The sequence below is a fragment of the Miscanthus floridulus genome, chromosome 11, assembly GCF_019320115.1.
Source record: "Miscanthus floridulus cultivar M001 chromosome 11, ASM1932011v1, whole genome shotgun sequence".
Taxonomy (NCBI): domain Eukaryota; kingdom Viridiplantae; phylum Streptophyta; class Magnoliopsida; order Poales; family Poaceae; genus Miscanthus; species Miscanthus floridulus.
Window position 1 is genome coordinate 63896213 of NC_089590.1, and position 71734 is coordinate 63967946.

General features: G+C 45.6%; 3 protein-coding genes, 1 long non-coding RNA gene and 1 pseudogene across 4 annotated transcripts; 3 read left to right on the forward strand and 2 right to left on the reverse strand.

Annotated features, from left to right (window-relative positions):
• Positions 1 to 14146: 14146 nt before the first annotated feature.
• LOC136490990 (E3 ubiquitin-protein ligase RMA1-like) lies at positions 14147 to 18897 on the reverse strand. Its single transcript, XM_066487202.1, has 2 exons — positions 17367 to 18897; positions 14147 to 15257 (listed from the first exon to the last, which is right to left on the reverse strand). Exons 1-2 carry the CDS (start codon positions 17774 to 17776, stop codon positions 14423 to 14425), a joined length of 1245 nt encoding a protein of 414 aa, XP_066343299.1. The 5' UTR covers positions 17777 to 18897; the 3' UTR covers positions 14147 to 14422.
• Positions 18898 to 33338: 14441 nt separating this feature from the next.
• LOC136492076 (uncharacterized) lies at positions 33339 to 34044 on the forward strand (annotated as a pseudogene).
• A 1127-nt stretch (positions 34045 to 35171) lies between these two features.
• Positions 35172 to 38772, reverse strand: LOC136493254 (probable beta-D-xylosidase 6). Its single transcript, XM_066489317.1, has 6 exons — positions 37988 to 38772; positions 37522 to 37688; positions 37283 to 37380; positions 36552 to 36902; positions 36053 to 36469; positions 35172 to 35962 (listed from the first exon to the last, which is right to left on the reverse strand). Exons 1-6 carry the CDS (start codon positions 38675 to 38677, stop codon positions 35364 to 35366), a joined length of 2322 nt encoding a protein of 773 aa, XP_066345414.1. The 5' UTR covers positions 38678 to 38772; the 3' UTR covers positions 35172 to 35363.
• A 12425-nt stretch (positions 38773 to 51197) lies between these two features.
• LOC136493255 (probable galacturonosyltransferase-like 3) lies at positions 51198 to 52797 on the forward strand. Its single transcript, XM_066489318.1, has one exon. It carries the CDS (start codon positions 51341 to 51343, stop codon positions 52367 to 52369), a length of 1029 nt encoding a protein of 342 aa, XP_066345415.1. The 5' UTR covers positions 51198 to 51340; the 3' UTR covers positions 52370 to 52797.
• A 12212-nt stretch (positions 52798 to 65009) lies between these two features.
• LOC136493921 (uncharacterized) lies at positions 65010 to 68138 on the forward strand. Its single transcript, XR_010768453.1, has 6 exons — positions 65010 to 65200; positions 65397 to 65462; positions 65878 to 66004; positions 66116 to 66896; positions 67376 to 67490; positions 67902 to 68138. It is a non-coding gene; the product is annotated as an uncharacterized lncRNA (long non-coding RNA).
• Positions 68139 to 71734: the final 3596 nt, after the last annotated feature.

Here is a 71734-nt window from a genome sequence, read left to right on the forward strand (position 1 = left end):
TTAACTGACCTCTTTTTCTTTTTCTCAGGAACAAGACTCCCCAAACAGCCTATTTTCCTTTGCCATTGATGTTTCTGACGATGATGGAGAGGAAACAAGTTCTTCCCTTGCACTGGGAACAATATCGGCAGAAATTAAGTCCAAGTTGGAAGCTCTCCTGGACTTGTTACAGCAGGATACCGCCCAACTGGTAGATGACTCGGACCCCGCAAAGGCAATTTTCAAAACAATCCATGGCTAGGTCCCTGCCGATGTTGAAGAAGCACTCTTCCCAGCAGCCCATTTAGAAAGCCGCCAACTGCAATATCAACGGGCTGCTCAACGCATTGCCGATAGAGCAGCTCAGGCTCAACTCAAAGAAGAGATGCTACAACTGAAACAGATTGCCGATGAGAAGCACAAGGGCATCGGCAACTTGCAGACTTCGGGCGCTGAACTTAAGCAAAAAATCTTAGATTTATCGGCAAAGAGGATGGCTCTATTGGCTGAATTGAAAGAAGTCAAGGCAGCCTTAACTCATGCCCAACAAGAAGAAAGCCAGCTACCCGATGCCATCAAGGCCCTTCAGCAAGAAAGAGACATCCAGGCTCGCAAAGCCTTGGCCATGAAGAAAAAACTCAAGCCTGTGGAGGGTGCTGCCGATGAAGACATCAAAGAAATGAAGGAAGCCGACCAGATTCGCCTGCGTGCGATATTGGCTATCCAATCCTTGTTAAACTTGTAAATCTTGTCTATTGCATCGGCACTTTATGAGACATTGACATCCTTGTATAATTTTAGCCGATAGGACTGTTATCGGCACTTATACTTTTATGCATCCATCCAGATACTAGGGTAATATTTCTTTAAATATTTTCCATTTAATGCTCTGGGAAACACAACCCCTTCGAGGGTTTCTAGAATATATGCGTTACCAGGAACAGACTGATTTATCCGATATGGACCTTCCCAATTAGGAGACCACTTTCCAAACTTTGAACTTTTAGTCCCAATCGGTAAAATCAATTTCCAGACCAGATCTCCATCGGCAAACTCCTTTACCTTCACCTTCTTGTCATACCATCTGGCTACTCTTTTCTTATTTTCTTCGATGCTAACTAAAGCCCTTAACCAATGACCCACCACATCTTCCAACTCATCCTTCATAAGAGTATCATAATCATCGGCTGTCAGCTGATTTTGAGAACGTATTCGCCTAGAGCCAGTTTTAATTTCCCAAGGCAATACTGCGTCGTGTCCATATACTAACTGATAAGGCGTTACTTTGGTTGTACCATGACATGACATCCGATATGACCACAAGGCTTCATTTAATATTGTATGCCACCTCTTAGGATTTTCTTTAATTTTGCGCTTAATGAGTTTGATGATCCCTTTGTTAGAAGCCTCAGCCTAACCATTAGCTTGAGCATAATATGGAGAAGAATTTAAAACTTTAATTCCCATACCTACAGCAAACTCATCAAATTCTCCCGATGTAAACATAGTACCCTGATCGGTAGTGATAGTTTGAGGAATACCAAATCGGTAAACAATATGCTCTTTCACAAAATCGATCATATTAGCCGATGTCACCTTTTTTAAAGGAATTGCCTCAACCCATTTTGTGAAATAATCGGTAGCAACCAGAATAAATTTATGTCCTTTGCTCGATGGCGGATAAATCTGACCGATGAGATCGATAGCCCATCCCCGGAACGGCCAAGGTTTAATTATAGGGTTCATAGCCGATGCAGGCGCTCTTTGAATATTACCAAACTTTTGACACCCCTGACATCCTTTAAAATATTTAAAACAATCTTCAAGAATAGTTGTCAAAATGATCAGAGTGGGCTAATCGACAAGAGGAAAGTTACTGTATACGCTGACAGCCGATGAAAATCAGCTTGTAAAGATGGTTGCCGATGAATGGTGGTGATCGATGGAAAGGTTGATTTAGACTCGGGCGTTGCCGATAAGGTTGGAGATGTTATTATCGATGCCGATGAAGGAAGGCTTGAAAACTACTGCCGATGAAACAGGAAGTATGCCGATGGAAAGGAGGTCGGTGAGAATTCCATCGTAATTGAGGCGGACAGGGAAATAGATAGGAGTTGATTTCCTTTTCTATATTTGTTAGAGTATGATTCATGTAAGAGTCACGTGTTTCCTTAGATATGGACTTGGTGTCCTAGTCGTATTTGGTTATGTCTCTTTAGATCAGGGTATAAATATAGATTGAGGGGCAATGTAATATATATCAATCAATATCAAAACTAATTTTTACTCTTATTTGCATCTACTTACTTTTCGGCGACTTCGTCAATTTGCATATTTTTCCTTTTTACGAGTTCTCATTGATTCGGCGAGTTGCATCGCTTCAGTGCGACCTTCGGCGATTCTCGAGTTCTGCGTGAGTACCTCTTGGCCGTGACTTCTGGGCGTATCGCTGTTGTCAGGACCAAAGTGCTCGTATCTTCATCCTTGTCGATTAACAGGTCAAATCGACTGGCACGCTTTGGATATCGATTCGGGTATTAGCCCTTTGTGTTTGCAGATCCACTTTTGCATCAACACATCTTTTGGCACGCTCGGTGGGACAAATCAATCCGATCAATATGTTCAATCCCGAGGTCGATTCAGGGAACATTATCGCGGTATCAGAAGAAGATCTTAAGGAAGAGCAGAGGCAGGCCATGGAAAAGGCTATAGAAGAATACAGGCAGCTTTGTCTGAGATTGTTTAGCTTGAACAAGAGTGGACAAGTCATCCAGAAGCAAGATTTGCCGTTGCCTCGGCAGGTTACCTTTGACTCCAATCCTGGTAAACTTCAAGAGATGGTTAATTCTGCAGTAAATCATGCTTTGATTAATTATTCCAATGTGCTGTCCAATACTGTTCATAATGCTGTGGTTCGAACTCTCAAAGAAGGACAAGCGTCACCGCATTACGTTGGGCCTGCCTATCACCAACCAGAGCCAGCATCTGTCAATACTCCATCGGCTCCCTCGGCTGCTGTGGGTACATAAGTTACTTCTCCTCCAGTATCGGCAGGCTTACCTAATATTCAATCTACACCGATACAATCAGATCCGGTACTATTAGGAGGACGAGTTCAGCTTAATACAGATCTATCGGCATCAGCTATGTCAGGCCCTGTGTCTCAGAATAGCTAGATTCCTGCTAATTGGTGGGGATATAGTATGCCTCCAGAGTCATTTGCTTTCAATCCTGGGTTACCTCAAGTGTTTAATGCAGTAGGAAAAGCTCCTATACCATCGGCTATTTCGCCGATGGCTCAAGTGCCTCAATATGCCACAGCAACTACTGTGTAACCAACTCCAGGAGGTTTCCAGATGCCTTTGGTTCAAACACCCAATTCAAGTCCATCGGCAAGCTTACTGCCGATGCAGCAGAAAGCCCCTGCTATGAGTCAAACTGGGGTTCAGTTTATGCCTCAAGCTGGTTATAATTATCCAATAATGTCAGCAAATTACCAGCCATCGGTAAGTTTTGTACCGATGAGTTCTAATAATGGTTGGTCAGGACAGTTACCTGTTCAACATACAGTTCAGCAAAATCAGCAGGTTGCATGGATTCAACAAGGTCATATGCAAGCTGGTTTCCAGAATCAAGCATCGGCAGCTCAGCCGATGAATCCTTTCCAGTAGGTTAATGGACCATAAGTAACGGCAAATATGTCGATTGCTGAAGATCGTGGGCCACAAAGATATGTGGAGAGATATCAGCAGGTACCTCCTGTAGAAATTCAGCCAGTTCGTCAGTAGGAGGCTGATGCTTTTTGGGCCAATAAGATAGCAGAAATTATGAAGGATCAGTTTGGAATAAAGCTCAAGGTCAATACTTATTCTTATCGGACTCCATACCCTCCTGCATATGATTTAATTCCTCTCCCAAATCGGTACAAGGTACCAGATTTCACTAAATTCTCTGGGCAAGACGATACATCAACAATGGAACACGTCAATCGCTTCATTATTCAATGTGGAGAGGTAGCTAGCAGAGATGAATTAAGAGTTCGATTATTTTCATCATCTTTGTCTGGATCGGCATTTACATGGTTCATTTCATTACCACCAAATTCTATTATTACTTGGGCTGATCTAGAAAAATAATTTCATAAGTATTTCTTTGCTGGAATCCATGAAAAGAAGCTTACCGATTTAGTAAAATTGAGACAGCGTAATGATAAATCGGTAGAAAGCTTTGTGCAAAGGCTACGAGATGTAAAAAATAAGTGCTACAGCCTGGTGCTGGATGATCGGCAGCTTGCCGATCTGGCTTTCCAAGGGTTATTGCCACATCTTAAAGACAGATATGCTTCTCAGGAGTTTAAAAGCCTCAGTCATCTTGTGCAAAGGATCTCTGATCAAGATACTAGGGTTTTTGAACCTAAAAAGAATTGGAGTAAAAAAGTATCATTTGTTGAAGACGTAGGAGATTCTGATTCTGATGAAGAACCAGTTATCGGCTTAGCTGAGTGGGTTAAGAATAAAAAGCCGATATCTTGTCCCTTTGGTCAGAAAGAGCCAGAAAAGTTTACCTTTGATATCACCAAGGCCGACAAGATATTTGATCTTCTGCTTCAAGAGGGCCAAATTAAGCTGTCACCTAATCATGTGATCCCATCGGTAGAAGAGTTGAAGAAGATCTTGTACTGTAAATGGCACAATGCAACTTCACACAGTACAAATGAGTGCAAGGTGTTCAGGCAACAGTTACAATCGGCTATTGAATCTGGGAGAATTAAGTTTGGTACTTCCAAGGCCCAGAAGCCGATGAAAATTGATCAACACCCTTTTCCAGCAAATATGTTGGAGGCCAAAGGGAAGACCAAGGTATTGACGTCAGAGGCTGCTGAGAAAAACGCATCAGTGGATCCCCAACATCGGATAACTACCGATGATGCAAAAAGTAAGGGTTTGCTGGGAGAAAGCAGTAGTTCCAAAAACCCTCCTCGACCTGGCATTGTGATTACCCATCGAAGGCAGCAGGAGGGTTGGCATCAGCGTAAGGACTGATATCGACAACAGCAAGAAGAGAGACGTCGGGAAGAATGGTATCGGCATAAAGATCATTGGAGGTGCCCGTTTTTCATCCATTGCTGGGAAGAAGGTATTAAATGGCCAACTGTTGAAAATTGCCCTGAGTGCAATGGTTATTATGGGGTCAATCGGTCAGAAAGGAGGTTTCAACCTGGCAATCAGGGTTTATTTATCAATGAGCCGATCAGAGGCAGAGCATCAGTGCATGATCAGCTGGGGGCAGACTTAGTGTACATGAGAGGCTTGGTAAACGCGCTGGATATTTTCCAAGGAATGAAGAGGAGCTTGAGGAGATGGCAAACGCAAGAGTTCCCGATGAAGAAATATTCTACAGGGACCCTAATATACGTCGTGTAGAATCAACTGGGACCTGTTATCAACCGGTTTGGAAAACCAAGTTTCCTCGATGGTGCCCGGAGGGTCTGACAAAGACACAGAAAAGGAGGATGCAACGTGAGCATCAGGAGGATTTATACCGAGAGGAAAATTCCTCCAATGAGAGGTCTGGTCATCAGCAGTGGCAGGTAAAACACAAAAATAAGGGTCCATCGGCAGATGTTAATATGGTATTCATGTTGCCGATGGAGTTTTTGGCACTATCTGATAATGAGGAAGAAGTTGTTCTCTCTGATCAAGTAGCTCAGTTGACACTAGATCCAATGATGGCTGTTTTTGAGAAACCTACCGATGACGAGAGACAGCATCTTAAGGCTTTGTTTGTGAAAGGCAGAGTTGATGGGCAGCCTGTATCTAAGATACTTATTGACGGAGGGGCTGCGATTAATATTATGCCTTATGTGATGTATCGGAAACTTGGTAAGGGAGATCAAGACTTGACCAAAACCAATATGATGCTGAAGGATTTTGAAGGCAATGTGTCAGCGGCTAAAGGGGCAGTATGCGTTGAATTGACCATCGGTAGCAAAACCTTGCCGACGACGTTCTTTGTTATTAATGGCAAGGGTGCATATAATCTGCTTCTAGGGAGGGATTGGATTCATGCTAATTGTTGTGTTCCTTCTACAATGCAGCAATGCCTCGTACAGTGGATTGGGGATAAGATTGAGTTTGTCCCTGGTGATTCTTCTTATATCATCGCATCGGCAGAATCAGATACTTATGAGCGAACTAAATGCATATTAGGAGAAGTTTGGGAAAAAGAGTTCCTTAGAGTTGCTGATTATGAAATTCCACCGATCCAAGCAGTCAGTTCTGAAGAAGAGTTTTAATGGATAGGTTTGCCGATGATGGAAAATTAGGTCAAGGGTTCACATCGGCAGATGATTTAGTAGAAGTAGATATTGGTGATGGCGATAGGCCAAGACCTACTACTTTTATTAGTGCTAAGTTAGATTCCAAGTGTAGGCAGCAAATAACTGATTTGTTAAAAGAGTATAAAGATTGTTTTGCTTGGAATTATACTAAGATGCCTGGATTAGACCGATCGATAGTTGAACATCGGTTACCTATCAAATCTGGATTTCGGCCACATCAGCAGCCAGCGCGCCGATGCAACCCTAATATACTTCCTGACATTAAGGCTGAAATAACTAAATTAATTGAGGCAAAGTTTATTCGGCAGTGTCGATATACGGAGTGGATCTCTAATGTGGTTCCTGTTTATAAGAAAAATGGAAAACTTCATGTTTGTATTGATTTTAGGAATCTCAACAAAGCCACACCGATGGATGGTTATCCAATGCCGATTGCTGATTTGTTGATTGATGCTGCAGCCGGACATCAAATTATCCGCTTCATGGATGGTAATGCAGGTTACAATTAAATATTCATGGCTGAAGAAGATATTTCCAAGACTGCTTTCAGATGTCCAGGTCATGTAGGGTTGTTTGAGTGGATAGTCATGACGTTTGGTTTGAAAAATGCCGGCGCTACTTATCAAAGAGCTATGAACTTTATTTTTCATGAATACATCAGCATATTAGTGGAGATCTACATTAATGATGTAGTGATTAAGTCTGGAGATATCACAAAACATCTAGCCGATCTACGAAAGATACTGGAGTGCACAAGGAAGCATGGATTGAAGATGAATCCTAATAAATGTGCATTTGGTGTATCGGCAGGTCAATTCTTGGGTTTTATGGTGCATCAGCGGGGCATCGAAATCAGTAGGAAGTCTATTGATGCAATTAACAAGGTGGTTGCTCCTACCAATAAAACTAAATTGCAATCTTTGATCGGTAAGATTAATTTCATTAGAAGATTCATATCTAATCTGTCGGGTAAGATCAAGGCTTTCAGTCCATTACTTAAATTGAAAGCCGATCAAGAATTTGTATGGGGAGCTGAGCAGCAGTTAGCCCTAGATGAAATTAAGAAATATTTAACAAATCCTCTAGTGCTAGTTCCACCTCAACATGGGAAACCTTTCAGGTTGTATTTGTCAACTGATGATACCGTTATCGGTTCAGCTCTTATTCAAGAATTTGAAGGGAAAGAACGTGTTATTTATTATTTGAGCAGAAGATTAGTGGATGCTGAGACAAGGTATTCGGCCATCGAAAAATTATGTCTGTGTTTATACTTTTCTTGTGTCAAATTAAGACATTATTTGTTATCTGCCGAATGTACGGTCATATGCAAAGACGACGTAGTCAAGTATATGCTGTCGATGCCGATATTAAGTGGTAGAATCGGCAAGTGGATTTTAGCATTATCAGAATTTGAACTACGTTACGAATCGACTAAGGTAGTTAAGGGGCAAGTTATGGCTGATTTTGTCACTCAGCATTGTAATACAGTGGACTCTCTGGAGGTTGCTCCTTGAACACTTTTCTTCGATGGGTCCACATGTGGTGAAGGAGCAGGTATCGGCATTGTGTTGATTTCACCTTAAGGAAGGAAGTATGAGTTTTCATTGCCGATTGTTGCTACATCGACAAACAATCAGGCTGAATACCAAGCCTTGATGAAAGGGTTAGAATTGCTAAAGGAGATACGTGCCGATGCTGTTGAAATCTTTGGTGATTCTATGCTAGTTATAAATCAATTGGCTGGGATTTATGAATACCGAAGTGAAGTTTTAATTTCGTATTATGAAAGATGTTTGCAATTGTTGAAAGGGTTTAGAGATTTTTGTCTTGAACATATTTCTCGACTGCATAATGAGGAGGCTAATCGACTAGCTCAGCATGCTTCAGGGTATCAGCCTATTCAGGAAGTGCTAACATCGGCAGTCGATACCGATGACTGGAGAAAGGAGATTGTCGATTATTTAAAGGATCCATATAAAAAGGTTGAAAGACGTATAAGGTTCCAAGCTACCAAGTATGTGCTCCTCGATGATGAATTATATTATCGAACTATAGATGGAGTTTTACTCAGATGTGTTAGCAGTGATGAATCGAAAAGTTTGATGGGTGAAATTCATGAAGGAGTGTGTGGAGCGCATCAATCGGCTTTCAAGATGAAGTGGATGATCAGAAGGAATGGATACTATTGGCCGACTATTCTTGAAGATTGTTTTAAATATTTTAAAGGATGTTAGGGGTGTCAAAAGTTTGGTAATATTCAAAGAGCGCCTGCATCGGCTATGAACCCTATAATTAAACCTTGGCCGTTCTAGGGATGGGCTATCGATCTCATCGGTCAGATTTATCCGCCATCGAGCAAAGGACATAAATTTATTCTGGTTGCTACCGATTATTTCACAAAATGGGTTGAGGCAATTCCTTTAAAAAAGGTGACATCGGCTAATATGATTGATTTTGTGAAAGAGCATATTGTTTACCGATTTGGTATTTCTCAAACTATCACTACCGATCAGGGTACTATATTTACATCGGGAGAATTTGATGAGTTTGCTGTAGGTATGGGAATTAAAGTTTTAAATTCTTCTCCATATTATGCTCAAGCTAATGGCCAGGCTGAGGCTTCTAACAAAGGGATCATCAAACTCATTAAGAACAAAATTAAAGAAAATCCTAAGAGGTGGCATACAGTATTAAATGAAGCCTTGTGGTCATATCGGATGTCATGTCATGGTACAACCAAAGTAACGCCTTATCAGTTAGTATATGAACACGACGTAGTATTGCCTTGGGAAATTAAAACTGGCTCTAGGCGAATACGTTCTCAAAATCAGCTGACAGCCGATGATTATGATACTCTTATGAAGGATGAGTTGGAAGATGTGGCGGGTCATCGGTTAAGGCCTTTAGTTAGCATCGAAGAAAATAAGAAAAGAGTAGCCAGATGGTATGACAAGAAGGTGAAGGTAAAGGAGTTTGCCGATAGAGATCTGGTCTGGAAATTGATTTTACCGATTGGGACTAAAAGTTCAAAGTTTGGAAAGTGGTCTCCTAATTGGGAAGGTCCATATCGGATAAATCAGTCTGTTCCTGGTAACGCATATATTCTAGAAACCCTCGAAGGGGTTGTGTTTTCTAGAGCATTAAATGGAAAATATTTAAAGAAATATTACCTTAGTATCTAGATGGATGCATAAAAGTATAAGTGCCGATAACAGTCCTATCGGCTAAAATTATACAAGGATGTCAATGTCTCATAAAGTGCCGATGCAATAGACAAGATTTACAAGTTTAACAAGGATTGGATAGCCAATATCGCACGCAGGCGAATCTGGTCGGCTTCCTTCATTTCTTTGATGTCTTCATCGGCAGCACCCTCCACAGGCTTGAGTTTTTTCTTCATGGCCAAGGCTTTACGAGCCTGGATGTCTCTTTCTTGCTGAAGGGCCTTGATGGCATCGGGTAGCTGGCTTTCTTCTTGTTGGGCATGAGTTAAGGCTGCCTCGACTTCTTTCAATTCAGCCAATAGAGCCATCCTCTTTGCCGATAAATCTAAGATTTTCTGCTTAAGTTCAGCGCCCGAAGTCTGCAAGTTGCCGATGCCCTTGTGCTTCTCATCGGCAATCTGTTTCAGTTGTAGCATCTCTTCTTTGAGTTGAGCCTGAGCTGCTCTATCGGCAATGCGTTGAGCAGCCCGTTGATATTGCAGTTGGCGGCTTTCTAAATGGGCTGCTGGGAAGAGTGCTTCTTCAACATCGGCAGGGACCTGGCCACGGATTGTTTTGAAAATTGCCTTTGCGGGGTCCGAGTCATCTACCAGTTGGGCGGTATCCTGCTGTAACAAGTCCAGGAGAGCTTCTAACTTGGACTTAATTTCTGCCGATATTGTTCCCAGTGCAAGGGAAGAACTTGTTTCCTCTCCATCATCGTCAGAAACGTCAATGGCAAAGGAAAATAGGTTGTTTGGGGAGTCTTGTTCCTGAGAAAAAGAAAAAGAGGTCAGTTAAGGATAAGTATGAATATTATAAATCGACTAGGTCAATCGGCTTACCTGTTTCAAGGCAATTTCCTGTACTTGGCTGGAGGAAGCAGCCTGGAGTATGCCGTGTGGAGGATCGGCTGAGCTTGCCGATGGGATATCCTCTGTGGCCTCATCGGTGGTTGGCCCTTGGGGTATGATGACCGATGGTATGTCCTATACAGGAGGATTAACTGCTTGCTCAGTTGCATCGACTGATTCTGGCCGGCTTGCAGACGTTGGGGCAGATGTGGGGATCGGCATGGACTTCTGTCATTTTGGCTGTGCCTCGGCATCTGTTAAGGCTTTGCGCTTTGCTTGGGCCTCAGCAACGGTTGGCTGGGGGGCATCGGCACTTGTTGGTTGTGGAGCTTGAACATTTGGTACGCTTGCCGATGTACCCATTTGTTGCTGCAAAACAAGTGTAAGGTATGATATTTAATAGATAAAATGTAAAATCAAAGGAATACCTCTGAAGGTTTGTCAGAGGTAGTGGTGCTTGATGTCGAAGGAATTGCCGATGACGATCCAGCAGTGGCTCTTACACCCTAATGATTAATGTTAATACAGTTTGTGATTGGCATGAGTAGAAATAAACAGGGTTGTTACCTTGAATGCCTTGATCAGGGTTGTAGCAGCAGCCAATGGAGTGGCCCTAGCTATAGCCAATTTGGACTTAGAGGTGATGGTCTTGGCACGGGTCTTCTGGTGAGTCAAAGCAGCTAAGGTGGGGGCGTTGTAGCCGATCGGTGATATCGGGGAAACAGGCCGAAGATTGAAGGGTTTCCCACTTTTGCTCATAGATGGTGCTGGGTTGTTAACCTGTCACGAGAAAGTTAGTTACCGATATATGAAAGGAAAAAGCAGAAGGGAGTTAAAAGAAACTTACTGCGTCATCGGGAATGGCATATTCAGGATCGATCATGTGTCGATATGTGTGAGCAGATGTTGCAAACAGTTGTTCCCTCCACTCTCGTCACCATTGCTTATATGATTCGGTGATGAAAGATGCTGGCGTCCAGATGGATATATCGACATCTGTAGTATCGGCATCGGGGGAGAGTCGCACTACCCTACTCCAATCTGTTCCGCAGGTGATTGTTTCTCTAGGTTTGATCACATCGGCAAAACAAAGTTTGATTAGCAGTTGCCCAAAAGCCAATTGACGGGATACTGCCGATGGATTGTAAAATTCATACGTGATATTGGTGTTTTTCCCGCTGACGAATGTGTTTACTGAGATTGCCCTGGGAGTAATGATGGCCATCATGAGTTCATTATCCTGATTCAGAGTGTCATCGGCAAAGTTGAAAAGAAGGGGGAATCTATTTTCTTCGTCAATATAAGGTACCCAGGCCCTATGATCACGAGAAAGACCATTGTAGAAGCTTTGGAAGAATCTGCCGATCTGGTCTTCATTGGCCTCTGTTCCAGGGAGGATAATTATGGCTTCACCAAAATTGAGGGGTGAGCGTGTTGCCGATTCCTCATCCCCAAGCACGTGGTCTTCAGCAATTTCTCATGGGAATTGTTGGGCAAAGAAGTCCCATTGCAAACGTTTGTGCATATGAGCATTCAGCCACATGTTGATAAACCACCACGGGCCTCCTAAGTTGCTGATGGGTTCGGCAAGCAAAAGTTTCTGAGACACTTGATGAAGAAGATAAGTGGAGCTCAGAAGGTATCGGCCAAGAGGGAACCTTACACCATTGGCCAAGAGTTTAGCCGCGGGGAGGAAGGCGTTGGTTGGTCCTACTGATCGACCACAGAAGATAAATTTTTCTAACCACATATTCAAGAATGTGGCATGTTCCGTCTGGTTAACTGTCCCGATCCTCTGGCATTCTTGAATATATCCCGTCCAACCGCCGATGTTGCGGGTATTCACCCTATATTCAGATTTTCTGCCATAGATGGAGCCTTCATCGGCAGTTGAAATGTCCAAGCCAGTGAGTATGTAGACATCGGCAAGTGTGGGAGTAGCTGGGTCATGTCCAAACATAAAAGTGTTTGTTGTGTCTGACCAGAAGTAAGCAGCTGCAATCATCATTGACTCGTTCTTTTGCATATCGGCAATAGATAGCCTAATGCATTGGTCTAGCTTTCGTTCTGCCCAGTGTACTTGCATCGACCTGTTGACCCTCAAGTACCAATCTTTCCACCCTTTGGTGGTTTTGGGCCAAGATCAGAATGTATCTTTCCATAAATTCAGAGAGAAATTTTGGGCTCTAAAAGGGATTATGTTAACCTCTGCATTAATCAGATCAGTTGGATCTGGGTTGCCCATTGGTCCTAGGCATTGGAAATGCGGCTGATCGGTTGGAATAACTAATTTGTTGCAAAGTTCCTAAGTTTAGAGGATCCGAAGAACAAAGAAAAAGAGAAAAATTACCAACTGTATGAACTCGCAAAGACCAGAGGAATCGAGGTAAAAAGTAACGGAAGTGGAACGAACCGCAGGGACGTCGAAGTTGATTGCCATTATCTTGAGGTAGATGGGGGCACGAGCTGGAGACTCGAGGTTGATGCTGGAAAAAAGTTCTTGTTGGTTGAGGTCGCGCAGTTGTTCGTCGGAGTCGCCGCCGAAAAGAGAGAATGCCAAAGATTGGAGTCTGAGGGTAGAAGACGAGCGTTCCGGAGAAATCTATTTATAAGCCGCTTGGAGTAGGGGTATTCTGGACTTATCTCTATGCCGCGCGCATGTGGGTCGAGGTAGTTCAGATGGATATGGTAACTGTTCGCACGATAATCAAGGGATTGTACAGATGATTTGATGGCAAGTAATCATGACTTGGAAGAGATCTCGGTACAGGATATTTTAATTCTGAAAATGACGGCATTATTATGTTAGGATCTTGCCAATGAATTATTGTTTCGGTATCTTAACCATAATCAGGGCAAGAGTGGTTGGAAATTGTGCGATATTTACTGAGGTGCGTGAATCAGGACTAGATTTGATTAGATTTGATAACAGATCAAGTTTTGGCTTGGAGGATGAGTTACGGTAATTGGGCGAAGGCGAACATTATCTGGAGTAAATTTTGGAGCATTAATGGTTTTATACTCCGAAATTAGGGGGCATGTGTTGACACCGTTTTTTGCACGTGTCAAAATGATCAGAGTGGGCTAATCGGTATGAGGAAAGTTACTGTATACGCTGACAGCCGATGAAAATCAGCTTGTAAAGATGGTTGCCGATGAATGGTGGTGATCGATGGAAAGGTTGATTTAGACTCGGGCGTTGCCGATAAGGTTGGAGATGTTATTGTCGATACCGATGAAGGAAGGCTTGAAAACTACTGCCGATGAAACAGGAAGTATGCCGATGGAAAGGAGGTCGGTGAGAATTCCATCGTAATTGAGGTGGACAGGGAAATAGATAGGAGTTGATTTCCTTTTCTATATTTGTTAGAGTATGATTCATGTAAGAGTCACGTGTTTCCTTAGATATGGACTTGGTGTCCTAGTCGTTTTTGGTTATGTCTCTTTAGATCAGGGTATAAATATAGATTGAGGGGCAATGTAATATATATCAATCAATATCAAAACCAATTTTTACTCCTATTTGCATCTACTTACTTTTCGGCGACTTCGTCAATTTGCATATTTTTCCTTTTTACGAGTTCTCATTGATTCGGCGAGTTGCATCACTTCAGTGCGACCTTCGGCGATTCTCGAGTTCTGCGTGAGTACCTCTTGGCCATGACTTCCGGACGTATCGCTGTTGTCAGGACCAAAGTGCTCGTATCTTCATCTTTGTCGATTAACAGGTCAAATCGACTGACACGCTTTGGATATCGATTCGGGTATTAGCCCTTTGTGTTTGCAGATACACTTTTGCATCGACAATATGTCAGGTAGGCAACCTAGCAGGCCGGCAGTGATAATCAGGGAATTGCTGACGTTATGAGGAGAAGAATGAAATATGCATTTCACCTCCATGTCTCATCATATTACAACTCTATATCAGCATGCTTAAGCACATGCTTGTCGACACAGACCATTACCCTGTTTACTATACGCATCATCCATTAGTATCCCCCTCCCACTTTCAATATCTACAAAGAGGTATATAGAACAGTCTTGTCTCAGAACAAGAGCAGGCACAGCACCACAAACACAAAGAGGAAGAACCAGATCTGGTGGAGGGACCTCTCGATTTCCATCTGATGCCGCCTCAGCCTGGGGTTCACGTTCTCTGTCGCAACATGGTATGGGCTCGTGTAGTACAAGCTCGCTGGCAGCTGGCCACGGAGCGCCCAAGGAAGCACAACCTCTGCCATCCCTCCAAGCACCCCACCAGCAGTTGAGTGGATCAAGCCACGCCCTACTGGTGCTGGAGGGTAGATGAAGTCAAACCCATTGGGAATGGGATGGTGGTGTGCCTGCAGCAATGGCTGGTGCTGAGGATTGTCTTCCATGCTCTGGTGGTAGCGCTGGTCATTGACGTTGCTTTGTGCATTCTGTTGCTCAACAGTCTCACGGTGTACCATGGGGCGGCGCGGGATGGCCATGCCATTCAGTGACTTCTTTGAGTTCCCTCCCCGGCCATATAGTGGCACAAGGGTGTCCATTGAGAGTGTTGCCTTGCATACTGGACATTGGCGCCTTGCCGAACTGCTGTTGTCGCTGGCAGTTGACTCCACCCCAGGCCGCAGCCACTCATAGATACAAGGCCAGCAGTAGAGATGGCCACAGAGAGTAACCACTGGTTCTGCTGCAAAATCAAGGCAGATGTTGCAGTCAAAGCATCCGCTTCCTGTTGTCGCAGGCATGTCCCCATTGGCTTTCTTCACTGGCTCAATATCAGCCATGAAAGGCTGGCTATTGATAGCAGCCATGCAAGGCTGATCCATTCTCCCAGCTTCCATGGCAATCGTGATGCTTGCTCTCAGAAACTGTTTTAGTTCGGTTATGACAGTACTGCAATAGACGGAGAAACCAAAAGAGGTCAGTAGGAATACATACAATTGATAAAGCAACACGCTAGAGGTCATTGCACAAAATGATAAGGGAGTCTAAGCATTGAAAATGTTCATGATATTCGAACACCTGCCTAACCGTGTGGGAGGACTAAAGAAGTACAAGAAAGAAGACTGAAAGCAACGAAGCAAACCGCAAACCACATTTCTAGTTTTAATATATGCTGAATTCTGAGGAAGAGGCGGAGCCAAGTGTACAGACAATAACAATTGAACTAAATAGAGGGATCCATGTAAAAAGCAGCTTTTAGGCCCACACCACATCATGCTGTCCTGGGGAGTCTATCCGAATAAATTGAACAAGTGTGACAACTGAAGTAGATGTTAGGTAAACCTCCAAAACGTGTTAAGAGGCAAATGTCCTTGAGTCTATGCTGGTTGCGCTTTTACCCAAGAATCCATCGTCTTTCCTAGTGGGCCGAGTCAGCAGTGATAGATTCTCCAATATTTTAGTACCCAGTAGTGTGAGTCAGCAGTCATGGATTCTCCAATAATTTAGTACTGGGGACTACAACTGTTGCGCTTTGTTTCTATCCCTTTAGTTAGATAGTTATCCGCGTCCTACTTTTTGTGCCATTGATAAGTTATCCAAGAATCTATCTATCAGAGATTAGGAAACTTATGTCAGCAAGGAAATGAAACCACTCGCTTATCTGCAATGTGCATAGCAGCATAATATTGCCTCCAAGACTTGGCCCCTTGTTGAAGGTAAGAACAATCATTGCCAGCTCGAAATTGCCTCGGGAAGAAAATAGAGAACTATTCGAGTTTTAAAAAGCTTGCAAACGTGGACTTTGACAAGGCTGGTAGGTCTGAACAGATTACCACAGATCCTAACAAATTTTATATTCAGACAAACGGCTGGGGAAGACCAAAAGAGCTGATAAACAAAGGAAAGTATGAGATAGACTAAAGGTGTCCGTCCTAATCTCCAATAAACAAGGCGAGGTGACATGTTGATATTTTTGTAGGCGAGTGTAAGGCTCGCCACCGACACCCTTCCTCGTATCCCGCACAGAGCGGGAGCTCTCTGCACTGGGTACGCCAAGCTTCTTCCAAAGGAGCATAATTGAAAAACAACAACAGGTGGAGGTACTGATGTGGACTGCAACAATGGTAGAGTAGCTACAAGGCTTGGCATATTTAATGGAACCAAACACACTGAAAAGATCATTTAAACATTAGTAATCAACAAAAACTAGAATAACCCAGTGATAATTGCACCTACTGTACTCTGATCAGGAAACAATGAATAGTTTGTCCACCAGCTTCGTGGAAATTTCTAATTCGCTTCTGGTCCCAAATGTGCCACGACCATCATTTTTATATTCAAGCAAAGCTTCGGCAAGTCTTTCCTAAGTTAAAACACATCTTAATCACATCAAGTACCTACAAATGAAGCTCAAAGAGAGCATTTTCCTCCAGTTCTAGTTTTGTTTTGTGGTTCATGACTGGCCTAATAGATATGTACAGAAAGAATTGGTACTGAAGGTGAAGGTTGTGCTTGACAAGCAGAAGCTGTGAAACTCCAGAAATAAACAAGCCGCTATGTTGGACGTGTATGAGCTACCATACTATGGATTTTAAGCACGTTTCCACAATAATTTGATCTAAATTTAGGCATGCCAGTGAATTTGGTTGCCTTTATTATATTCCATATGTATCGTGAATTCGTGATACTAGTAGGTTTCAGAAAATAACCACATGGGTATTAAGCATACGCACCTATACCAGAGAAATTTCTTCAGGGAAAAGGTATTAAATACTAGCTTCAAATAGATATATGCAAATTGATGCAATTTGTAACCCCAGGGAGATGGGTCGGATGAAACATTTTGGAACACAAACTAAACTGGTAGCTGCACACGAATCCAACACAACAAAAAGAATGAACGGGTCTGAGAATCCGTCTCAGAAAGGGAGGTTCAGATTTGGCTTATCAAGTACAACGAACGCGGAGACCAAACAAAACAGACTCTTGGAGCAATCCGTCCGATTACCGAACGAGGAAGGAACAAGCCGTGCAAGCAAAGGTAATAGGGTTCCTTACCAGCAAAGGAAGAAGAAATCAATCCGAGCTCGGATGGATGCGCGCTCCACGCAGGTGCAGCACCACCAGCGAGGATGATGACGTCGGCGGCGGCGGCTAGGTCGCAGAAATTTGACACAACGCGCTTCCGGAGATGGGCTCGGCGGCGCGGCAAGAGGAAGATGGTTTCTGGGCGGTGGCGCGAGGCCGCGGCGATGCTTCGGGCGACGAACGCGGGAGCGGCGGAGCAGGACGCGGCGGCACGGCAGCCGGCGATAATGAGGTAGGAGGGGACAGGGCGATGATGAGAAGAGGAGGCGGATTTCGGTGGGAGGCTCCGTCAAGGTGTATACAATGAGTTGGGGATTCGGGATTTTTTTTTTTCCATCCTCACGGATGGCACACCTCCGTTTACCGGTTTTACATGCCATCGCAAACAGGGTCACCTTGGCTGATGTGTCACGTCAGATGGATATGCCAGTGAGCCGAAGAACCTCTACCGAGCATGCAAAAATTACCTGTTTACCCTTACTATTTCTCTCTCCCAACACTCGCTCATGTGTGGACCCTCTTCCTCTCGTTGACGCGAGGGCCCTGCATGTTAGCTTCTCTAAACCCATCTCTTTGCCTCACCGCGCCTCACCTCCATGGCCGTCATCGTTGCCGAAGCAGAGGACACCGGAGGGGCCTCGTTTGTCGCTCCTCTGCCCCCTCCGACTGCGCCGCCGCCTCCATCGCACCGCGCCTCGCCTTTCGCGCCTTTCCTCCGGCCGGCTCGGCTCCTTCACCGCAGCTCGCCACCGCAGGCGAAGCCGCCATGACCACCGCAAGTGCACGCGACCAGGCCACTGCGTGCCGTTCTAGATTGCGCAGAGAGCACCCACGGGCTCGGCGGGTGGTGGTGGTGTTTGCGCACCGTAGCTCGCCGTCGGCCCCCACCTCCGTCAGCCAGGATCGGTCAGAGTCCAATTCGTGTGTGAGTTCACCCGACTCGGCCTCCACCGATCCGTCGGCGACATCCTTGCCCTTGCGCGCAGGCGTAGAGGCGTCTCGTCCGGGGAGGAAGGGGCCGGGAAGCTCTGGCTCTGGCGGCCCATCCCCGCTCATGCTCTCGCGGGGAGAGCGCCACCGAGGCATGGTCGCACCGCGGGAGCGGAACGCACGGCGCACTCGTAGCCATGGAGGATCTGCTGTTCCCATCCTCGCTGTTGCCCACGCCGACGGAGAAGCCGAGGCCCGGGCTCGAGCTCGGCGGCAGCGGGACGATGCGGGACTCGACGGAGGCGGTGGAGGTCTCGGCCTCGGTGACGGCGGACGTGTCATGCTTCCCCTGGGCGCGCCAGCGGTGGCGAAGGGCAGCCAACGCTAGTGGAGCTGCGCTCGTCCGGGGTGGAAGGGGTCGGAAAGCTCTAGCACTGGCGACCACCATCACCGGCACTGACTTCTGCGCAGAAGAGATGGGGGTTGAAGGAGAAGCTGACGCCATTGCCGGTGGTGCACGTCCACGGGGAAAGTCATAGATTTCAGAACTGATAATAGTGGCAACATATCAGGTGCAAACCAACCAACCTGTGTAAACTTGTAAACTACCAATCAAGACCACTAGATGTTGATCCAATGGATAGGGTGAGGAGGCTTAAGCGTAAAAAAAGGGCCGGCGGGTGGGGGGCTTAAGCGCAAAAAAAATCACACCTCTCACCACATCCATTAGATCAGCATCTAGTGATCCTGATTGGTAGTTTTCAAATTTGCACAAATTAATTGGTTTGCACCTGATACGCTGCCCTGATAATAAGGCCGCTCCGTCCGTAAAGATAACAGATACTCCCTCCATCTAGGGAAAAAAAACCACACGGAGTAAGGCCTATCCGCTCCGGCGTTCCCGATTTTGCCATCTCTCGAGTCACCAGTCAACACCATTGCCGCTTTTTGAGCGCTGAGCGACATGAAACAAAGACGCCCTGGCCTTCCGGTAGTGTGCACTTGTGCTAAAATGTTCCCCAGTGGGCCACTGCTGCCTCTGCTCACCTTTTGCAACGTGTGTCCCGTCCACTATCTCGAACCAAGATCGCATTACATACAGGAAGCAACAACATATACTTTAGTTTCAAAAGAAATAATATACACTCGCTCACTTCGTTCCAAAAAAAAAAGGATGTCAACTATAGCAACTATTAGTCTTTCTTTCGAAAGATCAACTATAGGTTTAGTCAGTCAAACTATTTCTAGTTTGTTCAAGTTTATAAACAGTATCAATAATTCTAACAAAATGTACTTCGTGACTAATCGTATGACACATATTTAACATCGTAAATATTTGTATTTGTTTTTGGACAGAAATAGTATTTGTAGAATTTGTTTGCCACTAATGGAGCATTGGAGCCATGTAATCATTCCCGGTACATGCAATCATCACTCCTTTTGTTATCTTCTTGTTTTTTTTTTCTTTTTTGCCTTATGATTTCAGTGACTGAGGGTATGGCCGCGACTGCCACGGTACTGTACATCCCCAATTGCCATACGGGCACAAGCAGACGAGCAATCTGTTCGCCGCATCATCAGATCAGACCAGATAGTAACAAAAATGTGGGGCTCGCACGACCGGTGTGTGTGGTGTCAGGGTAAACACGAGCAAACAAGACACTCCCCCGCATTGTCAGGCCTTTTTTTTTAAGCCCTCGTTTAGTTCACGAAATTTGGAATTTGGGGTTACTGTAGCATCTTTGTTTTTATTTGGCAAATAGTGTCCAAATATTGACTAATTAGACTTAAAACGTTCGTCTCGCAATTTCCCACCAAACTGTGCAATTAGTTTTTTTTTTCGTCTACATTTAATGCTCCATACACGGGCCACAAACATTCGATGTGACAGGTACTGTAGCAACTTTTTGGATTTTGGGTCCAACTAAACAAGGGCTAAGTTTCAAAAAGTTTTCCAAAAAAATACTATAGTAGTCATCATATCGAATCTTGCGATATATGCATGGAGCATTAAATATAAATGAAAAAAAACTAATTGTTTAGTTGGAAAATCACGAGACAAACGTTTTAACCCTAATTAGTCCATGATTGAACAATAATTATCAAATAAAAACGAAACTACTATAGTAGACAAATTCCTAAATTTCACCCAACTAAACAAGGCCAGACCTTGTTTAGATTGGGGTTAAGAATCAGTATTTAGCATTGTAGCACTTTCGTTTGTATTTGACAATTATTGTCCAATCATGGCCTAACTAGGCTCAAAAGATTCGTCTCGTAATTTACAATCAAACTGGATAATTAGTTATTTTTTTATCTATATTTAATACTCCATACATGTGTCAAAGATTTAATGTGACGAAAAGAGCGAAAAAATTTACAATCTAAATACGGGCTGCGCAGACACGTACCAGTACGGCGGCCAGATAGGCTGACAGGGTCACAAGTGAGCTGTCGCGGTCAGTGGCGAAGAGTCCCCTGACCAATCAGGCACCGTCGTCTTCCACAAACCAGTGTGCCATGCCACTGGCACCTCACGGACGAACGACGGGAAAACCCAAGTAGAACCGCTAGTGAAAACTAGGGTCTTGGCCACTTGGGTCCACGTAAGGCCCCGCTGAGTTCCAAGCCAAAAACAAAAAAAAAATTTAAGATTCTCGTCACATCAAATCTTGCGGCACATGCATGAAGTACTAAATATAGACGAAAAAAAAAACTAATTACACAGTTAGCCGAGAAATCGTGAGACGAATCTTTTAAGCCTAAATAGTCCATAATTGGACAATTTTTGCCAAATAAAAACGAAAGTGCTACAGTAGTCAAAAGCCAAAAATTTTCAGAACTAAACGGGGCCTAAGTGCATGTTTAGTTTCCAAAATTTTATAAAATTTTTCAAAATTCTTCGTCACACCGAATCTTTGGACGCATGCATGAAGCATTAAATATAAATAAAAAATAAAACTAATTACACAGTTTAGATGAAATTCACGAGACGAATCTTTTAAACCTAATTAGACTATAATTAGATACTAATTGTCAAATAACAATGAAAGTGCTACCGTACCATTTCGTTAAAAATTTCGTCAACTAAACCGGGCCTAAAGTAGACCGTGTCCAGCCATCTGGATGGCATTGGCGCCGGTGGCCGCCTCCGAGCCGTGCCCCCACCACGCCCGCGTTCCCGGCTCGGATCCGCGAAACCGCATGTGCGCGCGCCTTTGGCAGCGGGCCGCCGAATCCGTTCCGCGGCTTTCGTGGCCGGAGCGACACCAGCACGCCTTCGTTCGAAGCAAAAGCTGCTGCAACCGTCGCTGGGTTGCTCGAATGGTCAAACGGCCACCGGCAGATTCGCGTGGCCTTCAGTCAGAGGCTCAGAGCGTCAGACGGCCACCGGCTCCCCGCGCGGACCAGACCACAGCGCGGTGGTTGGTTGCCTCGCGGGTCACGGGCTCGCTCCTTGTCTTGTTTAATCTGCCGCCGTACCGGCCACCACGTCTAGTTTAAGCGCGGTGAGGTACGGTGCCTGCCGCGTGCGTCGTTCGTCGCCGTCGCGGAGTTCGTGACGTCGTACCGGCCACCACGTCTAGATAGGAATAGGATGCCGGCACCGAACACGCCTGTGGCGGTCTCATCCGGTCGGGCGTTCGTGGCGTGATAAGGGCCTTGTTTAGATCCCCTCCAAATTCCAAATTTTTTCACTTTCTCTTAATCACATCAATTTTTGGACGTATGTATGGAGCATTAAATGTAGATAAAAAAATAACTAATTACACAGTTTGGTTGTAAATCACGAGACGAATCTTTTGAGCCTAGTTAGTCCATGATCGGACAAAGTTTGTCAAATATAAACGAAACGTGCTACAGTGTCTAGATAGACGAGCTTCGGCTCGACTGGTCAGGCGGTGAGGCTTGAGGCCTCAACCTGCCGACCGGAGTTCAAGGCCCGACGAGGGCAGAATTTCCGGTACCCATTAAAAAAAATCTTCTCGCCTGTCTCGAGTTTCCCAAAGCACAGACAACGGACCGGCCTACTCACAGGGTAACGGGCCCCTGTGTAAGGGCGGGACACGGTGTTCGGGGGTTTTCTCGGCCTGCGTGAGAAGGTCTTCTTCCTTAAGCACAAAGTTGCGGGGGCTGTCTGCCCACCGTAGACCGAGTTTTTTTTTTTAAAACAGGCCAAGATATGGGGGGCGCTGCCCTGCCCCGCGCACGAGCGATCATTGGCCTGGATCCGGTCGTTGCGGAGAGAGCCCAGAGGGCGCGTCGCGACCTGCCGCGTTCCGCAATCCGCCACGCCGGCGGTGGGCGGAGGCCACACCTGCCACTGCCAGTCGACGGTGGAAGGAAAGCTGGAGGGAGTTCAGTCATGTGATGGAAATCGCCCTGCCGGTTTTGCCCTGATCCTGTCGCCGACGCACGTTTAGCACCCGCCGGCACCGCGCGCGGAGGGAGAGCTCTTGTTTAATCGCTCCACAGTGCGTGCATTTATGTGGCGACACTGTTGCAGGTTTGATGGCGCTACCAGTGCGAGCACGTACCAGTTGGGTTCGGGCAATCACAGCACAGCTAGCCAGCTAGGCGATGGGACCAAAGATCAGAGCAAATTTAATAATACAGTCAGCTTGTTGGCGGTAAGGTCTTGCAGCCTTCTTTCAGCCCACTTATATAGTAGTTAGCTCTTTACAGTTAATACATGACCCACTTGTCTCTCTCACAGACTTTCTTGGTTCTTGTGCCTAAGCCGGCTGTAAGCTTACAGCCCGCTTCTCCTCTTTTTCCTCCCCTCTCTCCTCCACCTCAGTATTTAGTCGGCTTACAGCCCTGCTATTATACTTGGTCTTAGGCCCGCATTGAATCTGGGGGACTACCGATCGCAGATCCAGACATACAGACCGCCTGCTGTTTTGCAGCGTCTGCCCGTGGATTACACGTTCGCGCAGCAGTTCACTCAGGCCGCCGGACCACGGAATGGATCCACCGGTCGATGATTCTTCCCTCCCTCCCTGTGGTCCTCAGCCCCACAAGTCTTGACAATTGACATGCCCCCAAGGGATTTACTGTAGGATTTAAAGCTTTGTCCGTAACGAAGAAATTGTGTTTTAGATGAGTATATGCCCAATTCTTAGGTGCAGCCGTAGATTACGTGTTGCCATTCGGAATGCAATACGATCCCGGGTTCAGCACGTATGGCAGATGATAATTAGATGAATCTCGGAAACAAGTATATCTCAAACTATATCATATCTGGAAATGGCCATAAGGAACACATTTCTTATAGTATGATGTTCTCGGATCGTCCACGTTACACATTTCTTACAGCCATATCATATCTGGAAATGGCCATAAGGAGCACGTATGGCATTCTTATAGTATATATTATTAAATTATTAATATTAATATAAGATAGAATGATGTTCTCGGATCGTCCACGTTACACATTTCTGAGCCTCTAATAAAGAACAAGAAAATAAAACCAGGCTAGGGTGGACAATAATTAATGCCGCTTTCCTCAAACAATAACCGAATATATATATAATCCCATTATATATAGGTAGTTATTGTAGAACTGTTCTCCGTATGGCTCAAGTGGTCTCTACACAGTCTTTTGAAAGGCAACTGTGCTGAAGAGATCCACTGCGCATTTTACACCTCAACGAATTTCTCGATGCATGTGACCAGTGTGCTCTCAGTCACAGCCCCGATAACCGAATCCTTTTTCTCGCCATTCTTGAATATCATCAGGGTGAGGATGCTCCGGACCCGTCCTGGCTTGCTATGACCATGAAGCCCAGAACTCAACAACTGATTACCATGTTGACTTTGTCACATCTGGGGCTACAATTAAAAAAGAGCATACCCAGTACAGAGAGCTCCCGCTCGGTGCGGGTTTGGAGAAAGGGTGTCAGTGGCCAGCTTTATCCTCGCTTGTACAATACGAGGAGACCGCGACTCGAACTCGGGACCTTCCGGTCACATGCGGTAAGACTCTACCGCTTGCACCAGGCCGGCCCTTCCATAGGTATAGTACAATTGAACAGTTGAAAATGAGAAAACCTCAAATGATCCATAGGTATAGTACCAACAACAAAGGAAGAAATGTCAAGATATAACAACAAAGATAAAAGAGCTTCACGGGCAATTGAAACAAAATGGAAACGGCATTCAGCTTGCAGGGGAGGTAATTTTTTCACTTAGAATTTGTTTTTCGAAATACTACTAGTAGTAATACAGATTAAGGGGCCACTTTATACCTGTGCAACTACAGTCCTACTAGGCAGAGCAATAATTAGGTATGCCCAGGTTTAACCAACATTACTTCAAATGCTATGCAAATTGCAAAGGAGTGTTGTTGTTGTTGTTGTTGTTGTTGTTGTTTTTGCAAAGAAAATTGAAGTTTAAGGAAATTAGGTTCTAAACAGAAAATAGTTTGCTTGAACCACATTGATTTGAATTAGCTATTTGACAAACATGGTAAACCAAATATTGGAACATAAGGAGATGGATGTATAAATGAAGGTGCTCAAATTAAAGTAAGGACAATCTACAAACACCAGTTGCCAAAATGGGAGCACGACATGATATGCTTGTCCCAGTATGATGCATCTAAACAGATACAATATGCCTCGCTTTGTGCAAAAAGCATGTCGCAACTTTGCCATAGTTAAAGCAAAACAAGCAAGGAACCTCCCGAGATACTATTCAATCATGGCACTAAGCATTGCTGGTTTTAATCTTTCAATTTAATTTACTAACAGCTTTTATGTTAAGCCTCAACAAAATCGTGGGTAAAACAACAAGAGTAAAGGGACTGACAGGAAATGCATTCGATCTTCTCAGTAATAAATAATGTGATACATGACAATATGGCATACATTCTCATCAAATCAAAAGGAGTTGTGTTTCACACGCCACCATAAGTGAATAAGGCAATAACAAAATTGGCAAGATAACAAGGTTACATGACCCACGTGAATCATACATACATAAACCTATTCATTTAACTAGTACTGAACAATTTAGGGTTTATAGCAGTCCAAGTTTGACAATTGTATGCTTCCATATTTGGATTATAGCACCTTTCCACAAAAGGAAATGGGTGGTCAGCAACATTAGTAATTGTAATATTATACTATTATACCATAATAAAGCATGTCACCCATGCGCATGCATGAATCTCTGGATGCACCATAGGAGAACTGGAGGTGCTTTGGTGCTTTCCCAGCAAAGCAAGGTTCCAACAACATAAAGGTTGTTGTCTCCAACTCCAACACAACACAACACAGGTACTAGGTAGTAGATACCCATGTGCTTGACCTTCCCAAGGAAACACAATTACAAATCTACAATTCAACCCAACATGATATGTCGATCCCAATATTATGTATTTGAACAGTTCAAATATGCCTTGCTTTGTGCAAAAGGTGTGTTGCAGCTGTCATAGTTATTAAAAAACAAGAAACAATCTCCTAAGCTATTATTCAAGGCTATGAAATAAGCATTGCTGGTTTTAGTCTTTGCAAATTTCATTTTAGCAAACAACTTTTATGTTAAACCTATAATTGTGGATAAAGCTACCACACTAAAGGGACTGATAAGAAAGGCATTCAATTATCCCAAGGATTAACAATGTGATACATCCTCATCAAACCAAAGGGTGGTACACAATGCCATAACAAATTGACAAAATAAAAACGGGTACATGACCCACGTGGGTCATACATGAATCTGTACATTTAAGTATTTAACTAATACCAAACAATTTAGGACTCCAAAGTTGTACACTTCCATAATTGGATTATAGCGCCCCTACTTAACAATATTAGTAATTGTGATACAAACCATAAGAGCTTGTTCAGTTTTGGTAGGGATTGAAAAGGATTGAGGGGGATTAAATACCTTACAAGTCAGAACCCCCCTCATCCCCTCCAATCCTCTTGGGGAGGGGATTAACCAAACAACTGATAAAGCAAGTCACCGATGCACATGCATGAATCCCTGGATACACCAAAAGGTGCATTTAAAAGAAATGCCACTCAAACAGATTACAACAGTAGGCTGATTACAGAGGGAAAATTGCATGCACCAAAATGAGATGGGGTTTTGGACTTTGGTGCTTTCCCAGCAATGAAGACTTAAAGAGTCCATCGACATATTTGTGTTGCTGCCTCCAACACAACATAGGTACTAAATAGTAAATACACATGTGCTTCATCTTACCAGGGGGGACACAATTGCAAATCTATGATTGAAGCAAATGCAAGTAGATATGTTGTCTCTCTCACAGGAACGCACTACATGAATACATGATGGCGCATGCATGAAGGTAGACATTCACAAAAACCTAAAAGCACAGACGTCAATAGCTGCTCGCGTGGAGTTGCTATCTAGTATGCTGCGCAGCTGCGCCCTTAGTGTGGTAACCTTTGATCCTCTAGCTAATTCCTGCTATTTACTCCGAATAGCTGCCTATACGTAGAGGAGACCACGCAACCTAAACGACACAGCATCCTCCTATCCTACTTGCGGATTCATAGAACCAAATGTGTAATCGCACTCCAAACAACCAAATCTATGTATCATTTCTACAATTCTACATACGGAATAATAATTAATCCTCATACTCACGCCACTCGAGTACCTTGGATGGTCGCATCCTGACCTTGGACGGCGCACACTACGGGCGCGCCACGACTCGTGCCCCGTCTGTTCCTGGAGAGGGCGGTTGTCGCGTGGAGCGGCGAGGATTTGATGGCGGATGGGATCGCACAGCAGATGCGGTGCGCGGGGTGGGCAGGTGAGGAGACACAGGTGAGTGGAGAGGAGGCTATAGATGGCCAACGGGCCAGCCCGGCCCCGCCCGGCATAGGCTCGTGAAAGCACGGCCCGATGGGGTCGGGCCGACATGGCACGTCGGGCCTCCCGAGTTGTTCCTATTAGGGCCACGGGCCTGGCCTTCAGCCCAGGCATGGCACTATGGGTCGTTTTTCATGTCGTGCCGGCCCACGAAGCACGACTAGAATTACGGGCCGTGCCAGCCCACGGTCCGTTACCCTTGCATTCAAAGAATCTAACAGAATCAATGTCGAAATTTTCAATACATTCACAGATCATAATTTCATACATTCACAGAATCAAAGTCCAAATGTCCGATGAATTCACAGTCCAACAGAGATATCAAACTCCAAACTCTAAAGCCAACAGATAACAGAAATAACCAAAATGAGTTGTTTAATGCAATGCTGCCTCATTAAAAACCTTTCTAGGTAAAACTCACCCTTGTGAGAAACCCTAGAAAAAAAGAGTATAGCCAACTCTTAATGAAGTCTTACAAACCATTGTTCAAATGATAGACAAGTCTTTCACAGTCACACTCACTCTTTCACAGTCATAGATCACACATACACACACTATCAAGAGTCAAGTCTCAACCTCACTAAGTACCAGGAGCACCACCAGCAGCTTCATCTTCATCAAGGTACAAGTTCTGGAATGAGTCTTCTAGCTCTTGGTTGTCAACAACATGTTGTTCCCTTTTTTCTCTTAACTCCCAGTCCTTTATGCACGTTAGCATCTCCACAGTATTTGGTGACAAGCGCCACCACCGTTCCTCAATTATCCTACCTGTCAAACTGAAACAAGACTCCAAAGAGACAGTAGATACAGAAACTGATATGATATCTCTAGCCATTATAGACATGATTGGAAAGGTTAGCTTGTGGTCATGCCACCACAGAAGTAGATTAAAAATCATCCTCATAAGAAATGACATTGTCACTGTCTAAGTAAGCTAAGAGCTCACAAACAGCAGAAATAGATGAAGATGAAGTGGCAGGGAGAGGGGAAGGACCAACAACACCTGACCCATGGTCAAAGATTCTTCCCCATGTCTGCTTTTTCTTATCTGTATGATGTGATGGTTGTGCAACCCTTTGAGACCTAGCTGTACCAAACTTGCTCTCATATTTGTTAAACAGTTTATGCAATTCAGTTTTGACATCAACATAGTATGAACTGTACTCAGAACTAGTGTATTCATCAAGTAATTGCAGCACATTAAAGAAACCTCTCATCTTAGCTCTAGGATCATGAATAAATGCATATGAATATAACAGAGGTATGTCATGCCAATATTTAAGGAATTTAAGCTTCATAGGATATACAATAGCTCTTAGATTTTGATCTTTTTCACATGCATACAAATGAGAAGCAATCTCTAGGATATGGTGCAGAACAAGTGAACTTGTAGGATAATAAACACTAGACAAAACAACAGTGGAGTCATAGAAGAGTTCCAGGGACTCCAATAACTTCTCAGCAAAATACTAATGATTTGTAGTCAATAATTATGAACCATAATAGGAATTAATGAACACAGAAAAGATATTATTGTATGAAAGCAAGTGTTTAAGCATCAGGTAAGTAGAATTCCATCTAACATTTATATCCAAGCCAAACTTTCTAGGTCTAATACCCTTAGCATTACAATATTCCTTGAACAATGCAATTCTTTGATTAGAGGAATTTAAGAAGTTAATTGCAGTTCTTAAATCTTCTGTGTAAGGTTTCAACCTCTTTAATCTAGATTTTACAATGAGATTAATGATATGACAAGCACAACGTTGATGTACAAGATTGTACTTATGGTTATAGATTGTACTTACGGTTACTAGGATCTAAAGGATCAGGTGAAGGATGAGGACCTAAGTAACCAGCAAATAGAGGTGCCAAAGTGTTCATAGTCTTAGCATTAGAAGAAGCATTGTCTAGAGTAATAGAGAAAATCTTGTCAATCAGACAATACCCCTCAACCACAACAACAATTCTTTCAGCAATGTTTTTAGAATGTTTAACCTTAATCAGTCTAAGACCAATAACCCTTTTCTGTAACTCCCAATCAGCATTCACATAGTAAGCAACAACACTAATATAGTCCTCCTTAGCATTACCAGACCAAATGTCTGAAGTCAAAGCAACAAAAGAAGCAATAGGCAACACAAAATTCTTAAGCATATCATGGCGTTCAGTAAACAGCTTATCAAGATCTCTAGTGGTGGTCTGTCTGGAAACCTTGGCAAACCTAGAGTTATGAGCAAGAATAATGTAATCCTCCCAGGCCTGTGTCTCACCTATACCTAATGAAAGGTCAAGCCTAGCAATCAACCAACACAACTCAGATTGAGCAACAACAGGATTGTAGTCTCAGTTATGCATAGATCCATCAAGATTGAAAGAAAGCCTAAACTGAACCCTAGCAGCGTGATCAGCCTTTTTCCTACAAGATTTCTAGTGCCTAATCAAATGGCCAGTGCCAGCAGAAGATCTAGCAGATAATTTACTCTTATACATTTTACAGATAGCAGCAGTTCAAATCTTTGAACCATTCACAGTCTCATAGATCTCATCAAAATCAACCCAGACACCAGATTTACGCTTACCAAGAGATAAGATACCATCTATACTGTTGGAGCCGACTGACATCCATGTTGCCATCATCGACGGCGCCGGCGCTGCCCCTCCACCACCGTCGCCACCGTCTAGATCGATCAAAGTAGAGCCACTATCGACATCGATACCCAATAATGCAGCAACATCGTCACGGATGTCATCGTCGTCCTCGGGGACCAGCTAAAAGGTCATAATGGCTAGAGGGGGATGAATAGCCTATTAAGAATTTCTATAACAACACTTAATAAATTGGTTAGACAATTATGAGACGAAGCAAGTGTTGCGCTAGCCTACTAAAAATATAAGCCACCTACCACAATTCTAGTTTATATAGTTTCTATTCACACAATAGCTATGACACTACACTAAGTTAGTGTGCTCTTAAAAGCTAACTAAAGAGTCACACTAACCAAACTAACAAGCTCTCACAACTAGCTACACTAAAGAGCTTGACAACTAGTTTGCGGTAATATAAAAAGAGTGAACAATTTGTTTATATCGCCGTGTCGAAGAAGGAGCCAATCAATCACAAGAATGAATACCAATAAAGACCAATCACCTCAGAATCAAATGATGAACACAATATTTTTTTACCGAGGTTCACTTGCTTGCCGACAAGCTACTCCTCGTTGTGGTGATTCACTCACTTGGAGGTTCACGAGCTAATTGGCATCACACGCTAAACCCTCAATAGGGTGCCGCACAATCAACATAAGATGAGGATCACATAAGCCACAAGCAATTCACTAGAGTACCTTTTGGCTCTCTGTAGGGGAAAGGTCAAAAACCCCTCACAATCACCATGATCGGAGCCAGAGACAATCACCACCCTCTGCTCGACGATCCTCACTGCTCCAAACCGTCTAGGTGGCGGCAACCACCAAGAGTAACAAGCGAATCCCACAGCGAAACACGAACACTAAGTGCCTCTAGATGCAAACACTCAAGCAACGCACTTGGATTCTCTCCTAATCTCATAAAGATTATGAATCAATGATGGAGATGAGTGGGAGGGCTTTGGCTAAGCTCACAAGGTTGCTATGTCAATGCAAAATGGCCAAGAGGATGAGCTTGAGCTGGCCATGGGGCTTAAATAGAACCCCCCATGAAATAGAGCCGTTGTACCCCTTCACTGGGCACAACACGGGGTGATCGGACGCTCCAGTCATTTTGACCAGACGTTAGACCTCAGCGTCTAGTGACGCGATGCGTGCCACGTGTCCCCTCTCTTTAAATGTTGACCACCCGATCTCAACGGTCAAGTGATGACCAGACACAACAGCTTAAAGTGACCGGACGCTAGACCTCAGCGTCCAGTCATTTGCAGTAAGCATCTAGAAATGATTTTTCCCGACCGAACACGTCTGGTCATGCTCGACCGGACACACCCAGCGTCCGGTCACTCGATGACTCCTCTGTCCACTGCCACATCAGCAGGACCGGATGCACACTGTCAGCGTCCAGTCACTGAGTGACCCAGCGTCCGGTCAGAGACCGACGCTGCGCGCCCTCTGCTGCCACTGACCGAACGCGCCGATCCAACTGAGACCAGCATCCGGTCACTTACAGTGACCTCCGTCTTTTTTGTCTAGGGCGCCGGTGGCACCGTCGGACTGTCCAACACTCCGCCGGTGAAGTTCCTAACCCTTGCTTAAATGTGCCAACCACCAAGTGTATCACCTTGTGCACATGTGTTAGCATATTTTCACAAACATTTTAAGGGTGTTAGCACTCCACTAGATCCTAAATGTATATGTAATGAGTTAGAGCATCTAGTGACACTTTGATAACCACATTTAGATACGAGTTTCGCCCTTCTTAATAGTACGGTTATCAAACATAAATGTGATCACACTCTCTAAGTGTCTTGATCACCAAAATAAAATAGCTCCTACCATTTATACCTTTGCCTTGAGCCTTTTGTTTTTCTCTTTCTTCTTTTCAAGTCCAAGCACTTGATCATCACCATGGCATCACCATCATCATGTCATGATCTTCATTTGCTTCACCACTTGGAATATGCTACCTATCTCATGATCACTTGATAAACTAGGTTAGCACTTAGGGTTTCATCAATTCACCAAAACCAAACTAGAGCTTTCACTAGCCCTGCCGCGATCAGGTCATCGTTGCCGATGAGTGGATAGACGACATCGTCGTCATCCGCCATGGTGACCTTGACCATGGACGGCTGATCTCCAGCACCGTTCCTCAATGGTGAGCGTGGCCGCCGTGCCCGATCTATGCCACAGGAAGAGGACGAGGCATCGGCAACCGACCTGCGTGGAGGAGAAAAACAGAGGGTCAAAGAGATAGAGATCCAGATCCAGGGTCAGTTGCTTAGTCTCAAAGACACAAGAAGACAGATCTAGGGTTAGGGTTAGGGTTCATGGACTACCTACACAACCGGAGCTTGGTGCTGGAGATAACGAGGGCCACCCAGAGGAGAGATGCCGATTAGAAACGACGACAAACGGTGGAGGAGGGACGGATGGGAACACGGTCGTGAACTCACATAGTTCACCGAGAGCGAGAGGTCGAGAGGAGAGAGGGAGAAGGGAGGAGAGTGGAGACAGGGTTAGATAGGCGGATCGAGGTTACCAAAGTCAGGGACGATGGACGAGATCACGAGAGAGCCCAGATTCGCTAGATTGTGGATGCGGCTCGGGCTCAAGCTGACGCTCCCCGCTTATATATGCGGGGGCGCAGGGAGGGGCGCGGGGAGGGGGTAGGCTGGGCCACCAGCAGGCCTCCGGTTGAGGAGCGAGGCATGTCGTGCTGGGCCACGTGCCTAGGGTAAGGCCCAGGCATGGCTTGCTCCTCTGGGCCGTGCCAGCCTAGGCCCGCTAGCCGCCGGGGCGGGCCGGACTTGGGCCAGGCAAAAAAAACATGCCTTGGCCCGGGCCGATGGGCTCGGGCTGCATGGCCATATATAGAGGAGGCCACAGGGACAGGGACCGGGAAGGCGAGGCCGGCGGCCATGGCGATCCGCGACGGGGAGGGGGGAGAGTTCAAGAAGGCACATTTTTGTTGCGGTGCGGGTGCGAGTGCGATGCGACAAGATCACGAGAGGGAGACAGGGGAACAGGAGTGAAGAGAAAGAAAAGTAGAAGAGGCTTTTCCCTATGTGCTATTATAAAAGATGCTCTATTTCTATGTGCCACTAAAAAGTTCACACAGACCCTAATGTCATGACGCTAAACTTTCTTGTCCTCCACGCCATTTTGTCCACCTTCTGTTAGATTTCCACTGTTTGCTAGCTCTGACATGTGGGCCTGACCAAGGAAAATATACAAGATGCCCCCTCTCTCCCAATCCCTCCCCATGCACGTCGCGCTCCTGCGGGCCTGCCCCTCCGGCGCCATGCCTCAGGATAGAGGAACTCGAACGCCGGCAAGGCGGGTGCGGCTAGCACCTTGTCGGTGGTGTAATGAGAACGGAGGTCGACAACGTGAATAGGTAGACCAGGGTGGGGCCATCCACTGCCTGCGGATCCAGCGACGCGGGCACCACCGCCACCGCCGGGGCCAGGGCGAGAGCCTTTCGCCAGCACCCGTCGCCGGCCCGATGGCCGCCAGCTCCGGCGACCACACTGCCAGTGGCTGCGACATTGGATGCGCAAGTGGGGAGGAAAGTGCATGCTCCACACCCTTCGTAAGCGGCGCCATCCGGCCCCGACCGCGACCCATCGTTATCCGTTGCCGGTTGCTTCTACAGCGTGCCGTCCAGCCCCGCCCGCGACCCATCGTTCTCCGCTGCCGGTTGCTTCTACAGCGCGCCGGGGAGCCCGGCGCGCGATGGCCCCAGCACTGCGGATGAGTACGACGGCTGCAAGCTGGGATTCGACTTTGACTTCTCCTCGCGCTGTCCGTCTCCCGCGCGCGGCTGCGATGTCCTCCGCCGACGAGTTCTTCCACAATGGCTAGATTCGGCCAATGCGGCTCACGTCCTTCCTGCTCCGCCCGTAGGCGCTCCCGCCTCTCGACGGAGACGCCCCCCGCCACCGCAGCCGCCGCCGCATGAGCACGGCCCTCTCCGTCGAAGCCCGCCCGAGCACCACCGGTACCGCTCCCTCTCCCTGTTCATGGCCCGTTGGCTATCGCCGTCGTCGTCGCCTGCCCCGACGGCGAAGTCCGTGGAGCCAGCAGTGGCGGGCGAGGCCTAGGCGGCCCCGTTGGCGTCGCGGTCGTCGTTGTCCTCCTCGACGACGTCCTCTGCTTCCTCCTCCTCGTCGTCAAGAAGCTACTACCGTAGGTGGGATCTCTGTTTGTAGTAATGTTACAGTGATGTATTTTTAAGTGTTGATGACTGGTGAAAATATTGGTCTTCTGCTGGTGATTCTTTGGTCTGGTCGGAGTTCCTCTATTATGAGGCATGGCGCCGAAGGGGCAGGACCGCAGGAGCGCGACGTACGTGGGGAGGGATTGGGAGAGAGGGGGCCATTTTGTACATTTTCCCTGGTCAGGCCCACATGTTAGGGCTAGCAAACGGTGGAAATCTAACCTAAGGCGAACAGAATAGCGTGGAGGACAAGAAAGTTTAGTGTCATGGTAACAAGATCCATATAAACTTTTTAGTGACATTGTGCGTGTTTAGTTCGGGAATTTTGAAAATTTGGTTACTGTAGCACTTTCGTTTTTATTTGGCAATTAGTATTCAATCATGGACTAATTAGACTCGAAACGTTCGTCTCGCAATTTCCAACCAAACTGTGCAATTAATTTTTTTCGTCTATATTTAATGCTCCATGCACGTATCGCAAGATTCGATGTGATGACTGCTGTAGTATTTTTTTTAAGAAACTTTTTGGAAACTAAACAAACACATAAAAATTAAGCATGTTTCGTAATGACACACAGAAAAAGCCTCAAACGAAAGCACGTGGGCTACTAGTTCCGATCCGGTTCCCCTGTGGTGCGGCGCGGCGTGGCGGTGCCACCTCGCCCTCGCGCGTCGGCTGGGGCCACGCCGATGGCAACTTGGCGATGAGCCCGTTGCTCGGTTTTTGTTACTAAACTAGTATGGCGCGACAAAACGCCTCGAATGGCTCGTTTTCGGGTTCGAAACAACGAAACTGAAATCGTGTATTCCCATTCCCTGCACCTGCAGCAGCCCCGTTAGGCCACGCACAAGTCGCACATCAACCAGTTGAGGCGCGCCGCGCGAAGAGGATGCCGGCACCTGAACCTTCCCAACCTTGGCTGAGGTTTTCAGCGTTCAGAACAAGTCACATAGCATTCGCACTCACAAACTGAAGACAAGAACGTTTATTTGTGTCTATTCGAACATCTGCACTGCTAGCCTAGTAGTGCCAAAAACCCCGTCGCCGTGCACATCTACTGGTACTTAAAAACCTAGCCGCAAACAATGTTATTACGATTCAGAGCAGTGCGCTGGATGTATTTCTGGAAGTTTATACTGCAATGGCTGCAATTGTATTATCATCCAACTCAATGATGAATCTTTACAGCATGTTTACTGTACTTGCACCCAGCTCAATGATGAATCTTTACAGCGTGTTTCTTTACAAGTTTCATTCATCAGATTATTCCAAATTTGAACTCCATAAATGGTAAGGCTTCTACATCCCTGTCAGAGTTCAATGAATAATTCGAACTCTTCATCACCCACCGTTAGAACATGGGCACCCAATAACAGTACCCTTTTGCCTTCAGGATTGGCTGCGCTCATATGCTTGCAAGGGTCCACGGTAATCACCACATTTGATGCACTGCCAGCCGCCGTGTGGACACGCTCAAAGCCAACCAGCTGTTTTATAGGAAAGCCTGGAACGCTTGATTTCAATCTTGCAAACAGAAGAACAGCATGACTCCCATCCATGCTACCATGATTTGAAACAGCGACCTGAACAGAGAATGCCAGAGCTTCACACGACGCAATATCTTCAGTTTTCACGAAGTCTAGTCCATCCCTCCTTATGTATGCGGGCTTTCTACTAATAATGTCCAAAACTGATGAACGCGACACGGTGATCTTCTTTGGAGCTGACAAGATGCTATATGAATATTTGGAGTAACTTAAACCATATCCAAAACCATACACTACATCTCCAGTGTAAAAACGATATGTTCTCCCAGGGTAACCACGTGAAGGGTCAGCTCTCATGTTCATATCAGTCATCGGAATAGCAGTAAAGGATTCGGGATACCAAGTTATAGGCAGCTTTCCTCCTGCATTATAGCACGCACCAAATTAGTCCAGTGGCCACCACAACTTTTCATTGCAATAGTCATATATTTTTCAAGAGGTTATTTACTCACCTGGGTTGTACTCTCCAAAAAGAATTTCTGGAAGGACTTGGCCACCAACCTCACCAGGATATCCGAGCCAAAGAATGCTTGCAATTCGTGGATCTTGCTTTGCAAATGAAACATCAACAGGACCACCACCCAAGAGAACCAACACAAGGGGCTTCTTCGCTACACTAGCAATGGTATGTATGAGGCTCATCTGCTTGCCTGGAAGGAGAAGGCTCACTCTATCGAAGTCTTCACGCTCTTCTGTCAGGTTCAAGCCAGCAACTACAACAACAATATCAGCTCTTTTAGCTGCTTCAATAGCTTCACGAAACAATTCTGTTGAGTTACAGGAAACATCCTTGCATCCAGTGGCAAACGTTGTCTGTGTAGCATAGGCTTGAATGCCCTTAAGGAAGGTCGTCGGATTGCAGGCTACACCTGAATAAAGTGAATATAATGTTAAAATGCATGCAAAATAGTAAGTTAAAGCAAATGTTCATTTGAGGCAGTGATGTGAAACCTGTATAGTCTCCACCCATCGCATACACATCATTTGCAGATGGTCCAATGATGGCAACATGTCTAACTTCGCTTCTCTTCAGAGGCAAAAAACTATGGTCATTCTTCAAAAGGACAGCACCCTGCCTTACAGCTTCTGCTGCAAGCTCTCTATGCTCTTTCGTGCACACATTGTTGGGCCCTAGTTGAGTGAACCATTGGTTGTTGTTGGGCTTATCAAATATTCCAAGACGCAATTGAACAGAGAATAGATTAAAAAGGGCACGGTCAATATCTTGTTCTTGAACCTTTCCCTTCTCAACTGCTGACTTAGTATGCCGAACTAGGAAAGAACCACAGTTGATATCCATTCCTTCAAAAAAAAAGAGTAACTCTAACACCTCAGCAAAAGATTAGCTGATAGATTCAAGACGTAAATGGTCAGATGGCAGATGATGTTCTAAGAAATTTAGTTTGACAAGACGTCAAAACCTCCGAACATCAAGGTTCTCAAGGAATCACTGGAAACAGAAAGGAGAAGCCTCAAAATGGAACAAGTATGTAAATATCTTTGCAATATTGGGGGTTACCAAAACAAGGTTTACATCAGTTGGACCTGACTACCATTTTTCCTACATACTCATAGTATCTACTTTTGAACTGCTAGATTTGACTGAGAAGCCACTTCTAGTCTACAAAGAGAAACAAATCACGCATTTCTCAGTATAAGAGAGAAGGTTTGAGGGTACTAACCTGCCTTAAGAACAATTGCTATTGAATCTTCGTCTGATTTAGTGTATGTCTGGTTTTCATGAATAATTGCCACAGCATCACAATCAGATGTAATATACCTTGAGAGAATCAAATGAACACAGGTAAACAAAAATGGAAATGCTGGATTTGGTGGTTCATATAATGAAATTCCTTGTCATTCATATTCTGTGGTCCAAGTCTCAACAGAGGCAAATTTAGAGGAAGAACAAGTAGCGTACCCCTGGAAGCCCCATTCATCCCTGGTCTTCTGTAGAAGATCTTTGTTAGCACACATAGGCACGCCATTGACCTGGTTATATGAACACATCAAGCAGGTAGCACGAGCCTCCTGGATGCAGGTCTTGAAAGGCGGCTGGTACGTGTCTTCCAAATCTTGTGCATTTACCTGCCAGCAGTGGATTACAATCCCGACTTGCAAAGAAATATGGTGATTCCAAGGCTGTACTTCGACTTTTGAACTAAGCAGAGTATATGAAGAGAGAAATTTTGATTGATTTTTTTTTCAGTTCAGTTTACCACGAAGGCACGAACATCTTAACATGCGCCCTCGAGCAGAACATGTCAGTGTTTCTCTATGATGCGTGACTCAAGATAAGATTGGCTGGTGGGCAGTGGCTATCTACGGAACTTGTTTAATCAAGATTATACAAGTTCAGAGAAATGAAGAGACGTGAATGTGTTCACCTTGGCATTGAAGGTGTACCTCGAGAAGCCTTCCCATTTCTCCATGTCATACGCTGTATAGTGCTTGCAGCACGCAGAGAGCCTGATTCTGCCTTCCTCCCCTTGCTCCCCCTGGAAGCCCTTGACATACTCGAGGGAGTACGCGGCGGCGACAGCGGGGTCCTCCCCGGACGTCTCCTGGCCGCGGCCCCACCTCGGGTCTCGGAAGATGTTGATGTTGGGCGCCCAGTACGTGAGGCCGGCCTGGCCGGCGTTGTGCATGCCGAGGGCCTCCGTCGCGACGGCCTCGGCGACCGCGCGCCACAGCGAGCGGTTGAAGGCGGCGGTGGACAGGATGACCTGCGGGAAGGAGGTGGCGGCGCGGACGGGGCCCGAGGAGAAGTTGACCCCGGGCCCATTGTCGGCGAGGCCGTGGAGCGACTCGGACCACCACTGGTAGGGCGGGATGCCCAGGCGCGGGACGCCGCCCGCCGTGTTGGACAGCTGCGCGATCTTCTCGTCCAGGGTGAGCAGCGAGACGAGCGCGCGCGCGCGGGCCGGGATGGAGAGCGAGGCGTCGCAGAACGGGTAGGCGCTGCTGGTCGAGTAAGGCGACGCGCACGGCGGGCGCGCGTTCGGCGCGGCGGCGGCGCCTGCTGCTGCTGCGCCGGCGCCGGCGCAGGCGAGGAGGCAGAGGAGGGCGAGAAGCATGGCGAATTGGCGGGGCAGCGTAGCCGTTTGGTGGGGAGGATCCTGATTTCGGTCCAACACAACAATTTGGCCGTGCGCTCGGCTCGAGTGGCTTGCCGTTTAAGCGACGACCCACTGAGCTAGCTAGCTGCAGTGTTGTCACGGGACGGCGCGGAGACTGACCCGGCGTGTGGGGCTGGATGGTTTGCGTCGTGGAGTGGAGGGTTAGCTGCCCGCTGCCTAGTGTATGACTAGGATCAGTTGCTTGCTAGCACGGCCTATGCGTAATTCATTTTGGATAAGTATGGCCACTTGAAACAGTCACGCTTTGGCTTGTCGCGGGGAATCAGGACTCAGGGAATCGTGTTTGGACCCGCAACAAGATATTCTTTCTGGTTCTTAGGGAAAAAGAGAGAGAGAGAGAGATATTCTTGATTTCTTTCTCGTTTGTTAATGCTTGCTGCACCGTTCATCGTCTTTGTTAAGGGCTCGTTTGGGTACCCCAATACCCGCAGGGATCCCCGTCCAATCCGCGGGTGGAGAAGCGCCCGTGCGTTTGCTTCCCCGTCGATCCCCGGTGCCCATTTGGAATCATCGCGAGCCAGAAAAAGCGCATGGCTTCTGTACTCTATCCGCGTCAATCGACGGGGAAAAGAAAAAACTCCTCCGCACCCGTTTATTTCTTTCCCCGTCTCCTCGACACTCGCTCGGTCCTCGCCCTCCCGTGTCTCCTCGCCCAGGAAAGCATGGCGGCTAGGGTTTGAGCGCCGCCGCCTCCATCGCTTGCGCTAGCCGTTGTCGTCCCAGCCCGTCACGGTGCCGCCGCCGCTGCTCCCGTATCCTACTCGTCTTCGCGCCTTGTAGGTCCTTCCCCGTTGAGGCACTCGTCGATTTATTTCCCCGTCTCGCTTGCTTTCTTCTCGCCCATGGCGTTCACTCCTTCCCCGTCTCGCTTGCTCCCTGCGTCACCAGGCCGCTTTAGATCTGTTCGAAGAAGCGCGAGCCCTCCAAGAAGCGGGAGATCTGCAGGGAGAAGTGGATCTGCAGCGGCCGCCCCTGTTCTGTCTCGCCAAGAACGCCCAGGTACCATCGTCCTAGAGCACGTCGTCACTCTCCAGGGCCGTGTCTTCGCCAATTGTCCTGCCGTCCGTCGTCGTGGTGAGTCTCCATGTCCCTTTCCCCTCTGTCTTTCCCAATCTTGGCTCCGTTGTTTCTTGTTAGATCTGTCGTGGGAGAAGTTGATCTGCAACTGCAAAATATTATTTCTTGTTAGATCTGTTGGTCTTCATTTCTCTGCACTCCCGTCGAAGAATTGGAGGAGCAGTTTGGGACGACCGACAAGGCGCAGCAGGAGCAACGAGGGAGAAGGGGAAAGGAGAGGTGAGTACCCGTCTCTGTTCCTGTTCCCGTTCTTGCTTCTTGGACTTGCCTGCTCCTACAGTACTTCGGATTGCACGCTATTCTCTTCTAGACTATTCTGGAATTTCTTATTCCATCGTGGATTACATGCAGTGTAGTATAGGGTGTGCATATTATTTGGTTGAGTTCTGAATCTTATGTTCAGAGTTGTATTTTTGGACTGATAGTGTAACCAAAGCCTGAATGTCACCAATCACCAGTAGCATCACTGTCTTTGTCGAGTGCCAATAATCACACTGCTGTTCTTTTTTTAAAAAAAAACACCTTGGTCAGGTGTTAGTAAGCTTTTTCCAGGAGACATTTCATGAGATAGTGCTCTGTGTTCATTAGTAGTAGTGTAGTTCAGTTAACTATGTATACCTATATATACTTTCTGAAGCTTAAAACCAAAAACAGACCCTATACGCGTAAAACAAGTTGCGAGTAAAATAAGTTGGCCTAAACTACTTGAATTCATCACTTTACTTTAATTGAGTATTTTCTTATATAGAATTAAAATCCATAACAACTCACAGTTATACCATCTATATTTTTTTTTCTAATATTAAAGTACGAATCGTTTCCATGATCTTTTTTTACCAATCCTGTACGAGTTCACTTTACTTTAATCCATCAAGGAATTGACGAGATGTATGAGTACAATAAAAACGAGTCATAGAATTGAGGGCAAAGATAAAACTACAACCAGAGAACCAAATGGTATTTTAGCTGAGAAACACGATTTTTCTTTGTCCCGAGTCCTGACAAAATCTGGGATCAATGGTTTCTCGTCACTTTGCATCCTAGTGTTTCCGTAATTCTGTATCAGAAGCATGTGACAACTCTATGCTAGGACAAGTGGCAGTAGATCTAATAGTCAAACAAACAGTGGTTAGAACAATGTAGTGATAACGGTAAATTGACATGAAAGCAAGCAAAATCCCCTAGAATGCACTGTCAACTGTACTGAGCTCCTTTGAAATTTACACGTTTGGGAAACAAGTATAAACATGACTTCTTATTACACATATATGAGTATGGTTGTATATATTTCAGTTATGATGAAGTCTGAAGAGCAACCTTAGTAAATAAACAGTAGTAAATAAACAATCCGCGAGTCTAGCTAATGAATTGATGTTGCTATACCAGCGACAAATTGGGGTAGGCCAGGACAGGACACAAAAAAGGATAAGCAAAGAGGAGACTAAGACTAACACAAAAAAGGATAAGCATAGTTAACTAAGCTGAGATGATGCTCTGTGAGACATTTTGGAACTCTAATGCCTATCTTCAGTTAACTATGCGTAGATTATACTATTTTATATATTTGTTATGTAATTTCAAGCGATGCTGGTCTGCTCAGCATTATTTCTTTGTGCTGATTTCTGCAAAAATTATGACTATGCATTCTTGTTTGTTTGGCATATGTGACTTTTACTAATTATATCTCAGCTAGTATAGAGCTGATGCTAATGTCAAATATAAGGGTCACACTATGAATATGCTTGCAGAATTAGTACTGCTACCTGTGATCTTGTTCGGTTCAGAGAGAAAAATAAAGTACTAACACATACTTTATTATAAATACACAAGTAGGATAATATCTCAGCTTGTTTCTATTTGCAACTTTTAGATAATGGGCTCTAGGAAGGAGAAAATTAGGAAATTCATACAGATGGAAGAAGAAGATGATGATGAATTGTTTCTTGTCATTGTTCCTGAATACTTGAATGTCTGAATGAAGAGAAGAGGCCAGAGCATACCTCCGAGTATACTGGTGCTAAGAAGGTGAAGGAAATTCTGGAGGGGCACGAGAATTGGTGTAAATCTGAGTTTCGTATGGAGACATGAATATTTAAGGAGACATGCAACTATCTTAGGCGTGAGGGTCTATTGTGTGACACACGAGGTGTTACCGTTGAGGAGCAGCTAGGGATGTTTATGTATATGATTTCACACAATGCTAGCAATGATAGACTGAAGAAAACATTTCAGCATAGTGGTGAAACTGTCCATAGGCACATAAGGGCAGTTTTCAATATCATTCCCACTCTCACCTATAGATTTGTGAAGCTTCCTACTTCCAACCAAACTCACCCCAAGATCACTACGGATCCTAGATTTTGGCTCTTTTTCGGGTAAGGCATAACACTATACCTTACTGTCTCTCCAACATTTTGCTCTGTTTTTAAGTTTCATTTTTTTTACAGAATTGTATTGGTGCTATCGACGGCACACATGTGCCTATCACAATTGCATAAGAGAAAGCCCCCCCATATAGGAATAGGAAAGGCACACTATCTCAGAATGTCATGGTAGCATGTGACTTCAACCTAAACTTCACATTTATCTCTTGTGGGTAGGAAGGGTCTGCTTCAGATGCTGGAGTTCTTCGATCAGCTATTTCCAAGGGTTTCCAAGTTCCTGAGGGAAAGTTTTATCTTGTGGATGGTGGGTATGCAAATGCACCACAATTCCTGGCGCCTTATCGAGGAGTTAGATATCACATTGCTGAGTTTCGGCGGCGCTCATCTCGAAGAAGAGAATATGCTGATCACAAAGAGCTTTTCAATCATCATCATGCACTTCTTAGAAACCATATTGAGAGGGCTATTGGGATTCTTAAGAAAAGGTTTCAAATTCTGAAAGTGGGAACACATCATCCCATAGAATCTCAAATAAAAATTCCAACAGCAGCCGCTGTATTTCATAACATAATTAGATGTCTAAATGGTGACGAGAATTGGCTAGATCACCAACCTACTTATATACCAGAATCTGATCATGTTGATCTGCCACAAGGAGATGATAATCATCAAAATGATGTGCAGTCGCTGAATTTACAAGACCATGCTGCAAACATCCTAAGAGATCAGATTGCCATGCAAATGTGGGAACGCTACAATCAAAGTCGTGCTTAGGAAGTAGCACTCAAGTCGTAGAGCATGAAGATTATTTTGTAGTGTGTTATGTAATAAATGTTGAACATGCCAATGTGCTATTGTACAAGACATCTATGTTTATGACTTCCTATCTATGTGAGTTATGTTATATATCGCCAAACTATTACAGTTGTGTTTGAATGTTATTTTTGTAAACTCTAGCTATGACTAAAGGACAAAGCTCAAGAGCATCATGGAGCTTCAATTATGAGAAAGGACTTCTTGATGTACTTCAAGAACACAATCATGAAAGGTTTAAGGGCCAAAATGGTTGGTCACCTGAAGGATAGAGAAGTATCATAAAGCATTTCAATGAGAAGTTTCCATCCGCTGGATTTTCGAAGGCACAGATTCAAGACAAGGAGAAGGACATTAAAGGAAACTACAAGGCCATTCGGGCAGGGATTAAGGAAAGTGGGGTTGGCTGGAATGATACTTTGTGCATGATCAATGCTTTACCAGATAAATGGAAGAAACTTATTGATATATGTTGTAAGATTATTTCACTTGCTAGATAATTTGGCTTGTTACTATGCTGCTAACTTTAGTTTGCATTTGCCAGGATCATTCAAGGCTTAAGAAGTTCCAAGCAAAAGCATTTCCTTTGTATCACGAGTGTGAGAAAGTGTATGAAGGTGAACTTTTTATTCAGCTACTAGTGCAGATAGCTTTTTGTTAGACTACTGCAGCTGTGCAACTGTCCTACAGATAACTTTTTTTGAACTATTAGCATGTGTTTCTCAAACTGTGCAGCTGTAGAGCATCCTATAGCTTGAACCTATTATTTATTAATCACCTATCATCCTGTTTTGCAAATTGTGTCATGAACTCCTAGTTGGGGTTCAGTAGAGCATCCTGCATGTTGGAAAGTGGGCTGAGCGGAAAATCCATACATTCTCTTATAGCATGTGCTTCTATTGTCATTATTTAATTGTCAATTCTTGTTTTCACTGGACACAATATTGCATTGCTTTGCAATAGTGCTGCCAGCTATCTATGCACATCAAAACATGGTCTGCAGTGCTGTTATAGCCTTACTTTCAACCGTTTCCTTTTTTGTTTAGAAACTTTGGTTAGAATGTGATCTTACCTTTTTGTCTTTTAGTCATGGTTTCCTTAATTTGTTTTGTATTCACATGGTGTATTAGGGATATGTTTAGAAGCATGTTTGCTCCCAGGTCTACCCTGATGCATATGGTTATCTCTTATGTGAAAGCAGGATATGTATTGACATACTTTTACTGTTATAAAATACCAGTTGTCAGGTGTGCTTTGGAGGTTCATGTTCCTTTAGCTTTATTCTTCTTATTGCAGCGCTTGCAACTTAAGAAACAATAAAAGGATCCATCTATGTGTTAGATCTAGTTTATCAGATTAGGGATGGCCAAATGTTATGCAGCCTACGTGGCCGACTATCTTTTGATTACATGTGATTGCCATGTGTGTTGCGCAAAGATATGAAATGCAAGTGTGCAATGTGTAATTTTGACTATACTATTGTGAAAACCTATGTGTCTTCTAAAGTTCTGATACTGTTGCATGGAATGTTCTTGGGAGCTTTTTATTTCAATGTGTGTTCTGTACAGTAGTAGCTTTCCTGCTACTACTATCCTTTTCTGCTAATATTTTTGCGACATTCATGTGACTTGAGTTTATTTATCCACATGAAACAGGAAGCATTGCAATAGGTGAATTAAATTTCACATCAACAGAGCCACTTGAGTTGCACCCACCGTCTTCCACTCAACATGTCAACGCCAGTGACATAGATGCTCCAGATAGCAGCATGAACCCTTTCTCTGCAAGTATGGATGATCATAGGGCATCAAGTGAACCTATAGACCTCACTGGAGCAGAACCAGCTTCCTCTTCTTGTTCGGGACAAAAGGGATCAGGAAGTGGGAAAAAGAGAAGCATTGTTGGAGTTCTACAAGGCTATTTGGACCACAAGATAAAGCAAAGCAAAACTTTTGTGGAATCACTAGATGAAACAAGTAAAGGTGACTATTCTATCAAGAAGTGTATGGATCTTCTAGAATCCATGGAAGAGCTCTCAGATGAAGAGAAGGCGCAAGCAACAAGCGTCATGAAGTATGAGGTGAACAGAGAAATTTTTATCAACTTCACAAACCCAAGAGCTAAATATCAATGTCTTAATCCTCTGTATGGAATAAATTATCCCTAGTTCAACATTGGTCCATATTGTTCTGCCTTCCACTAGGCCGAGAATCATTATCTTTGTACAACCCAGGATTCTCTGCATTATAAGGAAATAAATTTAGCACACTTAAATGAGAACAGAAAGGATCCAGATGATATGACATGCTTAGACACCCTTGAATGATAGAGCTCAAAAATAATATCACTATCACTGTGTATTGCAGTAATCTGCTGCAGCAGAATGGTGCACAGAACATAATCTATTTTTTTTATTCTAATAACACTCACCATCCATATCCCTAACATTATGTCAATACTCCTGCTACTGGTCCATTGAGTATCTACTTTCATAATAGGGTACAGAAATTTTCATTTTATTGTCTAGTTCTTCCATCTAGTGGGTTCCAACTATAACAGCCAGATTAAATCTTTTTGTAAATAACCACAAGTACTACTCCCTCCGGTCAAAAGTATGACGTTTTTTTTTTTTACTTTTTTCATTCTTCATTCAAGGTGCGACTTTGACTATAACTTTGTATTAAGAAATAGTTATAATGCCTAATAAATATATGTGATTATGTCATTATGGAAGTGTTATTCAAAACAAATCTATCCATACCATAATTATATCTTTAAACTAAATACTTTGAGAGCTATTAGTTGTCAAAGTTTCAGAAGTTTGACCGGATTTTAGTCAAAGCTAGCAATAGGGCACAATAAGTCGCTATAATTTGCCACTAGCGACATAAATACAGGACACTTTCCAGCGCAGTCAGAGCAGAGGACAGCAAGAGAAACCAACAATGTTCAAATTCTCCAGGAAGAATTATATCCATACTTTAGTGTACTGAGTATGTTTAACTGGATTGCAAAGCTGACATTTTTGTCATGGTCAGCCAGAGCAGAGGCAACACAGGACCACTCTGGGGCTAACAGATCAGACATGAGGGCTTAGGCAGCCTGGGCAGTAACAGACTCAAGTTGATAGTTACTGTACTTTCTTTAATCACATATCTTATTCGAATTCAACTAGTTTAGTTTTGTTGGTTCTATATAGCTTAGCATCTGTCATCATTAGAATTCAAACATCAACAAGAAATCTGTTGCCCCAACTCCATTTTCTCCAGACGCCCACTGTCCACAGGTTGCCATCATGGCACCTGGATGCCGGGATAATGAATCAAAACAGGGCACAACATTTGTTGCCTATATCAATCTATTCTGGATAAGTTTGGCACTATTTTCTCCTCCATTCTCCAGAGACGCCCACTGACCATGTTGCTACCATGGCACCTTGATGCCAGGGACATGAACTTCAATCACAGAACAAAGCACAGTAGTTTACTTCCAGACAATAGCACTGTCACTCTAAATTTGATGATGTCTTACCAACGACAGGTCTAAATTTGGTAGTTGGTGATTCGATATCAAAACAGTTCATTAGCTCCAATATTATGCATTTCACTGTTTGGTAGGATTTAAGGTGCAGCTTTTTCTGGAGATGAGTTGTATTTCTTAAGTATCTGAATTAGCTTCAGTCTGGGTTTACATTGCACCATTTTACAAATATTACATTGCATCGACTAATAGTGATTTTTCTTCATCCAATTGCAGGGCTGATTCTATATGCTCTAGCTTGCTGATGCTGGTTGTGAGGGATAGTGTGTAGTGCAGTTATGCCGAGACAGTTGTTAATTCTACCTGGTTATGCAGCAAGATTAATGTAATATGTACTTTTGTCGTAAACCTGTGGACTCTTGTCTGTTTTCTTGGGTTGCTTAACACACTCATCTAAAGCCAATGGTGATGACCAGCTGTGAGATGAACCTATGTTCTCTTGTATTTTTGAAATCTTCATTTTTTCTGATTTTTTGAATATTTTTTGTCTGGCCGGGATTTGTATCCCGGTGGTTCCCAAACGGTAGCCGGTAATTTCCCCCCAAGGGAATTCCGTCTCCTGGGAGGGCAGGGGTGGCAGGTGCAGTGGAAAATTCCCCTTGGGGGCTCAAACCCACGTGCCTTTTCCACCACACTATCCAAAGGAGTCCTAAGTGATGGGCTGATGGCAGTTCTTGGCTTTTGCTTTGTGAAGGTGCTGTGCGGATGAGTTGTAGTATCGTGGTAGCTGTCGGCCATTTTCTGTGGCACTGTGGTTCCGTTCGCTTCGCTGAAAAAATAAGCCGAAACGGCTGATTCGTTATAGGAGAAAAATATTATTCTGACTGAAAAAAATAAGCTAAAAAATGCGAATTATAAGACAAGCGAACAGGGCATGTATCTCATTCTTGGTTTAAAGCTATGGCTCTCTAGTTAAGGCATGTTTGGAACGCAAGAAATTCACAGAAATCTTACAGAAAATTCACAGGAATGAGTTCAATTTCACAGAAAAAACACGGGAACAGAAAAATTTTCGGGCAATCCAAACAGGCCCTTAAAGAGAAATCATGAATGCTGCCGTGCAATCACACTTTGCGCCATCATATTCACATGTATAGTGCAATTCTTAATCTCTCTCTCAAAATAAATCTTAATCTTTAACGAGGCTAGCTTGATAGTTTGATGGCTTCTGAGCCCAATCTGCAGACTCGATGAAGCGGGCGAGCTCTAAATACAAGATATTTGTTGTGGGCTTTTTTCCAAAAATTCCACGAGCGGTCATCAATGAATGCTGATGGCTGGCACACCTCTAGTCTTGCAGTTGAATTCTTCTATTTAAAAAAACTCAGATTATCAGCATGTTCGCTGGGTCATAAACGATCGTAAATTTTCAGCCAGAACCGTATTTTTCTCACATCAAACCAGCCAGCAGTAATAATCCACGATCGTATACGATCGTTTCAGCCCCAGCCGAACAGACTGTATATTGATAAAAAATATCAATAGCATGAACAGTAACCTACACAAGGGTGTACAAGAGAAACTAGCAACAATTGCTACAACAAGTAATGAAAACAACTCTACCAACAACTTACTCATAATATGTGCTTCAACAACAAAACAATCAACCATGACAAAAATCTTAACAAAGAGCGAAAAAATATTGCCACCAAATCTCAGTGCGAGACACGTCCACAATTCATTACTAACCTGAGAAGATCTGACAACAACATATTCTTTATTTCTTTAGTTGGAATAGGATGAATAAAAGTCCTTTTTGCTTCCATGAATTATTGTCACGATTTCAATTTTTCACCTCTATTTCTAAAAGCAGGCAAACTGACCCTCAACCCTAAGTGTCGGTGTTTCGTACAAGCACCGGCAAGTAAATTTATAGTAATGCGCGTTAGGCTTCGGATGGTGCGCTAAAGGACACAAGATTTATACTGGTTCGGGCTGAATATCCCTACGTTCAGTTTGTTGCTGCTCGTGTTATTAGCACCGTGAATAGTTCGTAGTAGGGGATACAAACGATCGAGAGAGGGACATGTCCCAAGTCTCTGATGGAAGGATCGAAAGGAGGCCAAGAGCTTGGTAGCAGCTTGACTGTGTGTGTGTCTTGTGTCGTTTGGTCTCCTTTTTGTTGTAGGAAGCGCATCCCTTTTTTATAGATGAATGCGACGGCTTTACAAGGGTGAGGGCTTAGGATGCGTGCCCTACCTAGCCTTGTGGCTCACGTCTGCCCAGCTCGGTTACCCATTCTGATGGGTGTGGAAGGATGATAAGCGCCTACAATACTGTCGATGCCTCTGTAGAATGTCAGGTCGGTTACAGAATGCTGCCCTGCGCAGGGTACGGGCTGTAGTATAGTGGTTTTGACTTATGAGCCTCCCCTAGCCTTGCTCCGCACGCCTTCTGGTTCCTATAAGTCTCTGTCGGAGGGACGCGGGGTCAGGGTCCGAAGTAGCGCCGTGGGCAAGGTCTTCTGATTTGGTGGACCTGAGGGGTCGGGAAGCAGGCGCCGCTCCCTTGGGTCCATAGCGTGGTGACGGAATATCCGTCATTCATGGAGATAGCAAATCCTTTTCTAGAGCGTAGCGGTTGTCGTATATCTTCGTTGGGTTCCGTGTCCCAGAGCAGAAGGCGGCGCCTACAACTCTACAGGGCGAGGAGCACGCGCCTGCAATACCTTTTGGGCTCTGCGGCGCCCGGAAGGGTCTAAAGCACCCGTCTAGTCGCTCCCTAGCAGTACCTTTCCTACCGAGGCGTAGGGTATGGTCCTTGAAGCTGTGGTTGACCCAAACGTCTTGTCTTGCTCTGTACCCATCATCATGAGGGAACGGGGGAGAAGTTATCAGGTAAGATGAAACCAGTCTTTAGACATCGAATGGGGCGAGGTTCGTCCTCGGTCGTCGGGCGAGACAGAGTCTAGTCCTTATCCCTTGGGCGTGACCGAGCCCACCCCCCGGGGGTCGGGCGAGGCAGAGTCTATCCCTCAACCCTCAGGCGAGGCGGAGCTGTCCCGAAGGCGTCGGGTGAGGCGGAGACTAGCCTTCAGCCCTCGGGCGAGGCGAAGCTGTCCCGAAGGTGTCGGGCGGAACGGAGGCCAGCCCTTAGCCCTCGGGCGAGGCGGGGCTAGCCCAAAGGCGTCGGGCGAGACGAGACCAAACTTCCGTCATTCGGGCAAGGAACGTAGCGGCGTCCTTGTCCGTCCAGAAGTTTTTAACGTTCAATGGTTATTTGTTCCACCTCCTGGGGTACCCCAGTATTAGGTCCCCGACACTAAGTTACCTCCTTCCTCTGGTTAGAAATGGGTTTTGGGTGCTTTGTTATTTTTAAGTAAAATCATGGTAAATACTTAATAATGTTTTTAAACCACAAAAATAATCTTTGAGCTTTTAAAAATTTGAGAAAAATCTTAGAGATATGATAGGACACTAAAACCCAAAAAAAAATATTTAGAAATCATGAAAATATATCTAAAAGCTTCCAAAAAATAGATTGAGCTATAGAAAAATGGGAAATACAAAGAAAAATTCTAAATTCTAAAATCATTTCAATCCATGTATAAATGTGTTTCTAAAACTTTCTGCACAAAAAACATGACAAGCAACCAATATAAATGCAACGTACATTAATGTCGAATGCATTCATGGCAGTTATATCTCGCATTTTTATTGTAGAAAGTTTTTAAATGCTTTAGACATTGATTAGAATGTTTTGGATCTTTTTAGAGCTCTAGGTATATTTTTTTTCTACTTCCCTAGAGATAAATCTAATTTCTAGAAACTTCTAGATATATTTTCATGTTCTCTAACTATTTTATTTGGATTTATCGTGTTCTAGTCTATCTCTACCATTTTCTCGATTTTTTATAAGCTTAGAGATATTGCAGATGCCCTAATCTGTCACTAGAATTTTCTCAAAATTTTAATAAGCCTAGGTGTATTGGACGGATGGACAATGCTTGTTGTTGCTGCATAGAAAACAAGGTGCACTGATTATTGTTGTAGCACAGACGATCACACTATTTTTTCAGAGTTTGAAAACCTTATTCAAATGTTTACCAAAAATTTTTAATTATAAATGACAAAACCATCTTGAGAACCACTTCTAACCAAATCACAAGGTGATTTAATTGGTTTTGGGGTTGAGGGAGGCAACTTACCTAGTTTAGTTTTGGAGTTCGAGAAGACTGTGACGATAGTTGAGCGAGTGAAAAAGACGTTTTCCATAAGAAAAGATGTTTTCCAAATGTATATCATGTAGACTTTGTTAGGCCCTACTTAGAATGCGGAAAATTTTCTTTGTATATTTTTCCTATAAAATCGCACTAATTTCTATAAAATTTTATATGTTTTTTTTTTGTAAAAATCCTGTATTTCAAACAGATCCAGCTTTTTGAGATTTGGATTTGGAAATTTTGAAAACGTAGGAAGCCGTCCAGTTCTTTTTTTTTTTTTTTGAAATCAAGCCGTCCAGTTCAATTCGCGGAGTCGCGGGCTTCGAGCCAAACGTATGGGCTTGGGCCTAGCCGCACTCCACGGGGTTGTTTCTCTGCGCAACGGAACTTACCAACCAAACTACCGGGAAAACGCACAAACCCACCTAAAACCCCCGTAAAACCACAGGGAAACCTCACACCGTCACACGTCTTCCTCCGTCCAGCCTGTCTCCGGTCCCCCGGCTCTTTAACTCCGCATCATCCCCTTCCAATCTCGTCTTCCCCACACCCGTACCCATCAAATTCCCTTCCGCTCGATTCTCCGGGAGGGGGAGGGTAGCTGAAGGACATCCCGGGGACGCAATGCGCGTCCTCGCCGTGGTCCTCCTCGCCGCAACGTGCGCGGCGGCGGCCGGAGGCGGCGGGGAGCTTCCGGAGTTCCGGGAGGCTCCGGCGTTCCGCAACGGCGCGGCCTGCGCGGGCGCGCCGACGATCCACATCGCGATGACGCTGGACGCCACCTACCTGCGGGGCTCCCTCGCCGGCGTCCTCTCCGTGCTCCACCACGCCGCCTGCCCGGAGTCCATCGCCTTCCACTTCGTCGCCTCCTCGGCTTCCCCGGCGCGCCGCCTCGCCTCGCTCCGCCGCGCGCTGGCGGCCGCCTTCCCGACGCTCCCGGCCACCGTGCACCGCTTCGACGCCCGCCTCGTCCGGGGCAAGATCTCCTCCTCCGTCCGGCGCGCGCTGGACCAGCCCCTCAACTACGCCCGCATCTACCTCGCGGACCTCCTGCCGCGCTCCGTCTCCCGCGTGCTCTACCTCGACTCCGACCTCCTCGTGGTCGACGACGTCGCCCGCCTTTGGGACACCGACCTAGGCCCCGACGCCGCCCTCGCTGCCCCCGAGTACTGCCACGCCAACTTCACCTCCTATTTCACCGACGCGTTCTGGCGCCACCCCGAGTACGCCGCCGTCTTCGCCAACCGGACGTGCGTCCCCTGCTACTTCAACACCGGGGTCATGGTCATCGACCTGGACAGGTGGCGCTCCGGCGGGTACACCGCGAAGCTGGAGTACTGGATGGAGGTGCAGAAGCAGGAGGCCAGGATTTACGAGCTGGGCTCCCTCCCGCCGTTCCTGCTGGTGTTCGCCGGCGAGGTGAAGGCCGTGGAGCACCGGTGGAACCAGCACGGGCTCGGCGGCGACAACGTGGTGGGGCAGTGCCGGGAGCTGCACCCCGGTCCGGTCAGCCTGCTGCACTGGAGCGGGAAGGGGAAGCCGTGGCTGCGGCTGGACGCCGGCCGGCCGTGCCCGCTCGACGCGCTCTGGGCTCCCTACGACCTTCTTCGCCGCCGCGGCGCCCGGGACGACCTCCTCGCCGCCGTCGCCTGACAATGCTGGCCCCACATCGGTGGAGCGCGATCGACTTGCTCGCGTCCGATCGGATCATATGCCACGGCGCTTGGCTGCTCCGCTCGCTTCGCCGTTCCACTCTCCCACGGGTGGTTTTTGTTTCAAAAAAAAAAAAAACTCTCCCACGGGTGGGTGTCGGCGTCGGGGCACCGAGTCACTGACACGTTAGACCCACCTGGACACTCCGGGTGGGTCCCCTGATGAGTCCATGCTGTCAGTCGTAATGGCGTTGGTTGGAGTGGCCCTGTCGGTACTGAAATTCGTCGGGCCCACACGTTGGTGGCAGATGGGGTGGGAGCCGAGGTGAAATGCAGACATGGGCTGTGTACAGCTGTTGTTTTTTTTGCCCTGTTGGAAACATAGATCTTTAGGCCCCGTTTAGATAAAAAAAAATTGGATTTTGGCTACTGTTGCACTTTCATTTGTATTTAATAATTAGTATCTAATTATAGACTAATTAGGTTTAAAAGTTTCATCTCGCGATTTCTTACCCAACTGTGTAATTGGTTTTTTTTTCATCTACATTTAGTATTCCATGCATGTGCCGCAAGATTCGATGTGACGGGTACTGCGCAAAATTTTTTAGAATCTAAACAGGATCCAGTTTAGTTTGCAAAAAAATTTGCAAAATTTTTCACATTCCCCGTCACATCGAATCTTTAGACGCATGCATGAAGCATTAAATATAAATAAAAAATAAAACTAATTACACAGTTTAGACGAAATCCACGAGACGAATCTTTTAAGCCTAATTAGACTATGATTGGACACTATTTACCAAATAACAATGAAAACGCTACCGTACTCATTTTGCATCTAAACCAGGCCCAGGCCCTTAGATTCTATTCTTTATTTTGTTCTTGTTATAAATTCTTGAATCTACTTCCATATAATAGCAATAGTAGTGCAGGCACAGGTTTATCTCCATGGAATAAAATTGGGTATATTTGGAACTAGGGTTATATATTATTGTATATGATCGTCAGAGGTTAGGGCTCAGCAGGTGGAAACAAGGGGTGTTGTTCTTGGGAAATGCCTCTTGGTGTAGTTTTATAATTTTTTGTACGAATGCACAGCTGCTGCTATTTTAAATTCGTTGATCGCAGTGCACAGCTAGCCAGATTTGAGATGCCGTTATGCTCTCAGAATGAAATGAAATACTGTTCTTCTAACTTACTCCTATAGTGTAGCAAAAGTCAAAGGCTAATTCAGGAATCTGATCTGAGTTTACCGCTTTTGCTTAAAGCCTGATCCACGGATGATTTTCAGTGGAGTTTGGGGGCATGTGATTCGAATGGGCGCTTGCCAAGTGCTCGAGGGGATCTTTGTAGAAAAGGCGGCAAATTCTTTGCTTCTCCCGTGCGCGAGCGCGAGAGGGGGAGAAAAGGGTCCAGTCCAGGTCCGGTTCCTTTCTGCCTTTTCTCCTCAGTTAACATCAGGCTGCCGGGAAGGGGATGATCTCTCGATTAGGGTAGCGTGCGAGCGTGATGTTGTCGACGGCAATGCTGATTCGTGCAGGATTAATGCAGCGGTGACAGGCCATCCAAAGGTTCAATGGTGGTGACAGTCTTTTTGTTTGATCGTTTCTGTGGCTTATGAGCTGGCTGATGTTGTTTTATTATGAGAGAGAAATACTATACCATAGCTGATAAGCATAACTGATACGATCAAGCAAACAGGCCGAATTTTTTACAATTTAGCCCTTTTTTTGAAAGTTTCTCACAAATAGACTCCTGATGGAAAGAATTCAGAAAATAGACCCTTAGCTCGACGCCATTGATGCTGACGTTGAGGTAGGCGCCATCATCTCTGGCTCCGAGCTCCTGGGCACGGTGGATGACCTGGTAGGGAGCTCGGCGCCGTAGATCTTGACGCCGAGCTCGGTGTCGTAGATCTTGGCGCCGAGCTCGGCGCCAACGTGAATGGCGTCGAGCCTTTAATACCTATTGGGCCCGCGCCTTTTCTCTCTTCTCCCTCTCTCGCCCTAGGATAGCCGAGCTCTGCCGCCCCCGCGCGCGCCCTGAGGCCGCCCCGCGCCGCGCGCCCAGCGGACGGCCCGCGCCCCTTGGCCGCGCCGGCCCCCGCCCCCCGCGCCGCGCCGTTGCCCGCGGCTGGTCGTCGTGCTGCGCCGCGCAGCCTCCGCCGCCCTCCACCGCCGGCCTCGCCCCGCCTTGCCGCCGTCCAGCGCCGGCGTGCCTCCCGCGTCCGTTGAGCCGGACTCACCGCGCGGAGCCCCGGGCATCCCGCGCCACCGCTGTCCTCGATCGTGCCACCGCCGACCCCGCAACCTACAGCAGCCGGCCGTGCCACCGCCGGTCTGTATCATCGGCCTGACCCAAGCCCATCATCCGCTGCGACTCCGTCGACGTCCACGGAGCAGTCGTTGGAAAGGTAAAAATTATGAATATGCAATGTACCTACTTAGTTGGCATTTGTTATTTACTAGTTAATGTGATGACTCAGGTAGTTGATTTAGTTAGTGATCTAGTGAGATATATATGTAGATAGATAGTAACATAGATACATAGGTTCATAGATATAGTTAGATAGCTACTTAGATATGTAGTTACATATTTAGTTAACTACATATGATCTAGCTATTTAGTGAGTATATTGTGTATATATATACGTAGTTATTATCTTGATTACTTAGTTTGTAGTTAGAAAGTACTTGTTAGGTACTATCTATCGTCTAATTTTGACTAAAGGATATGTGTTTCGTTACGTGTTTGAACTAGATGAACAACCTAGTGACCATATATCATGGAGGCACCGTTGAAAGCGATCGCTATGGATATGTTGAGTTTCTTGATATGCAAAGCGTGCCTATGCTATTCAATGATAGGCCTTTATTTAGTGAGATGGTTGCAAAGGCTCGGGAGGAGCTGCATTGCTTTGGAGATGATGATATTGCAGTTGATGGTGTACTGCACCTAGGTTCTCCTCCGAACATCTTCAAGCGAATGATCTCAATTGGTTGTGCGGATCAGTGGGAGAACTATGTGAGATCGGCTATGAAGAGCCAGCTGCAATGATTGGACATGGTTGTGCGTTGGGTGTTAGTTGATCTCATCCATCATGGGTTTACCCCAGCAATGGATCATCAGACACACATCGACCCTCCTGTTCCGGAACCTTACCTGCATGTGCAGATTGCACCTACGGTTTCCGATGCTCAATCTGCCCCCAATGCGGTATTTGTAGATGGTTGTCAAACTCATGTTTTCGTGGCAGATCCTCCTTATGAGATCCATTTGACACAGAATCATCCGAGTAAGTGTCTTAACCGCATGGCTTTTGGGAGCTTACCCCATTCCTTACATCTATTTCTTTCATTCTTTCCTCATTTCTGTACTGATGTTGCAGGAGACATTCCTGAGAATGTGGATGTGCCCCCTGTTGCTGCGTAAGTGCACTTTGAAGATGGATTCTGTGGCTCCAATAGTGTTGAAATTATGCATGATTCGGAGCCATATGAGACGGCTAGGGCTCTTGATTCTAATGATGATCGCCCTGTTGGAGAGCTGACTGAAAGTGATATTGAGATGATGAGGCGTATCTTTCCCGGCCGCCGTGATCCTAGAGTTCACGAGTTCAGCGATCTTGCTCATTCTGATAAGGTGTTTGCAGAAGGACGTGATGATGAGCTCCTAGAAGCTCCTGAGGCCGGTCCTAACATGGTAATTGAGAATGAGAGGGTGTTCAATGACCTCCCTACTTTGAAGAGGTGGTTGCAGGCTTTTGCAGTGATACGAAAGAGGCCTTACAGGGTATTGCATTCATATGTGGAGCGCCATTACACAGTTGTGTGTGACAAGAAACACTGTCCATAGAGGGTTTGTGCAAGGAAGCAACAGGTAACCAGAAAATGGAAGATCACAAAAGTTGTCGGGCCACACAATTGTGCTGACCATAAGCTGACACTGAGGCATCGGCAGTTGACATCTACCCTCATTGCCAAGCGGTTGATGAGAATTTTGTAGGGAGAACCCAACATGAAGGTGAGGACAATTATCAGGACCGTTGAGGCATTGTATGGAGGATATGTGATAACTTATGGTAAAGTATGGAGGGCTAAGCAACGAGTGTGGTAGATAATATATGGGGACTGGGAGGATGAGTATGAGCAGCTGCCAGTTCTTTTCAATGCAATCAAAGCAGTAAATTCAGGAATGCATTATGAGTACATCCCAAAACCTAATGCATGGAAGGATGGGAGGAAGATATTCTCCCGTGCCTTCTGGTGCTTCCCTCAGTGTGTCGAGGCCTTTAGGCACTGTCGTCTCGTCTTCTCCATTGATGGTACGTTCTTGATTGACAAATACCAGGGCACACTTCTTATAGCCATATCCTGTGACGCGAACAACAAGTTGGTTCTTTTGGCATTTGCTTTGGTTGAGAAGGAGAACAATGACAGTTGGGGATGGTTCTTGAGGCTAGTCCGGATACACATGGTTGGGCCTGGCAAGAAGGTTGACATCATATTTGATAGGCATCAGGGCATACTTAATGCCGTGCGAGAGCAGATAGAGGGGTATGCACCTTTGCACCATTGTTGGTGTACTTGGCACCTTGCTAAGAATCTACTCCGGAAGGATGGTGTCAAGGGTAACTTTGATATGTTCCAGGAGGCTGCTCGACAGCTTGAGGACAAGTACTTTAAGGAAAAGTTGGAGCATGTTAGAATCATATCAAATGCAGAAGGCAGACAATGGCTCACAGGTTTGATGAGGGATTTGGAGAAATGGACGAGAGCTCACGACGCCGGTGGATGGAGGTACGAGTTTCAGAGCAACATGGCAGAGTAATTCAATAAGTTGCTATTGGGGATACGTGGTATGCTCGTGAATGCAATTGTTCAATTCACGTTCTATAAGCTTGTTGCCTAGTTCAATGATAGACACGCCCATGCATTGCAGTTGCGGAGTGATGGAGAGATATGGGCTCTGAAACCAAAGGCACACCTAGAGAAGGCAAGAGAAAGGGCTGACACACATGAGGTTGCATGCTTTGACCACGCCATAGGGACTTATCAGGTCGAGCATAGGGATGGTACAACATCCGACGGCGAGGTCCAAACGTATCGTACATACGCTTTGTAGATGAATCTAGGGTTACCAAGCAATAGCGAATGATTCTATGCTTTTTAGATAATAAAAATACTTTTTAGATACAGAGACAGCAGTGATTTATCACATCACTGATATAGTACTGGCATGCAAGGAAACACAACTCCACTCTATCTCCACCATCCATCTTATTATTGTTTGATCCAAGGGCTTAGGTGAAGAGGCACACAGATCGCTGACATGGCACACTGAGAGGCCTCCATTCCTCCTCTCAACCTATAAATAACCACTCACTCCCTCTCATTCACACACACAACAAGGAAGAAGAACACTCCTCAGCATTTTCTTTTGTTGCAGTACCAATGTCTGAAGGGTCGTCCAGAGGAAGAGGAAAGGGGAAGGGAACTACCTGGGAGTGGGAGGGTCCTCTTGGTCCCAATTTCTTTGATGAAGCTCTTTATGAGAGGTTCCCAGTTGAGAGCAAAAATGATTTCACCAAAGAGGCACCACTAAGAGGATACGATGAAAGGAAAGAAGAGTGGCCAAAATGCATGCATGGTGAGGACTGCCTAGTGCAGATGTTCACCGAGGGAATAGATGGAGGTTATCGTTTCTTCAAATACCCACGAGCATGGGTAATTGCTATTACTTTTTGTTTCTTCAATATATTTCTCTTGTATATAACTTACACGACATACTTATTGTAGTCTTCCTTGGCCGAAGAAAACTGTGGGTTCAGTAGGTGGGTCGATCCTCGACCTATTTATCCGTATGCGGAGTACATCTACTACCTATAGGACCGTATCTTATATCTAGAAAGGGAAGTTAGCAGCGGTTACAAGGACGACGGACAGGACGACAACAACAATGGTGCCGATTCACAGGAGACACTCTACAATAATCCATATTGCACCTGCCCTAACCACAACAATAAGGGGCCTCCCCCATCACCCCCGCCACCACCAACAACAACAATGGGAGGCTACTATGGAGAAGGTGCAACACAATTTGCTATGTGGCCACACTACTAGCATGACTTTATTTTTTCACATACCACATCTATGTGTTTGTTGTTTGGTTTAATTACCTAAGGCATGTAAGGTTTAGTCGAAGCAAACTCTATACCCAGGTTCGGTACATGTAGTCACATGCCATTTCATGTGTTTCGTGTGTTGATTTATATAATGCCGTACGTCGTTAGGTTTTTTTGCAGCAAGTGTTCACATTTCAATACGTCTGTATCATTAAGCGGAATATTGAGACCATAAATAATGAAAACAACCACATAATGAAAAGTTCAATACCATGCCACATTACACAACATATTAATACTAGAAGTACGTGCCGACAGTAGACATAGGGGCAAATGCACTTTCAAATCCTCAGTCTAAAACGTACTGAGTAAGCAACTCATCATCCGAGTACCAGTCCTCTACCACAATCCTGTTGCTGTGGCTAGGATCACCTGCGTTGCTCTGACCTGCCTGACGCCTGTAGTAAGAGGCCTCCGCTTCATCTGTAGCCGCTGCGGCCTGAGTGAAGAACGCGTCGTCATCCTCCTTCGCCGGTAAGCCCGCCTCTGCTAGAGCAATGAGCTCGCTCAGTCTGCTAGTGTCGTCCTCAGCCTCCTTCGCCTGCATGCCCGTCTCTGCTAGAGCGATGAGCTCGCTCAGTCTACTAGTGTCGTCCTCAGCCTCCTGCGTCTATATGCCCGCCTCTGCTAGAGCAATGAGCTCACTCAGTTTGCCAGTGTCATCCTCGTCCTCCTCATCAGACAACACAATCAATGATTGAACGGCGCGACCAGCTCACGATCTATGCTCATCTAACTTCTTCTTCTCATACCTTGCATGAGCCACCTCTGCGGTATGTTCCTCGCTGCAACCAATCCCTTCATATATAAAATGCAATCAGTTAGCAACGTGATTATATTACATTTAAAATCAGGCAACGAAAAAATGCTTTCAAGCACTCACTGGCACATAATGTAGCAACATGCTCGTTCAAGACCTGCATCTGTACTCTTGTCTCCTCCCTTGCCTCATTCTTTGCCCTCTCCTCCTCTAACGTCATCCGCCTCTTCAATCTCTATTTGTTAAGCCCAACATCGATCGGGTTGCAAATACCGCGCTGTCTAGCAAACTCATGCATCTTTTCTTTGTGATGTTTAATGAATAGGTTGACGTAGTCAGGTCCATATCCCCTCTTCCGTGTAATTAGTTGCCTCTTCTTCAGTTCATCCAAGAACTTAGCTTAACCATCATAACATTCCCACCTGCATTTTCTAGTGCTCTGTTCAAAAGAAATATTATATCATATATGTCTTAGCAAAAGAAATAAAATACGATTCCATGTTTACCACAAAAACAATGAACCTTATCGTACTCAATCATATGGCCGCAATAATGGCCTATTCCAAGCTCTGAAGGGACTAGGCCATAGTTGGATTTAACACCACATTCGCACATGATAGGAGATGCTTTGTAGATTACCCTTTCTTTCTTCTTTTCTTTAACCCTCCGCGGTTCTTCCGGCCATTGGTTCTTAGGACCATACAACTATTCCTTGAAACGACACTTCACCATTGAAAACACCTAAATAATGCGACATTAGTACATGAACATATATAGCTCAAGATTTGAACACATACACTTTGCACTTACTTCGTGCTTGTTTGGATATACAAACTCCAACGTATTCTCAGGGTTTATCACAGCTCGATCTCCGCAATTGCACAGAGGAGGTTCCTCGAGTCGTCTAACTGCGGCTAGGTGCTTCTCCTTAGCCGTCATTGGCGGAGGGTTAGGGGGGTGAAACCCACCGCTTGAAGTGCTCATGTGGATGTCTCCCTCTAAACCAATCGTCGAAAAGGAGGTACCTAGGATTAAACTTGTCTGCACCGTCGATCCATTGAAAGAAAAAGCACCTCTCATGGTCCTACACAACGAGATTCCAACAAAATATTAGTAGCATACTTACACAAATAAAGAAAAAGGATAGTGGAAACAATTTCTTACATTAAAACGACTGCATGTGTAGAAGCAACGTGCCGCTGTGTCCAGATGTTTCGATTGAAAAACATGGGCCGGGAAACCACAGTCAAGTTAGGGACAGGGAGGTCAGGAGGGACGGGGGCATCTTTGCTAGACGCGTCGGGGTATAATTCTCGAGGACGACCCCATTTTCGCCAAAACCCCTCTCGAAACATTTATTGCATCTAACAAAATGGATGTAATTTAACAAACATAAATCAAAACATCACAAATAAATATCAATGAGAACCATAACTACAATACAATCAATTTCGTTTTAAGAAACGAAAGCAGTTAACATTAAACCCTAAACCTAGGGTTTTCCATTTGATGCACAACAATGAACCTATAATATAACTACATGCGCCTAGGTTTGCTAGCTTTTTCCACGTATTGGCATCATCTAACGGTTGTATAATATATATACTGAGGGATACAATGAAACCATAAGTGATGACGATTCTTAGGTTGAAAATCCGACTAATATATACCGAATCGATGCGAAAAAAATTAGGAGGGGGAGCGAGGATACCTTGCTCTCGAAGATCTACAGATCAAATTAAGGTTTTCAAGGTCCAATATGCCGATTCGTGAGGTAGGGTGAAGTGGGGAGAGAAAAAACCCGAGAGGGAGGAGAAAGAAGAGGAAGAACGTTCGGGCAAGAAGGTTGGGCCGAGGTTAATTGCAGGGAGCTTGGCGCCAGTCACTATGGCGCCGAGTTCGGCGCCGTAGATCTTGGCGCCGAGAGTGACTGGCGCCGAGCTCCTTGCCATGTCATCCACCGTGCCTAGGAGCTTGGCACCAGCGACGCTGGCGCCTACCTCAGCGCCAGCATCAATGACGCCGAGCTAAAGTCTATTTTCTAAATTCTTTTCGTCAGAAATCTATTTGTGAGAAACTTAAAAAAAAACTAAATTGTAAAAAATTCAGCTGAACAGGTCACTCCTTCAAAACTGATGCCCGGCCCCTACGCATCTTGCTCGCTTCAACGGCGCTGGGCTGCGTGACAGCCGTGACTTGATCTGCCACATGTATATACTCCCTGCGGTGCTGCTGCTGTAAGCAGATGGCAGATCTTGTCTCGGTCTACAGAACTGACAAAAGTGCCACCGACAGTGTCGGCATTTTACCCGGGATGGGACAAGCGCTGACACGTTGCCACGCGCGAAAGCATGCAGTTCTAGTGGACCAGCGTCCTAGGGTCTTGTCTTGGTTGCCAATGCCAGCCTTCATTCGCTAATCGCTACGCCTAAGCTTCGGCAGCCACAGAAAAAAGCAAGCAGATGCTTGGTTAGTAATTAATCTTTAGTACCCCTCTTTCTAAATTATAAATCGCTTTAAATTTTTTTAATTTCGTCCGTTTTGTTTTGCTTTGTATCTATACCTATTATTATTATATTTAGATGCATATAAAATTTTACTATGTATTTAGACTTATTATTATATTTAGATGCATAGTAAAATATATGTAAAAAAAATTAAAACGACTAATAATTTAGAATAAAAGAAGTATATGGCACACGAGTTTCCGTTTATTTGTAGATTTTTTTAGAGGTTGCAGATGTTTTCTTACAATTACTACGACGCTGTTTTTTTCACGCCACCATCTGTAGCACCGCTGCACCAGGCGCGTCAGGCGTGGCTGGGTGTGACTGATATTGACATCAAAGCAGGCGGCACAACCATTTTTAAAAATTTATTATGTTTATAAAAATAATATCAACATTTATATCTCTAAACAAAATTATTATATCACATTATTATTATTATTTTGGTTTAATATATATGTATAATTAAATTTAAATTGTTTGACTTATCAAAGAAAGAGATATACATTCATTTGAGATCCAAGGGAGTACTACTCTCTCCGTCCGTTGCTTAGTCAACTCATCCTCTACTACCGGAATCTTCAAATTTGCCGAGTGTTTTTATGTTTGCCGATTGTATTTTCTCAGGCACTCGGCGAATTAGATCTTTGCCGAGTGCTGCGCTAAAAACACTCGGCAAAAAAAAAAAAACACTCGGCAAAGATGTGGTTTACCGAGTGTAAAAAAACATTCGGCAAAGAGGGAGTTTGCCGAGTATCTAAAAACCACTCGGCAAATAAATAAAACCTTTTTTTCTAGAAAAGAAGATGAAAAAAAATAAAAAAAAACTTTGCCAAGTGCTCAGATCTAGAACACTCGACAAAGAAATAAAATCTTTTTTCTGCAAAAGAAGGAGAAGAAAAAAATGAAAAAAAACTTTGTCGAGTGCCACGATCTGGGACACTCGGCAAATAAAAAATATCCTACTTAACTCACCCCTCCCGTCCCCAGCGCCCCACCGCTCCCGTCCCCACCCCTTCTTCTTCCCCTCTGGTCCCGGCCCCCAGCGCCCCTCCTCCCGCCAGCACTGCCTCCCTCCCCTCCTCTCCCGGCCGCCCTATTCCCCTCGGTCGCCGCCCCTCCCCTCCGCTCCCGGCCCCCTCCTCCCTCCCTCCCTCGCCTGATCCGGCCGCCGCCCCTCTCTTCCGCTCTCGGCCCCCTCCTCCCTCCCTTCATCCTAGATTTCCCCGGATCTGGCCGCCGCGCCACCCCTCCCCTCTGGATCCGGCCCCACCGCCTCCCACCACGCCCACCCACGATACCCCACCACGCTCCTTCCCTGCCCCACTGCACTGCGCTCCTCCCAGCGCCCACCACGCCCGCAGCTCCATGGACGGCAGCGGGAGGCCCTCGGCGCGGTGGCCTAGCACAGCGACCCCAGGCGCGGCAGCGCTGGCACAGACGGGCCCTGGTGCGGCAACCCTGGCGTGGCGGCGGCGCGGATCCAGTGGCGTAGTGACCCCGACGAGGTAGGCCCTCCTCCTCCTAGATCTAGGGTTCCGACGAGCTTTTCTCCTCTCTCTCCCAACTCTGATCCAGTGCATGGAAGAGGACGCAGGGAGGCTGATGGGACCATGGGGAGGTGGCGCGACTGCGTCGGTCGTCGCGGGGAGGACGGCGCGGCTGCGGGGAGGCGGCATGGGTGGTGGTGGAGGTGGTGGCATCGATGGAGGCGGAGCAGGAGGTGGCCTTGGTGGTGGTGGCGGAGCAGGCAGAGGAGGCGGGCTTGGTGGTGGCGGTGGTGGTGCTGGCGGAGCAAGAGGTGCCCTTGGTGGTGGTGGCTACGGCGGAGCAGGAGGTGGTGGTGGCAGCCGGTGGCTGGTGCTTGTTTTTTTTCAAAAAAAATGTTTGCCGAGTGTTTTTGGGGCACTCGGCAAAGTCTTTGCCGAGTGCCCGACAAAAAACACTTGGCAAAACAGCGTTTGCCGTTAAACCGTTTACCGAGTGTCGTTTGCCGAGTGTAACACTCGGCAAATGGTTTGCCGAGTGTTTTAGGGGCTTGTATCCCGTAATGCTAAGTATAACCAAATTATTACTAAAAAATACTAATATTTATCATGTGATATATTTATAAAGTTGATATTATTTTTTATAGACTTAGTCAAAGTTAAATTAATTTGACTTTGACCAGCTATAAATTGCAACTTTTTTATATGGAGGGAGTAACTATGTCTTGATAATAATGTAAAACGAGTTTTATCTTTAATCAAGAAATTTAACTACTTTAGAAAATATTAATACTTGTATGGCATCAAAAATTGGGACCGAGGGAGGAGATTTGATGAGGACCTCCATAAAGCAGGGACTTGAGTTGTCCTTTTTTTTTAGTTTGGCAACACAAATAGAATAGGAGCCATGTTTAGGGTTTCTGTTGAAGGTGCTCTTTACCACATGTACGTACGGTGGAGTGAGAGCCAAAGTGGGTCGGGGCTCCACCAGAGGGGCCTAAAACTCGTGACAGAAACAAGCCGGAAGGAAGAGTTCATGTAGAAATTTCTTTTGTTAATTAAAACAAAAAAAGTTCCATGTCGTTCCGGTATGAGTTTTCAGTTACGTAGTCAGTTAGGCTCCGTTCGGTTATAGCGCTGTGACATGAGGAACAATTCCGGCCCTAAAAAGCTAATATAAATGAAACTATCCATCCGGCCTTTCCCCGGGAACCTAACAGGGCCTTAGGGGAAAAGGCCTGAATCTACGCAACTGGGCAACTGGCCCTGGCACCATCAGCATAGCAATCAGGCCAGGTCCAGGCAGCAGGCCCGCAGCTAGTAAGCGTTGACTATCTCGCAAGCGTTGACTAGCCGGCTAGCCTATACCACGTCTCTTCCCCAGGGCGCCAAGGTGCTTCGAGCCTCCGACGGAGCAGCAGCACGAGCCGTCGTGCGTCGGTGACAGTCAACCAGGATGGATCAAAGCCCGTCCTTTGGCACGAGCTGCCGAACCGGCCGGCGGCCGGTTTCTCCGGCTTTTTACGCGCGAAACTGGCGCGACACGACAAGCCATCATCCACCATTTACCCGTCGGTGCGGCTCGGACGACGTTGACTTGCATTGCACACGCAACGCCGCCACGCCGGTAGCCATGCCGCCCGCCCGCCTCCATGTGGGGAGGCAAACGCGCTCGTTCATTTCAACGCCTTCTATAGTTCTATATAGCCCCTGGCGAGATGGACCGGATTGGATCTATCTCGCAATCTAGGCGTTTTTTCTCCCTTTGTCTTCGCTGCAAGTTCGTGGTCGATCCAGCAACCAGACAGGCCGACCGCTGAGGGAGATGGCGCAGGGGACGCTGGCGGTGCTGCTCGTCGGAGCCAAGGGCCTCGAGAACACCGATTACCTGAGAGTACGTACGCTTCGTTTCGCCACGTCTTCTCTCCGCTCGGATTCTAGCGCCTTTTTCCCTGTTTCATGATCGACTAACTCGGCTGCAATGCAAAGACGAGATCTTGCGCGAGCATTTGTAGCTTCACTGCTCTCGAAGAAGGTAACATGGAGTCATGGACTATCTTGCTAACGAGTTTTGGTGTGGTTGGTCGCAGGTAACATGGATCCCTACGCGCTTCTGCAGTGTCGCTCCCATGAACAGAAGAGCAGCGTTGCATCTGGTATACGTCTCTGTTTAGCTTCGGTTTAGTTGCTTTCATATTAGATACTTTGATTTGTTTAAATTTTTGTTTTAAGTTACGTTTTACTAGTAGTCAATACTCTGCTGTTAGCAAAAGCCAAAAGGAGAGTTAAGACGTACAGTAGGTAGTTCTAGACTCAGAAACAAAGAACTCCAGTGCTGTCAAAGCTAAAAAACCAAGCTCAAGTTACCGTCTCAAGTGACTAGGAACCTACACTGTGCAAGTAATAAGGCAGCACACTTGAAGAGTCGAGTGCATTATAAAACAAAAAATTACATGTGGTTCTGTACCTTATGTATCCTTCAACCCTGGCTTCCCTGCCAATTTGTAACTTTTGATTGGCCCTGCCGCAAATCGAGAGCAATTTGTAACTTGATCTGTTTGTGCACTACAGGCAAAGGATGTGAACCTAAATAGAACGAGACCTTTGTGTTCACCGTCTCCGATGGCGCAACAGAGCTATTCATCAAGCTCCTAGACAGTGACGTTGGCACGGATGACGACTTTGTTGGTGAAGCAACGTAAGTAATCACATCCTGTAAGTTGTAGCTCGACCAATCACGCCTGCACCTACAAAGTGATGATAAACCATGTACAGTGACGCTAGTTTGCCTCCCTCTTGCGGTTTGCAGTTTTGGAAATGTTTTGGGATCCAGTTTTAACGTCTGCAATGTCGCCCTGTTCGTTTGGGCTGGTTTGACTTATAAGCTATGGCTGAAAGTACCGTTGGCTGGTTTGTTGTAAGAGAAAGCCAGATACGACCAAGCGAACAGGCCCCGTTTGGTTCACAGGATTTTCACGGGAAATTCAAAGGAAATAAAAACGGAGGAAAGGATCGGTGGTAGAGTGTTTGTAACGGAGGAAATAGCAAACCCTTTCCTTAGGAATACTGTAGCTAGATATCGATTTCATAGGAAAAATCAAATCCACTCCTATCCCTTGTTTTCTCTTTCTTCGCGGAAGCCCGGGGCAACTCGCCGTCTCACGCCAACAAGAGAGGATTAACAGGTCAACCATGGCCAACCTTTTCGCCGGAGTATGCGACCATGCGGTGGTCGTGGCGCTTGCTGACCTCGATGTGCTCGCGCTGCGACCCGTGTGCCATGGGCTCGCCGTTGCCGCCGCACCAAGCACCGCCGTCCTACGCGACGACCGAGTGACCGATGAGCACCCGCAACCACGAGTTGGCATGTCCCTTCAATCCGATATGGGCCTTGTTCGCTTGAACTTTTCAGCCGTACCGTTTTTAGCGAAATAACAGTGTTTTTCTCTCACAACAAATCAGTATCAGCATCAGCAACAGTCGTTTTTCCAACCAGCCGAACAGGACCATGATTGGATAAGAAGAACATGATATGCTTGTGAACGGTGGATAGACCTAGCTCATGGACCAAACGTCCCAGTGTCCCACAGGTAATCATGTGCTTGCTAATTAATCTGTTGCTAGACATTAATAAATGCTTTTTACCATCTAGATTTTTTTCAATTCACGGGTTACATATTCATGCGCTTGCTTGTTCCTGTCTTGCTCCCGCCATGGAACAATCACATGTCTATTAATTATATTATAAATTTTTACTAATTTTTCCTTTACTCCTTGCAAAAAAATTACACATGTTTATTTGTTAATTAAAATTTGACGTTGTAATGAAAAATATTTGAATAATAAAACAAGTATTTATCTCTTTTAATCACACATCATGTTTTGAAAATCTTGTGTTATAACCCCTACGTTCCAAACACCTTTATCTATATGTTTCTTGTATTTTTTCCATTCCTCTGTTTTCCCACAACACCTACACCTCGTTCCTGCGTTTTCTTTCTTTCCTCTGTTTTGCATTCATTTGTTCCCAATAGGCCTTTATTTCAATCGAGTGCCTCTGGTTTTGCAGGATTCCTCTGGAAGCAATTTATACAGAAGGAAGCATCCCTCCAACTGTTTACAGTGTTGTGAAAGACGAAGAATACCGCGTAGAAATCAAAGTTGGTATCACTTTCACTCTAGAGGTAACCATCTCACATAGTCACTCACATCCATGTTCAAAGCTGGATTTAGAAATGTAATACGTACACTGAGAAGTCTCTGTCTATAATCTATTATAAAAATGCTTTTGTGATTTAAAATGTAGGTTCGTTTTCATCAAACCAGAAAAATGTAAGTTTTTCAGATTGCTTGTTGCTAAAAATTCCATGTGATAGCTGCCGCGGGGTGTCGATGTTTCTTTTGCCTCCTTTAGCTTTTCCTATCCAGTTTCTGTCCGTGGCAAACACTATATATTGTACTTTGCGATAGTGCATGTGCGTCCCTTATCACTCTTTCCTGTTTACTTTTTTTTCCATTTCCTTGAAGATTAGGAGCTAGGTTTTGTTCAGAATTTATCTTGCTACAGCCTGCTGAAATGTCCCTTCTATTAGCAGGTTTCTCGTGACCAGGGTTTCTGAGGATAAATTGGCGTGGCTGGAAGCACGCAGTCGTCTTATAAGAAGCAGACAGATTCTTCCTATTGATGTATTACTGCAGTTCATCAGTGAGCGTGCATTTACAACTTAATGTAGAACCCTGCAACTTATTACTCTAAAACCAGTTCCCTAATATGTGATGCCTTGGTCCTGTACTCCTGTTCCTGTACTAAAACTTGTAATCATAGGACTTGTTTAGATTGGGGTTAGGAATCAGTATTTGGCACTGTAGCACTTTCGTTTGTATTTGACAATTATTGTCCAATCATGGCCTAACTAGGCTCAAAAGATTCGTCTCGTAATTTACAATCAAACTGTGTAATTAGTTATTTTTTTATCTATATTTAATACTCCATGCATGTGTACAAAGATTTGATGTGATGGAGAGAGTGAAAAAATCTAAACAAGGCCATAATGGTGCTGGCCACTTGCGTGAACTATGGCTGACCCCACTTTTGATGTTCAGTTAACTTGTCGCGATTACAAGAGGCCGTGTGACTGCGGTAGGATATCACCTGGCCCTGAGGCCTGAACCCTGAAAGGGCCTCCATTCCGTGTTCAACGGGGACAGGAATACAGGGTCCATGAAATCATCTTGCTCTACGGGACTGGACATCTCGTGCATGGAGAGGTAGCATGGTAATCAGCACCGTGCATGCCTTCCTCTGACATCCATGTCTCGGATGATGAGACTGGACCATGGCTTAGCGTTCACTCAACCGCACGCATAGCGGCCCCGGCCCGGCCCCCGGGTCTTCTTTGACCTTCCTTCCGGGCTCCGGCTAGCTGCTGCGCCTGCACTGCGCTGCACTTCACGGCCGTATCTCTCTGCCTCCCTGCCCCGTCTTTCCGCTGAGCCAGTAGACGAACCTAAAGTCACTAGCGAATTTTTTATGTCCTAGTACACGACGGTCCTTGCCATGTGATCTGGTCATCTGGGCGATAAGATATGTAGGATGCCGGCATGCCGCTGAGGATGGCGTTGGCGTGCATGCTCTGCTCGCAAGCGAACAAAAAGGCTAGTAACTCGAAATCATAGTTTCAGCGAGGCGCGACAAAGCCCCAGCTTGTCCGGGCTCCCATGTCCGCTTGCTCGCTACTATGGATGAAAGCGGGAACGGGAAATTCCCGTACCGACCGACACCGAATACCGAAATTCCCGACCGAATATCGTTTTCTCGGGAAAAAACGGATTCGGGAAGAAATCCGGAAAAATACGGCGAATCCGGTGTCGAAAACGGTTAGAGTGATTTCCCGACCGAATTAGCGGATCCCGTATTTGTTCGGGAAAATTCCCGCGGGAAATTCCTGTTTTCAAGGCTGCAAACGGCCCAACGTTCCATCGTTTCATGCTTGGCCCAGACTCCATTTTTTTTCCATTTTCTTTTTGTTCATTGTTTCCAACGTTGCTTGGCCCAGTGGAAAATTCCCGCGGGAACGATGACTCCACTCCAGTATCACTGTTTCCAACGTTTCATCCATAGGCCCAGTGATACCGTCGGGAACAGTGAGCTGACGAGTCATTCATGCTGCCCATCGTTGCTTGGCCCAGGAATTCACGCATGGAGCACAGGAGCAGCAAGGTTTGGCTTTTGTTCATTTTTTTTTTCATTTTCTTTTTTAGTAGTTCTGTAGTTTTCTTTGCATAAATATTCTGACGAGCTCACTGTTTGCTATTGTTTGCATATGGATTATGCATGGTTGCTATTGTTGCATCGAGCTCACTGTTTCAAGTGGTTACATATATCGATGTTTCCGTTTTGTGTTACCGCTTCCCGATCGTAATCGACACGTTCCCGTTCGAAATATTCCGTTCCCGATATCCCGTAATACCGGATTCGTTTTCCCGTCCGGCCTTCCCGTTCCCGTTCCCGTTCCCGACCAAAAAATACAGGAGCGGGAATGGTTAAGACATTTTCCCGACCGTTCCCGACCGTTTTCATCCCTACTCGCTACGACGTCGCCGCGGCGGCGAGCGGAAATGACGCAAAACACCCTGCACTGCCACTGCTGGCTGGAACTCCGGGAGAAGAAAAAAACAGGCCCAGCCGGCCAGCTGATGCTCCGCTCCCAGCTCTCGCAGCAACGAACCAAAAGACAGCAGCTCGCAATCATTGCTTCCTCCCTATCTAATGAATCAAATCTTTGCTCGATCGGATCGGAAGAACATGGCAAAAGAAGCATGCATGTACACTCTTGCTCTGTGTTGGATTGGATCCAGAGCCCTACCCTACTGCTGCGGCGCTATCTAATTACAGTTACAGGCGCACATCTATCGCTGTGTGTGGTTTTGCAGAGGGAGAAAAATATGGAAGCTCTAGCCGAACGAATTGAAGAACCTGCCAGCGCTTGCTTCCTCGCTCTCGCTCCTAGTTGTGCAGCGGGTTGGAGCCCTGCGGCACCAGCCTCTTGGACTCGCCGAGCACCGCCTCGGCGTCCCGGGCTGCCGTGGGGGAGCGGGGCGTAGCCCGCGCGCCTGCCATCGTCGTCGTCGCCGTCGCCGCCAACGCCACCCGCCCGTGCCTCCACGCTGCCACGTCCGCTCTGGGAATCCCGTGGCCGCAGCAGCCGAAGGAGGCGAGCTCGGTCGCCAGCAGCAGAAGCATTGCCAGCAGCATGGCTGGTAGCCGTGCGCTCATGCCGTGTCTCTCCATGTTCGGGTCGGGGCCGTCGGGCCGGCCGCCGGGGATGTGGCTGGGAGCGAGCGAGGCTGCAGGGAGGGGGAGGACGCCAAGCGCCTTGGTACCGGAGGCGAGCGAATTTTGTATGCGTCTGCTGTGCTGTGCACGCTGCTGTGTTGCGCTGCGTGTCGTGGGTGAGTGGTGCCGGTGCCGGCCGGTGCGCGCTGCTAATAAAGATGGGGCCGGTCACCGTTAGTCTGACTGTAGTGCCAGTTGTGATGAGGGCATTGCTTCCACCACAAAGAAAGATCCAAAAGCGATACTTCGCTGTTTTTGCTTTTATCCCCATTACCATCGGTCTACATCAACTTTATCTGTCTTTAAAGAGGCAAATAACTGCACAATTACGTAACTCATATGGAAAAAAAAATCCTTTTAACCCCCCACCCCCTCGATCGTCGTCCGATTTTGCTCACTCATCTGTAAAATCGGTTTTCTAAAACCTCCCTTAGCTTTTAAAACAATTTACTTTTACACGCAAACGGTTTTGATGTTTTTTTTGACATGGTGCTACATCAACCTTCCTATGTGGCGCCAGTCAACTAAGAAGAGGTTAAAATTGAACTATGTTGATAGTTCAGAGGAGGTAAATCAGAGTATATTTTTTAAAAAAAAACTTCCTATTATTTTTAAACAAATTATACAATAAAAAATCCTAAAAACTAGTTTAATCTTAAAAAACCCATAAAATTTCTTATTTAGCACAACCAAAGAATATATGAAACTATTTTCCTAAAACCATTCGCTATCTTATGGCGCCTAAATTGGAATTAATTGAAATCTTATGTTGACTCCTTTTGGTGCTTATTTGGTAGTAGATGCTTTTATTGTCTATTATAATTAGTCTGTGTTGACAACCAAGTGACTTCGACACAAGCGTTATATAACCACATCATACTTAATACTATTAGTACTAACACAAGTCATATGATCCTTTCGGTACAAACATCATGTCTTGTGTGCTACCATCTAGATTTTCTTACCGCAGCATGCTCCATAATTCATTGTATTAAAACTTAATTAATTATATTAAATGAAGGGTGCATGCATGCATACACGCGGCATGGTGCATGTAGCCACACAGGCTAACATAAGTGTCGGTGTTTCGAA

Coding starts and splice junctions, on each gene's coding strand:
- LOC136493255 (XM_066489318.1), top strand. CDS start 51,341: ATGCGCGTCCTCGCCGTGGTCCTCCTCGCCGCAACGTGCGCGGCGGCG.
- LOC136490990 (XM_066487202.1), bottom strand. CDS start 17,776: ATGGCATGTAAAACCGGTAAACGGAGGTGTGCCATCCGTGAGGATGGA. Junction 15,258..17,366: donor GATTTCTTCTTCCTTTGCTG/GTAAGGAACCCT, acceptor CGTCTATTGCAG/TACTGTCATAACCGAACTAA.
- LOC136493254 (XM_066489317.1), bottom strand. CDS start 38,677: ATGCTTCTCGCCCTCCTCTGCCTCCTCGCCTGCGCCGGCGCCGGCGCA. Junction 36,470..36,551: donor GATGGGTGGAGACTATACAG/GTTTCACATCAC, acceptor CACTTTATTCAG/GTGTAGCCTGCAATCCGACG. Junction 35,963..36,052: donor TTTTGGAGAGTACAACCCAG/GTGAGTAAATAA, acceptor GCTATAATGCAG/GAGGAAAGCTGCCTATAACT.